Source organism: Grammomys surdaster, unplaced genomic scaffold (assembly GCF_004785775.1).
Source record: "Grammomys surdaster isolate TR1022 unplaced genomic scaffold, NIH_TR_1.0 125776, whole genome shotgun sequence".
Classification (NCBI taxonomy): domain Eukaryota; kingdom Metazoa; phylum Chordata; class Mammalia; order Rodentia; family Muridae; genus Grammomys; species Grammomys surdaster.
The window spans coordinates 2,019,978-2,092,066 of record NW_021620607.1 but is presented as its reverse complement, the minus strand read 5'-3'; positions in this window follow the sequence as shown (position 1 = coordinate 2,092,066).

Below are 72,089 nucleotides of genomic sequence, written 5' to 3'. Positions count from 1 at the left end.
ATAGATAAGAAGATAGATGATAGGCTGAGAAACAGAGAGATAAAAACACAGACATATAAGATCCTACTAATTTTGACTCTTGTTCATGTACTTAACTCTCTTCAGTCAGGCTTCAAGAAATTAAGCCAGAGCATCATTTCTTCAAATTAATCTTTGGAGTTTCTTTGACTTACAAATGATTGTATCCCTCTTAAATGAATTTCATGGCTGATAACAGAATCAGGGTTCTCAGGCTTGACATCACTTTATACCAAGGAAAAATGTCCCTTCCATCTATACCACTCCTGGGCAGTTTAAAGCAGTACTTCCAAAAGTCAGTACTGGATTCCTTGCCAATAATGAGGCAGTGGGAAGGAAAATATTGAAACTTCTCAGTGACATTCAATATCATAGTTTCTAATGATTAATAAGTACTGCCATCAGATGAACTACAGACAGCCAGGCTAATCCAAATCTTCCTGTAGAAACAAACTGAACCAGGGCTGAGTGGCATAATAGGTCAAGATTGTTCAGTGATTCAAAAGTATATCCGTTTTTGGAAAAATAGCTAGTACATCAGAACTGCCCCAATTGCTAGAGCCTTACATAAGTCAGAAAATCTGTAAAATAATAAACAAACACTAAAAGACATGTGTGAATTAAAGTAGGTGGACCATGAAGGTCAATTCACTTCACTGTTTTGCTAAATTTCTCTCTATTATATTTTTAAATAAATAACCTCAATCATTCAGAAAGCATAAGTCTGCTTTTCATATTTCATGATAGTTATGTTAGTCATGAGACTGAGTTTGATAAACTTAGGTCATATATAACTTTAAGCTAAAAATAAGTACAAGCCTGGACAACATAGTGAGACCATATCTCAAAATAAAGAATATAGGCTTGAGAGATATCTCAGTGATTACAAACATTTTTAACTATTCCAGATTTGGTTCCTAGTACCTACATAAGAAGGTTTACATCTGCCTATGACTCCAGTTCTTGAGATTTAATGTCTTCTTTGTCCTCTGTGAGCATTGACACACAACTGAACACACATAAACACACATACACACACATACACACACATACACAAATAAAGATAAATGTATCTATAAAAACAGAACATGCTGGTATACATCTAAAAGGAGAATTCTCAACAGAGGAATCTCAAACAGCTGAGAAACACTTAAAAGAAAAATATTCAACCTCCTTAGCCACTAGGGAAATGCAAATCAAAACAACCTTGACATTCTTATGCCCATTAGAGTGGATAAAGTCAAAAACACAAGTGGTAACTCATGCTGGTGAGGATGTGGAGCAAGGGGAACACATCTCCATGGATGATAGGAGTGCCAACTTGTACAGCCACTTAACATGGCTATTGTTTATCTCCTTTGTGGGACAAACGTTGTTGGCTTGGAAGAGGACAAAATGAGAGAGACCACTCTCTATTCTGTGGCTATCATCTTCTTCAGGAGATGAAGTGGACGATGAATGAACCAACTAAGCCAAAATATACAGAAGCCGTCAGAAAATAAAACTATTCAATAGGTTATTCTTGACACAGTACTATGAAATAAGTTCTGGCTACATCCCTAAAGCCTAGTTTTTTTTTCTGTCAGATTACTTTTGTGACCACGGACACATTTCTCCACCTATATAATGGGTTATGTTATAAAATGATAGAACAGTACCCTAGCACAGAGAAATTTCCTAGTAAATATCAGTCAAATTCCAATGGGAAAATTTTAAAGAACAGAAGGGCAAAGGTATCAAATGTTATTTTTTAAAAAGGAAATATCTTACAATTTGAGAAAATACTGGATTTGACCACCTAGAGGCCACTTGAAAATTCAACAGTACAATTCCAGAAGAGTGAAAAAGGTCATACTGAGATACTGTAGGAGTTTAGAGCATTTAAGGGAGAAAATCCCCAAAATGCCAAATGGGCATTTCTTAAAAATCAATACTTCAAATCATTTGCAAACCTATTTCCAAGAGGAAAGAAAAAAATGTTTCACTTTCTTGTGTCCTCTGTTGGCATCCTATCTGCTTATTAGCATTATTTATATAATCTCAAGCAATTAACATTTTTGCCTAACACAATAATTGTATAATAATACACTTAGCAAAGATCTATTCAGCATCTATGGTGGGATCAACCTTTATGTTAATGCTGCCTAGTTTTTATGGTCAACATAAAGTCACCTAAGAAGAGGTAACCTTGGTTTAGGAATTTATTAGATCAGAATGGTCCACAGGGCATTGTTTTAATTGCTAATTGATGTAAGAGAACACAGATAGCTGTAGACACTATATACAGATCTTTGTCCTGGGCTGTATAAAAACATCAGCTAATGAGCTGGCTTGTCTGGTCTCAGCTGGAGAGGAAGTGCCTAGCCTTGCAGACACTTGAAGTGTCAGAGTGGGAGATGGTGGGGGGGCACCTGCTCAAAGAAGAAGGGGAAAAGAGGGATGAGGAAAGGATTATGTGAAGGGAGACCAGGAGGGGTCAGTGAGAGGGATATAAAGTAAATAAGTAAAAAAAATAAATAAATTAAATTTCAAAAAAGGTTAGCTAATCACAAGCCTGATAAAGTGAGAGGTCCAAGATATGAACAATCAGGTAACAATCCTGTCTGGTTTCTACTTCGAGTTCCTACCTGAGTTTCTACCTTGAATTCTCTCAATGTTGAGTTCTGACCTGGAAGTATAGATTAAAATCCTTCTGGCTCATGTTGCTTTTGATGCAAGCCTTGTAGCACAGCAATAGAAGGTAAACAGAAACAGTGTTTAAAGCTGAGAATTTAACCTCACCAATCTCAGGTATATGGTTTAGATTAAACAAAATTGTAAACATTTAAGAAAAGTGTACTAATTTTAATGAGATAACTTTGGAATATTAAGCCCACATAAATGAATGTATAAAATGATGTATACATCATAAATGAGTTCATCATTGATCATCAATAGGATGAGTCTATCCTTCGTATCGAATTCTAATTTTTTGATCACATGCTATGCTTCCTATAGACTATGTCTTTTTAGGGGCAAAATCAAGATCTTTTAAAACTAATAAAAATCTAAATTTGTACTTCACACTATGACATTTATTTATGCCCAGTGTCAACCTATTTTATTTTCGACTATTTCTGAAAACACCATGCTGACAAGACTTCAGAAAGAAAGTTGACATGACTAAAGAGAATGTTAGGGAGCTATCCATCAACTAACCAACATCCTCCACAGACATAGTTTCATGTCAGCTACAGAAGTGAGATCATTTCCTCAGTACACAGAACCCCTAACCTCTCTGCTCTATGAAATCGTTAATTTGTAATTATGTGAAACATTAAAATGGAATGTTTATCATATAGAGACTGAATTCAAACTCTTGGTTATAAGATAATTATGCAAAGTCCAAAGAAGACCGCTAAGTTAAAAATGATGAAAGATTGGAGATTAAGAAACAAAGAGAGGAAAACAACACAGAAAGTATGACAGATTCAGTAACTGATAAACCCCACACCAACATGTCTGCCTAAGTAAGCGCCTCAGTTGCAGTTTCTGCATACAGAAAAATAGGACATTTGGACTGTGCCCCTTAGTAAGGCAAAATACAGGTAAAAGGAGAAGAGACTGGCACTGGAAATGCCCGATTATCTCTCCATTGATAAGCAGAAAGTGAGGATTTGTGTACAATCTTTTCATCTTTACAAACAAAACTTGGGAGAGTATTTTCATTTTCTCAGCCTAACGTTAGTTCTTTAGAGTGTTTCTTTCCTGGTGAAAGTATAAGACAGAGTGCTATAACTTTTGCAGGAGTCAACTCAAAAAAATTTTGACAGGGAAGCATGTATGCAAAAGGTCAAATATGCTACAGTGAAACCTGGGTCATTTAAGTGGTGAATAACTTGTCTGTTGATTAAGGGGGAGTCAGTAAGTCTTTCTTCATAGTTAGAAGAAAATATGTTATCTCTGAATTACAGAGAGACTGATGTTATTTTCCTAGAAATAAATGTGATGCCATTTAACTTGGTACCAATGTTAGAAAAATTAAGGTGTGGGAAGGCAACTATTCTTCGTGGCTGCATTAAACTATTGCTGGCATTGCAATAGATTCACTGCCTGTATATCTGGATTCACAGGAAAATGAGTGCCATAAAGGAAATCTACAAAGAAGAGAAAATATACAGTACATCCTGCTAGGTCACTGTGGTACAGGGAACAGTGGTCGAGCCTCACACCCCTTCCACTACTGAGACATTTGCAGCACCAATGCAAGAGCTGATGCGAAGCATTATACTATAGATTTCACTCACCACTGAAAAAAAGTACTTTGCCATTTACTTCTAAATTTCTTGACATTTAAAGGTTTTATGAAGATTGCCAGATTTGTAATAAATCCGGAACTTCAAAAGAAGCAATTTTTAATTATTTTAGCAGTAAAAAAAAATGATGTGCAGAAAATTATCATGTAGCTGGAAGCATTATTTTTAAATGTAATATTTGTATTAATTCTTTGAGAATTTCATACATACATGCAATGTGTCTTTGTCATATTCACTCCTAACTTCTCTCTTTAACTCCTTCTGAGTCTACCTCACAGGCCCTCACCATACTCCCAATTTACTGTCCCATTTTGCTATACATGAGTGAATCCAATTTGAGTTGCATATGATGTGGGATACTCCACTGGAGCTTTTTATTAGCCCACATCCCTAAAGAAAACTCTCACTGTCTAACTCATCAACACCTCGTCATATAGAAGTGGGTGCTTGTGAGCCTCTCCCCTCCTTCTTTAAACTGGAATAATGTCTGACTTGATCTTATACAAGTCTTATTAGACATCCACAATTGTTATAAGTCATTAAGGGCAAAGATCCTGTGGTATTCAAGATGAATGGTTTCACCCAAGTTCATCCTAATCTCTGACTTTCTAGTTCCCCTTCCCATCCCATGATATATTCTAAGTTTCATGGGAGTCTTTTGAGTTTATGAATTAATTAATGGTTGCTGGTTGGCATCTATGAATTCCTAAGCTATAGGTTCTAGGCAGACCTATGTTTCCTTTTTTGAAGTAAACTTTAAATATAATTCAAAAGTGGTTGATCATCCCTTGTTCTACAGCAATTCCCTCCCAGATAAAATGTGTCATTGTAGAAGGAAGCTTAGTAGTCCATAGGCTAGTCTAAAGAGGGGGGTAAAAATTTTCTTTCTTCAGGAAAGCTCTTTAAAACAAAGAAAGAAAAAATACTCAAATTCTTTCTATGGTCCCTGAAACTGACCAAGCCTGCTAGGCTCCTCCCACCCCAAAAATATTTGAGCAGAAAGGACTGTGGAGAGAGGGATACTTTTAGACTATCTTTGCTACATAGAAGAGGTTCAGACTTACTGATGTGCCCAGAAAAGACATCCTCCAACCTGACAAGCTTCTGTGAAAGTTGCACCATGCACCTCAGGTTTCTAGTTTTTTTGTGAGCTTCATCATGAAGTGAGTTTCTGGAGATATAGCTGTCTCTGAGTCAGTTTTGTTCCTGTAAGTAACCTCTTAAACAAAATCCTTTCAGAAAACTCATAAAACTCATTGATCAGTTAGGACTTTGGTGGCATCCTTAATTTGCTCCATCATTGGTTCTTATTTAAAGTGAGATGTTGCTATCTCCCCACCCCCGGGAACAGTTCCACACAAGGTCCCCATATAATTTGTGTTACTGTTATACTCATGAGCATATCTTGCCTAGCTAATCATTTTTGTAGTAAGCAGACTTCAAAACTGACTAAGACTATTGATAGCATTGACTGTTGCTTTCGAAAAAGAGAATCCAGAGCCTCTTATATAGATTTTGATTAATCGAAAGATCTAAAAACAAAGCTTTAGATTTGTTCTAAAGAACACCACAAGACAAAGTATATCTGAAAACTACATTAATACCCCAGGTTTAATCTAGGTCTAACTAATGTCCAAAGAAAACAGAGTGCAGATATGACAAAATGTATGCAAATATTATGTATGCTGTTTAGAGGAATTTGGATAACAGGTCCACTGTGCATACACATCATTATTGTTTTGTTGTTGTTTCTTTGTTATTGTTGTTTTGGTTTTGTTATTCTGACTTTTACATGTCAAATAAAGAATAGTTTGTGGGAGGAAGGAGGGTTTCATAGACCAAAGACCAGGCTGTAGGAAAACAGAGAGAGTAGAAACTTCCCATAGCTTTGTAGACTCACATAGTGCATTCAAACTTTCTGTTAACTATTTTTACAACACTGTACAAGTTTTTTTTATCATGTCCATGCCATATTAGTCTTCATTTTGATCTGACTGACTAGATGAATTAAAATCTCTTTTCCTTCTAAAAATTCAGATTGAAAATAAGCAAAGTTTTCTATAGGTCAGAATGTATATGGTATAGCTTTTTAAATGGAGATTTTCTGGGGAAACAAAGTATTCTGAAAGGTAGGCTGCATACCCAGCAGTAGATGACCAACAGAGAGGAAACCCAACAACATCTTTGAAAGCTTCTTGTCTACTTCCTGTGACTTTTCTCCGAACTCTTTCCTTCTGCTTGTTTGTTTTGTTCTATTCCAAATTGTTAGCTTCTGTTTTGATTTATTTTATTATTTAAAAAAGAAAAGTAAAGAAAAAAAGAACCAAACAAAAATAGCCCTTAACTTCTGACCATCCAGCCTCCAACTCTTTTTTTTTTTTTTTTTTTTTTATTGGATGATTTATTTACATTTCCTATGTTGTCCCCTTACCCCATCCCCCACCACCCCCTCGGAACCTCCAATCCCCTCGCCCCTCCTCCTTCTTCTCTGTGGATGTAACCTCTATCTACACCCCCCCACTCCCACCTCCCCACCCTCAAAATTCCCACCCCCTGGGGCATCCAGCCTTCATGAGGTCAAGGTTCTCTTCTTCCACCTATGCCCAGCAGGGCCCTCCACTTTTACATATTCAGCTGAAGCCCTGGATCCCCCCCTAAGTGCTCCCAGGCTGGTGGTTTAGACCCTGGGAGCTGTGGTTGGTTGGTATTGTTGCTCTCCTCATGGTGCCACAAACCCTTTCAGCTCCTTCAGTCTTCACTCTAACTCCTCCATTGAGAACCCCATGATCAGTTCAATGGCTAGTTGTGAGCATCTGCCTCTGAATATGTCTGACTCTTGAAGGCCTCTGAGGAGATATCCATATCAGGCTCTTATCAGCATGCACTTCCTGTCTTCCACATCAGCATCTACCTTTGGTGATTGCACATGGGATAGATACTCAGGTGGGGTGGTCTTGAGACGGCCCCTCCTTCAGTTTCTGTCCCTCACTTTGTCTCCATATTTGCTCCCTTGAGTATTTTGTTGCTCCTTCTAAGAAGGACCGAATCACCCTCACTCAGCCTCCAACTCTTAAGTATGCCTGCTTTCTGCAGTGTTTGGGGAATTTAACCTAGGGCTTTGTGCATGCTGTGCCCTCACACAACCCTGGAATATTAAGATTTCTTTTATGTTTTTGAAGATTATTTTGTTTTTATTTTAATGAGTATATGTATATTACTGAATGTATGCCTGGATATTATGTGTAAGCAGTGATTATGGAGGTCAGCAAAAGGCATGAGATCCCCCTCAAACTGGAGTTATAAATGCTTGTAAGCTAGCATGTGGGTGCTGGGAATTAAACCTGGGTTCTTTGACCAGCTTAACTGCCTCTTAACTGCTGAACAATTTCCTGAGTCTCTATTAAGATTTATTGAGAAAAAAACCTTCTCTTGAATTTAACACTATCTCAAGTATTCCTCATGAAGGACAAACAAAAACAAAATTAAAGCAAATCACCACATGTGGATTTCTAGTTTGAAGAAATGTAATATAATCATCTAACTATTTTATTCATAATTATTAATAAGAATAATTGAAAGAAAGAAAAACTTTTAGGTCACACTTTGAAAATTCAAATACTATTGCCATTTTCCCTTCAAGAAGTTTGGTTCAATGAAAAAAGCCATTTCACTGTGATCCTAATACTGGACACCTATCTTTCAAGTCTCAGAAATGAAAGCTTGTCCAATCACAGTATTGTCCTGGAAACCTCATCTAACAAAGAGCTGTACTTGGAAGCCAAGGAAACAACTTTTTTGTAGGGTTGCAAAGCCATTAAGCTAAAAATGCTGTGGACCCAGAAGGGAAGGAGCCTATCTATTTTTTATGCCTGGAAGAGAAAAGTAGTCCAGCTATCATGAGGGAAGATAAGACAAAGAAAGGAAAAGAAACGTCATGCTCTGATCCTCATCTCCATCATTCCCCATTGAAAACATTGTGTCTTCTACCTCTCAGAACCTTATTAAAATTGTATGTTCCTTAAATTCTCAAAGTGGTTTCAAGTGTCCCCTGAGCCTCTCTGAATTATCATATAACCTGAAAATATAAAATCTGTAATAGTCCTTCTGTGGTAAATGAGATAGGTATAGGAAGTATATGGAACTATCTATATATTAAATGTATGCAAGACTTTTATCATGACAAAAAATTTTTTAATATACTGATTTTGGAGAAATATCAAAAATGTAATGGTAGGATTATGTTTGGCTCTAAAAGGAGTCATATGCCCTGCAGTAGCCCTTAATTATTCAAAAGACCAAGTAATCATCTGTATGGAATTTATTAATAATTAATATGTCTACCTTAATGCATTTTAACTGAACTTTTTTGTACAACAAATCACCTACAGTCAACACTCCTGAACATTTTACCAAATGTACTTATGACAACAGTGGGATGTCCAGCTTGGATCATTTTTTAATGGTACTTTTGTGTTATCTCACCTTTTCCTAGTCTCTGGATACCACTGATGAGCCGCCAGTATGTACTGCATGTCCTTGCATTAAGCTGTCCATTTGATCATCCCAGCTGGATAAACAGCTAATAATATCTTAACTATTATACTTTAAAAATCAACTTTCTCTTCAAATTTATTTCTCCTCAAATACCATAACATTCAGATTTATCTTCTAATCCAGGGCAAAACTGTACAACTACCACTCTTATGATTTGCCATTCTAGAGTCCATGCTTCACCTGCCCTTTCCCATGGCTCCTGCAGTAGACCCGTTAACCAGAGTATGGACACTTCTCTCCTGCTTCTCTGCTACCACCCTAGTCACACTATTGCTTGTACAGGAGACAGTGGTAGGCTTTAAATAGAGACAAAGTAGTTCTTCTCCTTGCATATGTCTTCATCCTAAAGGCATCCGGAGTAGTATTGTCATACAACAGGGCAATCCATGGTACTTACTTAAACAAAAACTTAGATCAAAACAATAGCTTTCAATTACCTAGAGAGTAAATTCTGAACTATGAAACTACAAGAGCCTTTGATATCTTTACTATTCCTTGGTTTCTAAATCCTCTATATTATGTTTGTTCTTAGCCTATGCCTCATTTATAAGCTCCAAAATAGAAAAAAAAAAGTTGTATCCTATATAGCTGTAACCTAGCACCCAAGTTTCTATGATGCTTAGTAGCCTCTACATGTTTCTGAAAAGCAGAACTTAGTTTCTCAAATGTCAATACAAATATATGAACATAACGAGTGAGAAAAGACTGTTTGTTGTTGAATATTCCCTAATTGCTTCCTTACACTGTACCCTCTTTATCTGTTCTCACAAAAAAATAACACATTAACTAGATCAATAGTCAAATATAGAACTTCTAGGAACACATTTATTTCTAAAATTTTAAATTTGTTTTACAAACAAATTCAAATTTGTTTAAATTTGGTAATAATAGAAGATCTATTACCAAAATCAAGTCAGTTTTATCACTGAACTTCTAAAACTGTTTTTTTTATTGTTGTTGTTTTGTTTTTCCTTTGTTTGTTTGTTTGTTTATGTTTGTTTCACTGTGGGGCGGGGGCTACTTAGTTGCATCATTTGTCTGCAATAGATGCTGCTTTGTTATCATTCTATTTCTGCTTCAAAAAAATTCATTTTTACTTATTTAATATTTTACTTTGAATTAGGAAACCACCTTGGTAACTTCCTCACTTTAGATATAGTTTCCTACATTTTCCTTTAAGATATTATTGTTGTATTATTTAATTTAAATTTAAATTACTTAGGATTTACCTTTAAATAGACATAGGAAAAATGGAGGACCCACCATTACTTCTTCCTTTCCAGGTATTTGAATGGCATCACCACTGTGTTTATCCTGAATATAATTCACTCACAGCACAGAGTAGACTACAATTTATTGTGGATTTTATTGTTAATTATTTTGCAACATGTCCATTTCTACTGATTTATTTTCCCATTCTACATAGCACCACTCTGCCAAGCTGATTGCAGCCACTTTAGACCATATTCTCTCAATGTTCTTCACTACTAGCCAGAATTTATGGTACCCTATAAATTATAAGATCATCTCATGCAAGCAAAAATCCATGTGCTATTTTAATTGGAATTGCATTAAATTTATGCTAATCTAAACCTTCCCCAATAAGACTAGGATTGGCATTTCCATTTACTTGTGATTTCATTATTTCATTTATGATTATTTAAAAGATTTTCTAGCATAACTTATGCCTTTTCTTTCTGGATTTATCACTAAGGGCTCTTCAGTGCATTTTTCTCTAGTTAATCAATCTCACTACAGACATAACTGTGTTTTCCATGTGCTGCAGGCATTATTAAAAAGGAGACTTGATTTGTGTTTGTATTTTTCTCTTTATTTATACTACTGAGTATACACTTTATAATTTTTGCAAGTTGCATATGCTGTATAGAAGGATAATTTATCAACAAAACCAACTAGCTTTCCAGGTTTTATTCCAAATACATTAAAAATTTTAAAAACTTTTAATGCATAAGTAAAAGTACTCTAATATACATGTCTGTCATTTAACTCAATTTTTTTTAAAAAGTATTGATTTCAACTTTATATAAAACTCTAAATATCTTTACCTTTTCAGAATTTTGGATATTTAAAACAAAGAAGAATTGTTCATTTCATAAAAATAAGCCAAATACCTTATGTGATGTGTTTTCATCCCGTGTCTTATATACTTACAGAGCTAAGTATTGAAAAAAAGAAGTATCGTAAATTATCACTATCTGCATTAGATTTTCTTACCATTGCAGTGTGAAAATACATGACAACAGTCACTTAATGTAGAAAAGGGTTATTTTGGCTAGTGATTGCAGGGTACAGTCCATCATGCCGAGGACAATGTAGCAGCAGGAGTTTGAGGCAGCTGGTCATACTGTATCTGTAGTCAGTAATCTCAGAAATATGAATGCATCTGCTCAACATATTTTCTCCTTTTTATTCAGTCTGGGACCCCAACCCATAGCATGGTACTGATTATATTCATGGTGTGGCATTCCCATTAAACCTCACTAAAAACACAGAAAAGCATGGATGTGCTTCCTAATTGTTCTAAATAGATCAAGTTGATAATCAAAATTAATATATGGACTTAGTAAATTTTTTAAAGCATATATGAAATTTGGAGGCAAAAGTGGTAGCATGGGTATAAGAGAAGTTGCAGGGGAGAGAATTGTGTGTATGTTTTCATTGTGTTCATATGTGGAAATTTCAGACAATAAGTTGTTAAAAGTATTACTATCACAGTTTGGGGATTATTTTATTCAAATGTGACATACATGTTAAAAAATTGTGCTGCTGGTTTTTTACAAATATATTTTCAAAATTTATATGAATTATCTAGTTACTAAAACATGTTTTGAATTTAGGTATCATGCAATGCAATCCCATCTGACATAAAACATTTTATTATGGCTTTGTGCTAATAGTGTGAGGAATTTGCCTCCATGTTTAGTGATGAAATGCTCTGTGACTTGATTTCTGTACTATAAACATGGTATTGAAGGAATTTTGCTTGGCAAAGATGGTTGAAAGGCAATCGATCTTATTCTGTTCTTTAGAAGACTGTAGTTGTCATCAAAATATACTATTAATGAAATTAAAGCTAGAACACAACTGTAGTTTCATCAGCTACTAATTCTTAATTGATAGTAAATCTTACATTTACTGCTTATGCATAGCTGTCTATGGGTTTTCCACTTTCTGTATTTAGCTCCTCTTATTCACATTTTCTTGGACAGAAAAGCATGTTTCCTTCCAATTTACTTTCCAATTAGACATAGATTCCGTTTTTTTGTAAGTCTTCATCATTTCTCTCAGATTCATAGGTATAGTTAAACTTAGCTCTCTAGGACAATACTTCTTTTATTGGAGGAGATGCCTGGGGAAACTAAACCTAAACCTGCCTTGAGGGACAGCAAAGACTGTCAGTGCAAACGTATAGACTTTAATAAAGTCAGAGTGGAAAGAAGCTTCTTCACTCACCTATGTTCAACAACATGTTGTTTACTGAGTGGATGTGCACAAAATCTAAAGTGAGATAGAAAGGGGAAAGAGAGGAGGCTGGCATTCCTAGAATGTCCATATTTCTTTCTAAGGTCCAGGCAGAAAGTCTGTGATATTTCTGATTCTTCAGGACTCTCCAAAGTCCAGTCATCCCAGTTCTTAATATAAATATAAGGATGTGATTCCATGATAAATATGAAAGCAGAAAAAATATAAGATATCCATAAAAGCTTTGTGAAATAAGACCAAAGTTGAAAAATGTGCATTCTCTGATTTCAAAGCTTCTTAGAAAGCTATGTGTATGATGGAATTAAACACATAAATGGGACAGGATAAAGGGCCAAAAATGAATACTGGTAACTGCTTTCCAATGAACAAATTGAGATTGATTGCAAACCTACCAAAACACACAAAAATTAGGCATGATAAACACTTCATACCATATACAAAATTTATCTCAAAATATGGGTATAAATATATGAGCCCAAATTATAAAACTTCTTATAAAAATTAAGTAGGCAAATATGTTTACAATGTTAGTGAGGAAAATATTGCTTAGCCATGATACAAACAACACACTCTACAAGACAACTGGTTAATTTCAACCATATTAAAAGTTAAAAACCACCACTTTTCAAATATTTGTATTGGTTACATTTTTTATTGCTGTTAATAAACACTATGGCCAAGAAAACTTACAGAAGAAAGGGTTTATTGGAGACTTGCTTACAATTTTAGATGGCTAGGTTCTATGACATCACATCATGGTAGAGAGCATGAAAACAGGCAAGCAGGCAAGGAGTTGTCTGACCTAAGCATCTATGAAACTTTCAAATATGGTCTTTCACTTATGTCCGAAAAAATTATCACCAATTCGTAAAATATTTTAAGAATATACTGTGGCACTCAGGAGTAAAGTAAGATACATAAAAAATATCAGACTATTTTGAAGGTCTGCTCTATTCTGAATGGAAACAGAGTGACATTGAATCTGATAGAGAAGGGGGAGTAGCTGGAAGAAGTACTGAGAGGAGAAATTATGATCAGAATGTATATGTGAGAGAGTAATCTATTTTCAATTTAAAAAATATAGTATACCTAATATATAAATAACATAAATAAATACCAAAGAATGCATATATGCAGATATTAATCAACTGGCCAGTATGTGTTTGACACTGATTGCATTTGTGACAGTTAATATAGTGGTAATTACCATGTGCTTTTGCATTTGTAGCTCTAGATAAACTTAATTAATGAGAGGCATTCATTAATACTTATTGCAAACAACCATTTATAATGATGATTTTAAGAATTAATAGCCTAATCTTGTCATTAGTTCTTTAAATATATAAGATTTGCTTAATAAACCCTGGATATTGATTGAGCTATCTTCTTGTATATGGATTTACTTACCAAAAACTCATTGTGATTCAACAGCATCATTAACCCTAATGGTCATTGGTGAGAGTGCGGATTTTGTCAATATATTGTCCATCTGCATTAGCATATTAAGCTCGCTCAGATTTTTCCAGGCTTTAGTGACTTAGTTTTGTTTTGACAAAATGAAAAGGTATTTAACATGATGTGATCATTATTTATAAGAATAAAGTTTGAAATATTAAGGACAAAAATGCCTGAATCTCTGAGAGAGAAATACTAAAAAATTCTGAACTGTAGGGTGTATATAATGCTGCTATCAGGAGTTGCTTCTTTTGTATAAAGAAACTAAAACCTCAACTACATCAGACGAAGGAAAACTAGAGAATATCTTTACTTTAGAAGATGAACAAAATTCAAGATGCATGTATAGTTCAGTGATACTCACAGATCATCTGTGAGGGCTAGAGTTTGATCCGAGCACTGAATAAAACCAGTCATATTAACAAACAAGGAGAAGGTCTTGTTTTTAAGAACTGTAAAATGTGGGGAATTATTTATGGTAGTTACCTTAATGTGTTTATTTGCCATCACTGTGACAAATGCCTGAGAAAAACAAAGGAAATATTTATTTTAGTCTACTGTTTCCAAGGTTTCAGAGAGGCCATGGCAGAAAAAAACAGCTTTCAGAAACAGAGAACAGGGATTCCTGTGCTAGCTGCTTATCTCCTTTGTCCATCTTGCTCCATCCTTGGAGTGTTGCTGCCTGCATCCTAGTAGAGTCTTCCTTTATATGTACTGAGTCAACCCTTTATATGTACTTCTTACATATGCACTCCCACAGAGGCTTCTTAATCCTATTATGGTGATCCTCAATGTTAACTGGGATCACACGTCATCAATGCCACATCTGGGATAGAAAATACACAGGATTTTTTTCCCTTTATTATTACTCCAAAGTATATATTTTCTTTGTTCAAATTTTACAAAATACAAAAGAATTATGCCTCAAAACCACAATTCCAAAGTCTCAAAGAAAAGAACTCCTATGATCATATGAAAAACTATTTAAATATATTTATTCAAATTAATAAAAATAAATCAAAAATTATCAGATATTGAAGAGTATTAGGGTTTTTTTTTCAAATTCCTTCCAAAACTCTCTTCTAAGCAATCTTCTAGCCAAGACCAACAGGTCACTCTTCATGACAAAGTCCTGAGTAAGAACATCTAGGGGATCAAAGATAAAGAAGACAGACGTAGTAGTCTCAAGAGGTCTTGCACATGCTTTAACGAATGCCAAGCAAGCTTCTCTATACTGTATGTGGGAGAAAAATGGGACACAGTCTGCACAATGGGACAAAGTAGCAAGTAACTAATCAAGGAGAACAGAGCATATCTCAAGGACATGAAAGATCAGAGACTTAGCATAAGCTGCATTGGGACTGACAAGAACAGTCTTTTCAGGGATATTGGTCAAGTTCTAAGGGACCAAAACCTTACCTCCATCACTTCTCTGGCCTCAATTCCAGACCAGATCTTGCCAAGTGTGTTCATGGGCATGGATCCAGAAGTAGGTTCCTTTTATCCATCCTTCAGGGCCTCTAAGAAAGTCTTGAATCAGCCTACATTTCAACAATCTCACTTTTGGTAGGCTAAAGAAATGAAAGTTCATTCAGGATACAAAATATTCTGCAAATGATAACATGAAACATGAACAAAGCTAAACCTCAATTTTGTGATCAAACTTCAATATTTGGATATAAGCTACTGCCATTCTCTGTTTAGAATCATAATTTGATATCTTCTTTTGATACTATTACAAAGTTTGCAAATATCTTACAAGAACTAAATATTATACAGCAGAGTGCCTAGCTTCAGGAAACTTATCTTGAGGGGCAGGTAAGACAATCAGTGAAAGCATATAGACTTCAATGAACAAGTCAGAGTGAAAGGTGGCCATCCTGCTCCATTCACCTATGATGAACTCCATGTTGTTCACCACATGGATGTTCAATAAGCATTTGGTGAATAAAAAACCCTTCTATTGTGGAATAATGTCTTGTCTCAATAATAAAATATCCTTTACCTAAAGATACTTATATTGACTTAGCATAAGCAGAATATACACCATAAAACTCTTTCATGAGACCGTGAATTCATAACATGGTAAGCACATAAGTGCATACACTCTCTTTTATCATTCAGAAAAAGTATATGAGCTGACTTGTTCAGGGGAAAGTTATGCATGCTTTTTAAACAAAAGAGATCTCTGGACAAGGCACTCTTGCAATTTCACTGCTAATTATGTAAGTGTCTGAAAAGCCACTGGCTGATTGAAAAGAAGTAACCTGACCTAGAACTTGAAACCATTTCTAATTATAAGGTACTGGACCTGGAAACAAACCCAAGTACAAGATATAAATCTAGAGTTACCAAGAGTCTTGGTTACAGAATAGCAAAATAGGCCTGTTCATCAATAATAAGAGTGAATGCTAAGAATGACCTTAGAGCTAAGTTTACTCTTTATGCAGTGTATGCAGGGTCTTGTTTCAGTCTACATTGTTTAATGTCCCTACAAAAATTATTTCAAAACATCTTGGATTTTAAAGACTGCAGTTTTGCAAGGACTGCATTTACTTGATTATCTGAGCTCATCAGTCAAAAAACAAAATTTAAAAATTAATTGATAATGACCTTCTTTTCTCTAACCTATATGATACTGATCCTCTGGGCTTTATAAGCATCTGTATCCTATTCTACGTTGTTCTTTGAGCCTCAGTTTTAGAGAATATGTTGTAGATGTGCCAGTTCAAATTAGACATCTCAAAGTAAAATTTTTCGAGCATTTAGATATCTAGCTGTTGCAAAGAGAAGCTTCTTTGATGGGTGATGAGTTATGCTTATCCTTGGGAATAAGAATGTATTTAGAATACAGTTAGAAATTACACTGATTTAGAAAAATTACAGCATACTGTTCTACTTTAGTTATGCTGGTAGTTGTTGAGGTTTTCCTCTCCAAAAATTAGCTCTTTTTTAGACATGTTTCAAAAATCACACAAACATACAATATATTGTTAAATAGCTAGTAATTTAGACAACTAAACAAATACTTCTTTGTAGTATAATTAAATCTACTCCCCAATTCATATGACTGACTGGGAATTATAAAATACATTAATTTATTATATAGCTATAGTTGAAAATTTCGCAAAATAACCATACATCGACTCACTGAACCAGATAGGTATTTAAAACATACTATGAATGCAATGGTGTATTAGCCACTGAATTTCCAAAAGAACTTCTGTGCTTAAATGTTTTTTATTTAATATATAAATGATATCCAAAGTAGCAACTAAATACTAAGAATACAAAGTATTTAAATAATTAAAAAAGGAATTGAAGGAGCCAATTTTATAGACATTTTTAATGTCTTAATAGCTATTACATACTACTCTTACATGCTTATTGACTGAATAAGCTGCCAAGTATTTTTGTAGTTCAAAATTATAAATAAACTTTGACAAATACAAAAGGTCATTAGCTGCATTTAAACCCCCTAGACATTCAGTGAAATGTGTTCTCAATGGGATATTAATTAATTTCAGAGACAAACATTTCTGTTGATTACCCTTGAGCAAGACATAAATGTTACAGGACCAGCACTGCTGGAAATTATGAGCTGTTTTTGAAATACAAGGACTGAAATGGACTGGCTTTGTATTTTCTTTCTAGGAAAAACACATCTCATCTACTTCTTATTTTTCTTAAAAATCATAGCAGAACTCTTAAAAACGTATCAATTGTAGAAAATCTATTTTCATAACTTTTCTCAGGAAATGATTGAGAAAATGCATGAAGAAATTATGCAGAAGGGTTCTTGACAAACGAGCTCAAAATACATGGACATAAGCCATCCACTGAGCAATGTTCTCCTACATGGGTCATGGATGAGCCTCTGTATCAGATTTAATATGTGTGTAGAATTTATAATAATCACAACTGTATATCTATGATGACGACTAAAAATCTAGATGAGTTATATGATCTTACAGCTTGTAGTTCATTGCTGAGGGAAATCAGGGCAGAGACTTAAGACAGGAACTTGGAGATAGGAAATGAAGCAGAGGCTGTGAAAGAATCCTATGTGTTGGCTTCCTCAGTCTTCTTTGTTATAGAACCCAGGATTACAAACCCAGGTTGGCTCCAGCCACAAAGGGCACAGACTTTTCATTGTCAATCACTAGTTAAGAAACTGTACTACATGTTTTCCTAGCTTAATCTTATAGGGAAGCATTTTGTCAACTGGGAGTCCTTTTTTCCCAAATGACTGTGGTTTGTGTCAAGTTGTCATAAAATTAACCAAGGGGCCATCAGGTTAAGTCTTCGTGTCTCTGGCTAGCTTGTTCTGTATAGTTAATACTACTGACTCTGGTCTTTCATGCCTTTTCCCTGACTTCTGTCTTCATACTTTTATACTCTCTACCCTGCAACCCAGAGACAGCTCATGTAAGTCCTCAGGAAATTGACCTGAATCTCTGAAATCTCATTTTTTTTAAATGAAGACATTAAAGTTTGTCTTCTTGTTTTAACCTTTAGAGCTCTATTTTCTAGGAAGACTTCCTAGTAGAACATTTACAACCTGACTTAGTTCAATACGTGTCTTCATTTCCATACACTAAACTCAATTTACTGCTTTCTACTAGTCAAACAGGGATATACTTATTAGACTCACATGGGCAAACATTCTCTCCTCTGACACAAAAATTCCTCCATTATTGCCATGATAATGGATATGTGTTAGTTTATCTCAGTATTTTTCTTGTAGTTGTTTTCATGGAACTGCACAGTATTCTGATGTCACCTAGGCTCCTATAGTTAGTATATTTCCAACATAATTTGAAGTAAAAAAAGAAAGGAAGAATTTTCTGGACCATGTGTTGGCACTAGGTGAAAGAACTTGATTTTGTTAGGTGATATGTTTTAGGCATTTAAAGCACTTAAGTAAGAAACCCCTACAACCTCTATTTTGCTGGTTCCATAAAGAGCACAGGAAAAGCAGAGAATGTGGCTAGCATATAGAAAGTATCAATGGAAGGAGTCATAAATAATGCAAATGGTATCTGCTAGGCCGTAAAGTGAAATATGGTTCAGGTGGACATCCCGGGTTTCCAGATCCGTAAAAAATGTGTTTTGTTTTCTTGTTTAAGCTGAGCTTTGTCATTCTCTGGGACGTGTGATCAAAAGAACTCTAGAAAATAAAAACCAGGAAGTGTTCTATACCTTCTCTTTTAGTTGTTATTTGTTTTAAAGTTAGTTTTCAAATGTCCAAAACAATTTCTATATACTCTATGTCATTTTCTATATTTATTGACTAAAATGTATGATCACTTTCTGAATATTTTAATTTGTTCTTTCAAGAACTGTATTAACTTGTCATGGTGCTCAAAGTCCTGGGTAAGATATTCTAGAGGCAAATGACCAATTCAATCTTTTATACACTCCATCTATATTCCTGCTTTGGCATCAGCATTTGGCAGAAATTACATCACGATAAATTGCCATCAAGACACAAAAGAATGATATTTTATATGAAATCGTCATAGGATTGTAACTGGCCACATTCTGCATCACTTCAAATCCTCCTGCCTCAATTCGTATTGCAGATACCACTGTTCCCATGGTCCCTTCTCTCCACTTTGGTCTGGTAGCCTCTGTCCTCTTTCTGGACTTCTCTTATATTCTAGGGTGAGGTGCCTAAAGGAGCTTCCTTATCATTAGGAGGAAAATTTTGAAGTGCAGGCGATTTGATAAGACTTGCCGGTGGTGAGGAAACCAGGACAGAGTCAGTTTATTCCATCAGCCCCATCCTTACAAGGTCGGATCAAATGAAGACCACTGGCATTGCCTTCAACTATTACTTGACAACAACTAATTTCATTTTTTACAAATGATACTGAAAGTTTTGCTATATTCAGCTGATATCTATGAGCCTCCAGAAATATCCAAAGACTCCACAACCCAACTTAGCCACAAATGCTTTGGTTTATTTTGTGTTAATTTAAGTTGCAATTGGATTGAAGCTCATCACTTTAATGTCTAGATCCATAAGAGTCAAAATATAGCAACATGTTACATAAAGACTTATCAGAATAGAAGGAGCTTGTAAAAGAACTCTGAGTGGTGAGATGTTAAGTTCTGCTATTTCAATGTAAATGGCCCATCAATAGAAAGCTTGCTGTGTGTTTAGTTACCAGATTATTTTTTATTTTTCAACACAAACACTTGTATATATATATATATATATATATATATATATATATATATATATATATATATATTAGTAATTGCTCTTAATGTTGATATAAAATATCTTTTGAAAGCAACATAAGAGAATAGAAATATATTTCGACACATGGATCCAGTGAGCCTTAACCTGTTATTGCATGGGGCGGGGCTCTACTGTGGCAGCTGGAATTTGTGGAACGGCTTGTTCACATCTTAGTAGTTCAGGAAGCAGAGAACTCTAGAGCAGGCATTCAAAGGCCTGTATCTGTGTCTGCTTCCTAGGTCTTCTATCCACAAACTTCCAAAACCTTATAAAATAATATCAGTTATTAGGGAACAAGAATATACCCATATTAGCTTCTAGAAGATATTTCAAACTCAAACCAAAATAATGCCCATCAATTCTCTGATGAATTATTATAAATAAGTATCCTTGGTTATCATTTAGATACTTTAGAGGTTTTATTTTTAATTCAATGTCATATGGACCTAAATGTTAACATAGGTTTCTATATAAAACTGTAACTCAACTGCGATGAGTATTCTACATATACTTGTAAAAAAAATTACTATAAAAAGGATCACAGTCAATTTATTCAGCCCTTATAACTTTATGATATTTTCAAAGATAATCTCCTTTCTCATGTCTTCTATGGGTTCAAATGAATAAAATTATCAACTAGAACAATGATGCCCAACTATCCCAGGAGATTTCATTCTACTGCAGAATGTACTAACCATCAGACACATGTGACTTTTAAATTATATCTGTATCTTCACACTTTGATTAGTAAGAGAAGAAGTCACATTGTTGCTGGAAATGATTATGAAAAAAGGACTTGAATCACATTTGAAAAATATATATTGTTTGTAATTACCAAGTAGACCAAGAATGATGAGAGACTTGTTGATAGTATATCATTTTTTACTTTTTTTACTCCAGTGTACTATGGCCTTATTCATAGTGCTTAAAATATGGATAAAGACATAGATCAAAGACAGAAAACATATTTAGCTAGCACAAAGATCTCTGCTTAATGAACACACATGCACACACACACATGCATACGAACACACATGTAAATACATGAGCACATGTACACAAGCATATAAAGAAAGGTTATATTTTAAATATTTCACTTGGTTCCTCGCCCTTCTACAAAAATTCTATGAACAACGTTTAATGTTTCCTATTTGTTCTTTCATGTATTCCAAATGTAATACATATATACATGTGTATATATGTATATATATATATATATATATATATATATAATACATCATACATATATATGTATAGATAATATTATGTATGTTATATATATTCAATTATGAAATGTATTACTTTCTATGACAACCTAAAACCATTAATTTTATAGAATATTGAAAAAATCCCCTTTCCCCTATTCTCAAACTATGATGTGTGTCAAATATGTATTGTAATCTATCCTATTATGTAACAGATCCTATTTAAAGTACAAGGATGAAGTACACAAAAAGGGAAACATTTTATTTTCTTCAAGGATTAACATGTAGAGAACTCAGTATTTAAATTATTACTGATAATAAACATGATTCTATGATAAATCTCGTGAAGAACTGGTACATTATAAGTTCATGTATTTGAACCTTTGTTACGCATTGGGTAGCAACCTTCCTAGAGGTTCATTGCCTCACTCCACTTCAAGCATGCTCTTTCTGCTGCCTATGAATAAATGAAATATGATCAACCAGGTTCATCCTCCTGCTATAAGGGGACAAATACTGATGTCTGCTTTCTTTGACATGGTGGACTCTATCTACCATGACACCATAAACCAGGATAAAGCCCCTTCTTCCGTGGTTTTCATCATGGTCTTCTTATCAAGCAACAGAAAAACAACTAATACACCTACTTCATTCTAGACATCAGTCACTTGAGAATGTCAACAGTGTGAGCTTAGCCTTCTCCTTCTAAAAATGTTTATAAGTAAAGCTAAGAAGACAGGTGAAAAGAGAAAAAGCATTGCAGGCATATGGCCAAAGTGTTGTGGCACTTAATTTTGCTGGTAATTACTTGTCTGCTTTTAAATTTATAACTGGGCTTCTTCTTGATCAACTAATATAACGATTAAAGAAATACTGATATCTGCTTTATTCACAAATGTACATTTAACCCAAGTTATACATACAATAGATTATATTTAATTCAATCTAATGATTGACTAAAATGATTTTTCAATTTTATTATAGCCATATGCTTTGGGGTTTATTTCATTATAGCAAAATAGAACAACTTAATTATTAGCATGTATAAATTATGCCAACATAAAAGTGCAGAAGATACAAAGCATAAATGCCCAGCTTTCCCCTTCCAGTAGAATTATAGAGAGAGCTGTGATGTAGTGTAAAACACTAAGCATTCACACTCAGAGAAACACTGACATGCCCTGTTGTCTAGAGATTTTATCTGGAGTCAACGTCAACCATATAAGCACAAATACCCATTGGAGCTGACATTGCCACCTCAATCTTTATCCACTTACAAGGTCAAAGTCTAGTGTAGACTAAAGCCTCATCATAAATCACTGTTAGCCTGACAGCTCTCCTTTGTCACTAGGCCCCAGGTATATAAATGGATTCATATTTTGGAGAATATTTGAGTGGATCAAATGCCATCTCTCAAGACCAGAGTTGGGTTCAAACATACCAGCCATGATGAGTTAATACTTTGTTTCTTAGAAATACTCGTATAAGACTGAGTGAATAAAACGTGAAGGTTTTATGAAGTTTGTGTTTCCTAATACTTTAACAGTGTATCATAAGGGGTGGAGCATAGTTCACAGAACTTAAGAAAATAAAAAAATTAACAGATGAGTTTTAGTTATGACATGGGCAATATATGGAAGTTATCAAATTAAGAGTTAAAATGTTTGAATAAGAAAATTAAAGTGTTATTGCAGAGGCAGGGATGAAATTCTAAACAGAATAACAAACTATTCAATACTTTTAGGCAAATTTATCATCATCATCATCATCATCATCATTATTATTACTATTATTATTATTATATTTATTATAGATACATCATTCAGATTTCAAGGAACTAAAGTGCAATTTATTCTTTTGAACTCCATTTGTTAGAATTCAATCTTTATTTAGTCTTCCTCAGCAATTTACTTACTCAAATGTAATTATTGAAATTTACTGCCTACTAGAGACCATGAAAAAAGTTTTCAACATAGCATCAAATCTTGTTCTCAATCTTAATGAGGCATTTTATCTAAAATGCATTCACATCCGTTTTTAAACCTTGAAAGTATATAAAAAAGGAAATATAAAAGAAAGGAAATACTATTAGTTGAGAAAATATGTGAAGCAAATTCCTTTTTTTTTATATTTCCCTATTTATTCAAGCATATGTATATAACAATAACAATTAAAGAGGCCATTATCATGAAGGGGAGTTGGTGGCATAGGAAATATTAGAGAAAGGATAAAGAGATAAGAAATAATGGAATTTTATTTCCCCTTTTGTTAAAAATAGATTATTTTTCATGAACGATATCCTGATTACTGGATATATTTCCCCTCCCTCTACTCTTTCCAGTCCTTTTCCATCTCCTTTTCCCTCTGAATCCACTCTCATTCCATTTGTCATTGGAAATAAATAGCCTTGTAAGACACAACAACTAAACATGACAAAATAAGATATAATAAATTGAGATTCAAAATATAGAACTATCACATTGAAATTGAACAAGGAAAACCAACAGAAGGAAAAACAGGCCAAAGGGAAGGTACAAGAGGGTATGATAATCAGAAACTCCCTGATTACACAATGAGGAGTCTCATAAAAGCACTAAATTGATATATATATGTGTGTGTGTGTGTGTGTGTGTGTGTGTGTGTGTGTGTGTGTGTGTGTTGCATATGCCCTGTAGCAAACCCTTCCCATCTCTGTGCTTCCTGCTTGTCCTGTGAGTTCACTTGAGCTTTACTCTGTGATTTATAGGACCTTGGACCTTGGCCTCCTGGTTTCCTACATCCCCTCTGGCTCTTATACTCTTCTTGCTTCCTTTTCTTTTGGGGTCTTCTGAGCTCAGAGAGGAGAGATTTGATGGAGACATCAGATTTAGAACTTACTGTTTCAAGGTATCTCTATCTGTGTTTTTGTGTACCTATCTGCATGTCTGTGTTTCTCTGTGTGTCTCTCTCTATGTGCCTCTCTGTGTCTCTCTGTCTCTGTGTCTATATATCCATTCATCTATCTATCTATCTATCTATCTATCTATCTATCTATCTATCTATCTCTATCTCTCCCCCCCCCCACATAAAGTATGTCTGTGGCCTCCGTATTTGTTCACATTTGCTGCAGGAGGTGGTTTCTCTGATGATATCGAAATAAGGCACTGATACATGATTATAACAGAATCATTAGGTTTCATTTTTATTACTTTATTGTAGACCAGTACAATTTTGGGACTCTAGACTATCTAGACTCTGGTCTTGATCATCGAAGCAGTGGGAAGTATGGGTATCTTGTGGCTCAAGCTTTAAATCAATCAGACATTGGTTGGCTACTCCTGCAAGATTTGTGCCACTATTCTTCTAGCATCTTTTGAAGGCAGAGCATATTGTTCATCAAAGGTTTGAGGGCTGCGTTGTTTTACATAATTCCCTTTTAATTAACATTTCAAGTACTTTCCCACACCAAAGAGTTTAGAATATAGTAGTGAAGGTTCCATGGAGACACCAGCTCAACTTCTCCATGTTCAATGAGTTATCTGGGTGTTGTCTTCAAAATTGGACATGCTTTCAGTTTGCACATAGCAATCTATTATCTTAGCAATAGCCTCAGTTGTTTGAATCGATAAGACCCCTTTGGCCAACATCTCAATTAGATGTAGCCAAGTCCCACTACTAAACGCACCATTTAGTGACATGAGATGGCCAGTTAGGACCCCATCTCTCTCATTATTAGTAGACTTCATTATTGCCTTCATATATTTTAGAAAGTTAATTACTGTACTAGGTTTCCATATCATCCATCAAATGCTCCTCAATTCTAGCTATCTCACTCCATGCACCCCCTCTCAATCCCATCCTGCCTCCCCCTCCTCACATAATCCTCCCATTTCCAGCCTCACCCACCCACAGGCCACCCATATTCTATTATATTTTCATCTCCAGGAAGATCCATATGTTCACCATAGTTCCTTCGTCTATACCTAATGTCACTGGATCTACAGTTTGCAGATTGCTTATCATTTTTTAAATGTCTAATATCCACATATAATTGTATTTTTTTCTTGGTCTGGGCTACTTCATATGGGTAAATTATATTTTTTCTAGGTCCATCCATTTGACTACAAATTTCATGAGGGTCGGTCTCCAGCGGCTGCCTGGCTTCCTCTGTCCTCAGGCGGTTCAGGAGGGATGGAGAGCAGACAGGGAGCGTCTTCTGCTGCCCCTGCCACCAACCAGCAGTGTAGAGGGGAAAAGTGTTACAGCTCTTTAAAAAGTGTTACAGCTCTTTGAAGTGCCCTGGTGAGGCACCGGCTGACCTGTGAAGAGGGGAGGGACTGCCACAGAAGCTCTCAGACAACAGGAAGAGTCTCACACACCTTTACTTCTGAGTTTGGCCCATATATACAGTTTTGGGGTGGGTTAAGGTCTGGCAGCAGGTAACCCCTATTGGCTTGGTCTGAGAGCTTGGGAATGCCTCATCTGCATGATGGTGCTACTCCTACGTGATCAATGACCATAGGCCTCTCTGTGGGAGGGACTGTGGAAGGCTGAAGCTGAGAGAGCCAGAGGCCTAGGAAGAGCTCAAATCACCTTCTGTCCCAGTGGTTTTATCCAGGGTGTCGGGGTTCTAAAACTCTTCTACCAGGCATCCAGCCTTTTCTCATAGCTCACTGCCCCACAATTTCATGATGTAACTTTTTGGTCATAAGAGTAATATTCTATTGTGTAAATATACAACATTTTCTTCATCCATTTTTTCTGTTGAGGAACATCTATGTTGTTTCTAGTTTCTGGCTACTATGAATAGAGCCACAATGAACATAGTTGAGCAACTGTCCTTGTGGTAAAGTGAAACATCCTTTGGGTATATATCCACAAATTATATAGCTTGGTCTTAAGGTAAACCAACCCCAATTTTCTGAGAAATAGCCATATTGATTTCTGTAGTGGCTGTGTAAGTTTGCACTCCTACCAGCAATGGATGAGTATTTCCCTTATTCCACAGCATGACCTGTAACTTATTTTATTGACCTTAGGCATTATGAAAAGTATAAGATGTAATCTCAAAGTAGTTTTAATTTTAATTTCTCTGATGACTAAGAATGTTGAACATTTCTTTAAGTGAAGTATATTCGATTTTGTGGAGGTTATATATTAAACTTTTTTTTTTTTTGGTTTTTCAAGATAGGGTTTCTCTTTATAGCCCAGGCTGTCCTGGAACTCATTCTGTAGACCAGGCTGGCCTCGAATTCAGAAATCTGCCTGCCTCTGCCTCCCAAGTGCTGGGATTAAAGGTGTATGCCACCACTGCCCGACTCAAACAAACTTCTTTTATTTATTTTTTTTCAAATCCTAATTTTTACTTATTCACACAGAGGTTATAAACATAAAAAGGCAGGATGTGTGGAAGGGGATGACACTGGAGCATGGGTGTTCAGGGGGAATACAGATATCTGTCAAAACAGGGTATCAGCTGGGTGAAGGTTCAGGGGACAGGTCGCTATGACTCTGCCTATGATTCACTAGTCCTTATCTAAGCTGGTATTATCTGCCAAGGCTACCTATTTACAAGGTCTATGACTACTCAGGCTGGTAAATTTCCACAAAAGCTGCCTGTCTACAATAGCTTATAGCCATCTGTTGCAATATTTTTCCACAGAGACCCACGACTTGGTGTTAGTATACATGTATGACAGGCCTATTGCTGATTTTAGGCCTATAGCTGATTTTAGGCCTTCAATGTATAAGCAGGACTGCCCCTGACATCTCCTCCCTTCTCTAAGTATAGAAGGGCTGTGGCGATTCTAATCTTGCAAAGGCTGGGGTAGAGGCCTGACCTCCAGTAATTGAAGGGGACCTTGTAATGGCTCCGGTACCCTTGTCGTTGTCCAATGAGGCATGAGGGCCATACTCATCCTGATGTCTTTTTCATGGAAAGGGGATACTTTTGACATCAACCCCTATGCAGTCAGGCTTGTCCCTCAGAGAACCTAGAGAGATATTTTTAACTTTTATTGATATTCCCTTGTAGTGCTTAGCCTCGCAGCCTAAGCATGAATTCAGATCGCCAGTCAGAGGGGGTTCTCAAACAAACTTCTAAAGGAATAACATGTGAGCTCCTAAGATCTAGAAGATATTGAAGAATCTACCAGACAAACCATCAACTGAATGGGAAAAAGACAATGTTCAGAAGCCCAATGTTCAGGGAGGAAAAAACTGTAGCCTAAGGGACGATCTATAATGAGAAATCTCTCTATATGCACCAGCAAAAGGACGAAAGTCAACATTCCTGCACTGTAGCATATAGAAAAATTGACCAAAGTCCCACTGAAGTGGAAAATGCAAATGACAGGCATCATTCTGAATAAAGAGATGTATCTTCCTTTAATCCTAAATGCAGAGTTACAGTAGAGTAATAGAACTATCTACAGGCTGTTTGGTAAGAGATTCCTAATGATTTGGAATCAAACTCGGCTCTGTATAAGATCTTTTCTGAGCATAGTAATATGAAATAAATCAAAAGTATTATGCCAACTGCTACTATTCAATACAGAACAAGACATTTTATTGAGGATATTAATTAAAGAAGAGAAAAAACTCATGAATAGAAAAGGCAAAAGTTAAATTATTACTGTATTCAGATAATGATTTTATGTGTAGGAAAACCCAAGTATTTTCCAAAGCACATTGAAACAGATAATTTATTAAAGTAGCAGGATACAAATCAAAATATAAAAGCCTATGGCTTTTCTGTGGCTCAACAACAAATTTTCTGATAATTAAAGCAATATAAATAGTACAGCTATAGTAAAAGGAATAGATAAAATAATTACAAATGAACCTAAAGTTCCTTTTCTCATCTCTGGGATAAAAATACCAGAAGCAATTTGAGGAAGGATTTGTTCTAGCTCCTGGTTAAGGTAATAAAGTCAATAATGTAGAGAAAGATAAGGAAAGATTCCATATCTGATAAATCAGGAATCACAGAAAGTAAGACGGGATAGCACTATAATTGCTACAACTTGTCCCCAATGGCCCACCTCAATAGGCTAAGCACCACTTGCTAAAGGTTCTACAGCTTTCCAAAACAGTGCCATCAGCTTGAAGGTGGCTTTTACACTTATAGGGGATATCTAACGTTGAAAACATTAGGTTCTGCTCCCACCTCCTATATCAGACTGTAAATTTGCATTTAGCACAACTTGTAAGCACTTATGGTACCATGGAAGTAGTTCCATAGATAAATACATTTGATGCTTGTATTAGTCAAGGTTCTATACAGTCACAGAACTTTTGGAATGAATATATACATCTATACATATATTACAAATAATATGTGTGTGTGTGTGATATATATATATATATATATATATATATATATATATATATATATATATGAATTATTTACAGGCTGCAGTCCAGCTAACCTAATAGTAGGTAGTTGTAAATGGAAAGTCCAAGAATCTAGTAGTTGCTAAGTTCCTTAAGGCTGGTCTTCAATATATGCTAGAATCCCAAAGAAGTATGCTGCAGTGCCAGTGAAGTAATGGATATGCTAGCAAGGTGAGGGCAAACAAGCAAAGAGCAAAAACTTTCTTCCTCCATGTCCTCATATAGACTTTCATTAGAAGATATGGTCCATATTAAAAATATGTCTTCCAGCCTCAAGATTTGAATTAAAAGAGTATGTCTTCCTACTTTGAAGATCCAGACTATATGTGGATCCATTCATTTCAAATCAAACATAAAACATCTCACAAGTATGCCCCCATTTCTGAATTGTGATTCATTGTTGACAACCAAGTTGACATAACAAATCAAGTTCACAACCGTGATTAACTATCACAGTTCCATACCCAAAGACCTCAGTTTGCTTCCTGAGATTCATAAATAGAAGGAGAGAACTCCAGTAAGTTGATGGCTAATATCCATGTACACATTCATGTGTACCACATACATATGTTAAAATCAAACAATATAACAAATGACCCCAAAATCTGAAACTTTAGATGAAATCACAAAAGAAATGCCTCAAGATACTGGTATAGAGGCCTGGGTGATGGCTTCACAAGTCACGTGTTTCCTATACAACAAACACATTGGCACAAATTTGAATCTTTATCTATTTAAAAGCTTGGCATGATGGCACATATCTGTAACCCCAGAACTAAGGGTTTGAGGCAAAGCAGGCATATCCTAAGGGTTCACTAGGCTGCCAGTCCAATACACATACACACACATACACACACACACACATACACACACACACACACACACTCACACACACACATACTGGGGTATAATAGAGGAAGATACAAGATGTCAATCTTTGAACTCCATACACAAATACTCACATATTCTTTGTGCCACTCATATATACAGACACAGCATTTTCAAAAAAAGAAAAGAAACTTGTTTTTTCTTTTATAGATAAGGCCACAAAATCACAAGAAATGAAGTTTTAAAAGTTACAACTTGGATAATATCCAACTTTACATAACAAGAGAAGCAATCAATAGAGTGAAAACGCAACCTACAGAATAAAGGAAAATAGCAACTGTCCATTCCATAGAGGCCCAATTACTAAAAAATATGAAATCCTAGAAACTTAGCAGGCAAAAAAAAAAGAAATGCACTTAATAATTGAGCAAATTAAATAAATATACATATCTCAAAATGAAAAGTAGTGGTGCCCAACAAATACAGTGAGATGCCACCTTGCCAGAGTAAAAAAATGGTTATTATAAGTAAAATATAATAATTACAATAATAATAAAAATAATAGGGCTGGGGAGATGGCTCAGACATTAAGAGCACTGACTGTTCTTCCAGAGGTCCTGAGTTCAATTCCTAGCAACCACATGGTGGCTCACAACCATCTGTAATAGGATCTGATGCCCTTTTCTGGTGTGTCTGAAGAGAGTAATGGTGTACTCGTATACATAAAGTAAATAAATAAATCTTTAAAAAAACAAAGAAGAGACTTCACTTTAAAAACAATAATGATAAATAAGAGCCAACACTATTAAGCATATGGACAAAATAGACCTCGTATATATTGTTTAGGATGTCGGTTAACACAGACCTTTTGTCTCTGCATTCATCACTGGCCACTGAAATAAGAAGCTTTCTATTGCACCAATTTAAATATGTAAACAAATATTTTAAAAACAGATTAGCAACATAGTCATTGAGAAAAACAATACCAATCCCTTCTTCTTTCATTAGGTCTATGATTTCTATAACATTCCTGTGGAGCAATTGCACATGCAACTGATGGAGCAGTTGGTTATCCCCAAAAGCAACATCGACCAAGGTTATTTGGCATTATCAGAACCCAGTTCTCCAACCATAGCAAGTCTTGGAAACAACATCACACCAGAAAAAAAAAAAAAAAAGATTCGGAAGATTTGGGAATATGTATGTGGGGGAAAGGACTAAGGAGTGGGTTAACCAAATTTAGGACATATGAAAAAGTCTTCTGAAACAGTTTTTCAGCTGATTAAGGACAGGCCTGAAGCCCTTCAGTAGAAGGCTAAAACAAAACAAACTCAATGCCATGTTTGGAGTTTCTTTGTCTCATAATGCTTTGTCGGGGCCTCTTTTTCTGGTGTGATGGTGTATCCAAAACTTGCTATGATGGGAGAACTTGGTTCTGATGATGCCAAATAACCTTGGTTTCTGTTGCTTATGTTCTTGAGCTTGCCTCTCACCATCTGTTTATCCCTAGTGATACCTGCACTTGCTGTCTCTAACTGAAGCCTGTCACTCCTGTGATCCTGTTTGTGTCAGAACTCCTGAGAGTCCAGCTGTCTCTGTGATCCTGTGATTCTGGAATCCTGTGATCCTGAGTTCTTAAGTGTGTCAGAGCTCTTGAGAGTTAAGCTACTTCTGGCTGGGATCCTGAAATACTGGTGTGACCAAGCTCCTGAGAGCATGTGATCTTATGATCCTATGGTCCTGGGCGTATTAGAGCACCTAAGAGTCAAGAATCCTTTGGGTGTTGTAGAACTGAGTGCAGAGCTAGCACCAAAAGTCTGCTCAGGGAACCCGGCTCAGACCTGAAGGAATCCGTGCCACTAACAGGACAGGGGTTTATGTGTCCCAGGATCCTGCTGGTCCCAGTTACTCCTGGTGTAGGGGAAAATAGCCGAAAAGCACCTAAAGAAATGTTCAACATCGTTAGTCAACAGGGAATCATCCTGAGATTCCACCTCACACCAGTCAGAATGGCTAAGATCAAAAACTCAGGTGACAGAAGATGCAGGTGAGAATGTAGAGAAAGAGAAACACCCCTCCATTTTTGGTGAGATTGCAAGCTCATACAACCACTCCTGAAATCAGTCCGGTAGTTCCTCATAAAGTCAGACATAGTATTACCTGAGGACCCAGGTAAACCTCTCCTGGGCATATACCTAGAAGATGCTCCAACATATAACAAGGATACATGCTCCACTATGTTCGTGGCAACCTTATTTATAATAGCCAGAATCTAGAAAGAGCCCAGATGTCCTTCAACAGAAGAATAGATACAGAAAATGTGGTACATTTACAAAATGGAGTACTACTCAGCTATTAAAAACAATGAATTCGTGAGATTCTTAGGCAAATTGGTGGAACTAGAAAATATCATCCTGAGTGAGGTAACCTAATCACAAAAGAACACACATGGTTTGCACTCACTGATAAGTGATATTAGCTCAAAATCTCAGACTACCAAAGATACAATTTACATTCTACATGAAGCTCAAGAAGAAAGAACACCAAAGTTTGTTTGCTTCAGTCCTTCTTAGAAGGGGAAACAAAATACTCAGGGGAACAAATACAGAGACAAAGTGTGGAGCAGTGACTGAAAGAAAGACCATCCCGAGACTGCTCCACATGGGGATCCATCCCATATACAGTCACCAAACACAGACATTATTGTGGATGCCAAGAAGTGCAGGCTGACAGGAGCCTGATATAGCTGTTTCCTGAGAGGCTCTGCCAGAGTCTGACAAATACAGAGACAAATGCTAGCAGCCAACCATTGGACTGAGGATGGGATCCCCAATGGGGTCCACAATGGAGGAGTTAGGGAAAGGATTGAAGGTGCTGCAGGGGTTTGCAACCCCATAGGAACAATATCAACCAATCCCCCCAGAGCTCCCAGGGACTAAATCACCAACCAAGGAGTACATATTAAATGACCCATGGCTCCAGTCACATATGTAGCAGAGGATGGTCTTATCACACATCAATGGGAGGAGAGGCCCTTAGTCCTGTGAAGGCTTGAAGCCCGAGAGTAGGGGAATGTGAGGATAGGGAGATGGGAGTGGATAAGGAGGTGGAAGTGGGTGGGTGGGTGGGGAAAATCTCATAGAAGTAAGGTAAGGGGGGATGGAATAGAGGGTTTCCTGGGGGAAGCCAGGAAAGGGGATAACATTTGAAATGTAAATAAAATATCCAATAAAAATATAAATAAATAAATAAATAAATAAATAAATAAATTTTTAAAAGCAAATAATAGGACCGAGAATGAACCTCTCACATTGTTGACAAGGAAAGTTCAAGAAAGCTCCAAAACAATATAGGCTATTGTTGTTATCCTTGGTTGCCTCCCAAATTTGAAGGTATGTGCTGAAGACATGACACATTTTGGACACAGTATGTGGAGGAATTGAGCTAGAATTGACCAGGAAGCCTCTTCATTGAGGACCAGCTGTATCAGAAGTTACTATGGGCACTGCCAAAAGAGAATAACAGTTGATAATTCTACTCAACTGTAAAGCCTATGAACCACAACAATAACTGGACTGGCAAAACAGCTACGATTTTGTAACAGTGAGACTTTCTAATCTTGAAGGTTACTTACAGCTCTCTAATGGACTTAAGGCCCATTTGGAAGGGGAGAATTCATGTCTAATGCTGTAAACTTAGGTGACTACCTATATTGAAGAGGTCATATACCCAAGGGAGAGCTTACTACTGCTGCTTTCCTAAGCTAATATAATCCCTAACTACATTCTAAATAGTAATCTTTATATCCACAGAGAGGTGTAACTGTCATCTCTCATCCAAGAAGCTTCTTTTTACAGCAAATGGAAATCATTACAGAAAAATAAAACTAGTCAAAATGCATTCAATAAGTGATTATGGTGTACCCAACCCCAACTGCAACACAACCCCTAAACATAGAAGTTCAGGAAAATTTGCAAAGAGGGGGTGAAATATTACAGAGTCAGAGGCTCAGGAAGCTTGTGAATTGATTGAGTCCCATAGATATCAAAATGAAAATGAATAAACTTTTAACAACACGGTTGCCAGTAACAGCATATGCCAATTCAAAGAACAGAAGTTTCACATGCCATTCTTAAATGAAGATCTATAAGTTTATACTCTATTTTTTCCTTTCAAAATAGAATAAACAATGTACACTTTATAAAATCCATGTTTTAAAAAATTCATATCATATTTTCTTTGTAGATTGCTAAATTACTTTAAAACAATGTGTGCATTTATATACGTATATATATCTTAATGTACATGTGAATATATAATACATAATTATTAGTGGTGTTATTACAGATAAGCTTAGGAAGTTGTATCCATAAAAGGAATTTTTAAAATATACTTTGTGGTACTGTAGGAAAATTTAAAAAACTTTCAAGGCAGACAGAATTTCTATTTCAAATGAGGAAACTACTGGCACATTGAAAATGACATCATGATAATATTGTGTAAAGAATCAGTTCTTTTTAATCAAAGAAAATTATTTTGCCACTGGGCCACAAAATCAAGACCTGATTTATTGATTTCTAGCTAAGAAAATTCAAAAAGTAAATAATTTTTTTTACTGGTGTTGGAACAAAATGGGGGGTGGGTGACAATGACTTGTGGCAAATAATGATTTCACTGAATCTGAAAGGCACCCATGGATATGGAATTATGTTAAAGAAAAGACTTTTATGAATCATTAACAACACTTTATTGTGAAAATAACAATCTGATGATAACATTAAATAGGATCAAGTGGGGAATTGTTTATTGGATAACCTATGTGTGGCCTATCGGTGAAGAAGACTGATCCAACCTCTCTCACAATGACCATGCTACCACGGGGTAGCCTGACACCCAGGACTCTTGACCTTGAACTCTCAAGCACGATCCTTCCCCAGCCTCTGGAGCTACTGAGATTACAAGTAAGTCCCACCACTGGCCAATCCTCCCTCTTTCAATGGCCATTAATTGCCTGTAGCTCTTCATCGTGGTGTGGGGGTTTGAGAGATCTTCCCATCCACGCTGGGATATCAAGAGGTGTTTCTACTGTGCAAGCCTGATTTAGACAAACATGTTAGGATTTCATGGGTGCAGCTTCCCTGTCATATACAGAAGACACCTTCACATTCTAGATGCACTAGTCCTCTGGGTCTTCCAATCTCTCCTATTTCTCTTCCATATTTCCTGAGCCACAGGTGTAGAGATTGTGTTGTGAAGCATTTCCTAATACTTAGAAAGATTTCAACTAAAACTCAGTCTTCCTTTCATTGTTTTCTTCCCAAAGTCAAGAGTTAAAAACTTCTGTTCTCCTTAGCCTACCTCCACAGAGTAGGCATTTGGGGAATACTTAGCAGATAAGCCAGTACTTGTAACTCCAATATACATTTTAATAATTCAATAGCACAAACTGAAAACATTGCTTACTCATACATAATGCAAAGACTTCACATGATACCATACAGCTTTAACCATAAGCCAAGTAACTTCAGCTCCAAGGTCATGTGACCTGACGTTGAAGACATTTGTCTGCACTGTTTCTTCACACAGTTTCCCAGTTCTTACAAATTGATTTAGCCATAATGGGTTGTTAAGTCCTGACATTTTGGAATTTACTCTGAGTCCCCACTGAAGTTTTCAGTCTCATTCTCAAGTCATGTTTAAAATAACTTGGATTGATTTTATGGCAAGCTCAGTATCATTCAAAGTTGCATATGAAAGACTATTGAAGAAATAGCCAGTGTTCTGGAAGATGTAGTAAGTAGTGTTGTTGCAAAAGGAATTAAATGGCATCTAAAGAACACAAAAGAATAATTTTTAGGCCATAGACTATTTTGTCAGTGAATGCTTACATGATGTCTAGAATGCAATCCAAGCAAGTGCCAATGTTAACTTGGACCTTTGCCGTAGCCTTTTGTATGGTTTCCCAGCTTCCTTTCTTCTGTGCCTCAACAGCTCATTTGATACTTCATAACCACATTAATTCATCACAGTAAAGCATAAATCGGATCATCCTAACTTCTTTTGCATATTGCCCATGATTCTCAATGTTTTCTCTATACTTGGAAACAGTATGTTATTTAAAACCTTGATCTTCGAGGCTAATTTGATATGATCTCTTCAAGATTCTAATTCTGACTTCTCTGCAAACTTGCTTTCTCTATATATTTATTGTGCTGTTCTTTCTGCTGGGTATACAGATGTTTCTCTCTTTCTCAAAGCCTTTGACCAACCTTTAATAGAATTATTCTATGTTACACTTGTGCTGGCAAGTGCCTTCTCATTCATCTTATTTCTCTGTCATTTATTTAATGTATCTTTTCTCCCGCAACCAATCTAAAGCAGCTGTTCTTTCTACAACCCTAGTATATTTATGCCATGCACATACAGCTGTCTGAAACTGTGTTGTGTGTGTGTTTATTGTCAGTACTCAAGAAGGTTGCAACAGGAATGTTGTTTTTAATTTGAGGCCCACCTGATTACAATGTGAGTCCTAAGCCAGCCTGGGCTACAAAATTAAATGCTGTATAAAAACATTTTTTAAAAAGAGGGAAGAAAGAAAGAAAGAAAGAAAGAAAGAAAGAAAGAAAGAAAGAAGAAGGAAAGAAAGAAGGAAGGAAGAAGGAAAGGAGGAACGACTGCCTTCACCAGTTTCTTTTACTATTGTTAGCCATTTATCTAACAAGCCTGACACTTTCGAGATGCACTAATTCATGATTAAACATGTAGGTGTTTAAAAATCAAGCTATGCTAGCTAAAATGCATTCTGCTCTATTCTACTGAAGTAAACAGATTAATAATGAGGGGTTCTGCTAAGATTTGGACTGATTCCTAAGTGACCTAATCCAGGATGTAATAGTGCATGAAAAGGGAACAAGCATGTCCTTTCTCCTCCTCATTTTGATATCATCACATACTCTCATATCCACATGAGAAGCAACGTTTCATTCAGTGATGCTTCATTTATAATGTCTGCCCACACTTCAGCAAACAGCTGTGCACCTGGCTACTCCACACAGCCGTATTTATGAAAACTCAGGAAAAAAAGTCATCTACTCTCTATAATTTGGGCTTAGAATGTTTTAGTGAGGAAAATCAATGCCTAAGCAATAGGGTTATAATCTCTGCTGTGGAGAGAAGAGAGGTGTCCTTTGGCAATTCCAACTCCATGGACAGGAACAAGGGACACTGAAGGCAAGGCTAATTGTTTTTCTCAGGACATCAATTTGCTGACCTCAACTTTGGGGTAATGTTTCAGGACAAACTCTACCCTCTCCATTACTGCCAGAACTCACTCATGAGCAGGTCAGATCTATTTCATATTTTGTGTTCTTTTTCATTAAGACATTTCAGCAACTTAGCTGTTCTATTTTATTTCTGTTTTTAAGATCAAACACTTTTAAATAAAGCAATTCAGCAGTAAATTGTACTATTTTACAGTACAATTACAGTCCATCACTACAGTAGCTTGAGAAAACTAGTCACACCACACATACAGTCAAGAGCAGAGAAAAATAAATACATAAATAATAATTTATTTGGTTGCTTGTTTGCTTGCTTGTACTTAGGTTTACTTCTCAACTCAAACAGGTCAGAATTCCATGCCTAAGGAATGGTGCTACCCACAGTAGGTTTATTCTTTCCACATTTTTAGGACAATCAACACAATCCCCCACAGACATGTCCAGGGACTGAGTCACAAAGAGTCTCTTCCCTAGGGATTCTAGGCTGTATCAAGTTGATAATGAAAGATAATCATTACACCAGTGCATGCTGAATAAATGATGTTTGAAATATAATTATTTGGCACAGGTGTTTACAGGAATAAATATGTCTTACCCTCAGTGTCAAACTCAATATCCTGTGAGTATTTAAGTCCTTATGTGCCCCATCTTTTTATTATGTGTAAATGACAAGTAGGAAAAAGTGATGTGTTCAGGTTGTAACATAGTCAATGAAAAGTGAGAACAAGGAATCCCAGGACTAAGGATAGACTTAGCATTGCAGCCAACAGACTGCAGAGCATAGGTGTGAAATCCTTTGGCATTCTAAATACTATATTTTAAAAAACTCAAAAGTTTCAAATTCTCAAATCATCATTAAAAATGATGTGAAAGTGAACTAAAAAGATGTCACCTTTGGGACCTCAGATAGGCAGACCAATAAACTGTCTCTGATTCCACCCTGCAGAGTCTCACTGTTTCTGTTAGAAAGTCTAGAATCTGAAGTCTGAGGTTCTGGATGAGATTTTAGATCTACCTTAGGACAACACAAAGTTGGTCTATAAAATTTTCGACGGGTAAGGAACTTTCCCTCACACTGAAGCTCATCAAAGAATAAGTCTCTAGAATGTTGCTTCCTATTAATATCAAGTTTTTGTTAATATGTAAAAACAAGCAAATCTGAAGGAAGAGTCCTGCCAGCTGCAATGCATGACAAAGGGAGAATGTTAGTGACCATAAGTAACACTAATTTTAATTTACAAAAGTTTATCACCACAGCAAGTCCATGTGTGTGTGAGCTAGCTCATGTTGGAAGGGGGAGTATGTACATTTGTAAACAGGAGAGGGTATGCAGGACAGAAGACAACCACAGGTGCTATTACTCTGATGATAGCCACCCTTAATAAAGAGCTAAGAGCCTCTTTCTTGATCAATAGTCTATGCTGGCTAACGAGCAAGCCCTATGGAGCTTCCCAACTCTGATGTCCCACACCACATCGACCTAACACCACAAAAGTCATATTTTTAAACATGTATTCTAAGGAATCAAACTCAGATCCTCATATTTACAACAGCAAGCTCTTTATCAACTAAACCGTCTTTGTGACCAATTCCCACAAACATATATTGCCCTCCCAACAAGCTTCCTGTCTAAAACTACCTAAAAATCTCCACCTGGGTTATCACAGTAGCATCCCCCTGAGGATCTACTCCTGGCCACCTATCTTCCTCATACAGTAACACTATAAAATAAGTTCAAAATGTAAGCACTTCTGTCCCTAACATTTCAGTGTTCTCTCAAAAAAAATTAACTAAAAGAAAAAATCTGTAATAGTCTCTGGGCCCTCTAACATGTTATAATTATCATTTTTGTTAGCATATCATTATCATTACCTCATTATGCTTCCTAGGCCGTGACCACTTTAGCCATTCATTGTACTCTTGAGATTCTGTGTCATCTCTGCTAACTTGGGCCCCTTCAATATCTTACTTTCCCTATGATGGAATCCTCCTCTCCTTATTCCAACTTTCTCTTAGTACCTTGGTTTGTTTACATTGTTACAATAAACTAAGGACAAGGCTGTCTGAAAACTACAGAATTTTACTTCTCCATGCTTTGGAGAACAGGTGGCAAATCCAAGATCACAATACTGTAAATTTGCTATCTAGTAAGGGGACCTCCTTGTTCAGAGTTGGTGCCTTCTTGTGGGAGAGAAACTAAGACATGTTCTAGAAGAACACAAATCCTATTCATATGGGATTTGTGCTCATAAATTAATCACTTTCCAAACGAGATGATTATCACTGTAATCACATTAACTAGGCATCAGCATAGAAATTTTAAAAAGAAATAAGTATGCAGAAAATAATACTAAATGCTCTGATTCCCTGAGCTTAGCCTATGCTACTTTCTCAAAAATACTTTCTAACAAGCTCAGAATATAACTCAAAGTGATAACTTTGCATTATTCTTTGCATTAACACTTAGCATGAATTGTATGTGTATATGTGTATATGAGTGTGAATGTGTATATGTATATATCCTTATGTATCATATATATATATATGAATAATTATTTATTGCATTACTATCTTCCTAATACCTCTGGAACACTCAGTCTCACAGACATCAGGAAGCAGATTGAGCATGCTTTAAATCACTCCATCCTCATAGTTTAAAATCAGTCTCGCTTAATACATATTGGTACTTAATTTAAATATTTCTTGAAGTAGGAAATACGCATACCAGTTATATTTCTGGTATAAAAGTCCTGTGTTCTACATTATTCATGCTCCAGACGAGGAAACAAAACTTAAGAAATGAGTCAATCTCTCATTTTCTGTCTCAAAGCCTGTACACATTCAAAACTTCTGTGTGACAGTATTTCTGAAAACATTCATTTTTTGGGGGGGGCCCCTGTAACATACCTCTTCAGTTCCTCTATAGCCTAATCTTACTTAGAGATAAGATTTAGTATGAATGAAATAATTTCTAAATTTTCCCGTAACTATTTTTACATTTCAAAGAGAGCCCAGGCTTTAGAAATCATTCTCACTTTTTGAGACGGAAAGAACACTTTGAAACATATTTCTTTATGTAGTAGCAAATTGAAAAATAATGACAGATAACCCACAGTGTTACACGAAATTATTCCCTCTCCTTTCCTAAAGCAAATGGTATGATCATCCTCATGCCACACAAGTCTTATACCATTCTGCCCCATGGTATTGAATTAACCTTTACCTGACATTTCTAGGTAATCATTTTGGGAGGCATCCAATAAATCATTTAATAAAATGAGAGTGGAACAGCTTTCCAGAAAGAGCATGTGCTCATTTTAAGTACTTATAAATGGAGGCAATTGCATTCAACAACAAAAAATAGCTTTATGTCCCCAAAACATGAACAAGTGGATTGGCCTTTCCCATAGGCAACCCAGAAGCATCTGGCCACAAACCAGAGCGTAGTTCTTAATGACAAACAAGGACAAAACGCCTGTAAGGGATATATTCCTCTTCCCATTCTCTGTCTGTGGTTATCATATTTTTACAATTGATTAAAAAAAAAGCAGATTGCTTTTGCAAGATTGCATCTCTAAGATGAAAGCTGACGGCAAAAATTTCTTACCATATAGCTTAAGGGTCAATTGTCTTCAAAGGGTGAGTTCCAGACAGGACCCACATCAAGTGGCCTATGGCCACCCACAACTGTCATTCCAGGAGATATAGTATCCTTTTCAGGAGCTAGCTGGCTCCTGTATACACCCAAGTTACACACACGTATGTCCCTGGGTATAAGTGTATATGTATATGATGTGTATTTCTTATACAAGATAGACTGTCATTGAATTCATAGCATGATGAAAGATGAAGAATCTAATTTTAACTTCTGTAAAATGACACTTAGATATCTAATTCAATTAAGCCACTGTTAAGGAAATGGGGACCAGCTGTCCTATTTTTCAGTACTGTGTTTCTTCTGTAGTTGTCTCAGATAATACAAGCTGATTTCTCAGAAGTTGTGCACTAAGATGCCAAATAAAGTTAAAGCCTTTGGGGATGTAATGATGTCATTCTGAAACCTTCCTTTTGGGCATCTAAAAGCAAGAAGCTCTTTATGCAGAATCTCTATCTGGACTTGAATGTCTGAGAACATTCAATGAAGGACAGATTTAGTGAGAAAAAAAATATCACTTTGTAGCGGCTTCTTTCCCCTTCCTTATTTTCTTTATTAGGGTTTTATTATTATTATTATTAAAATGGAAATTAAAATTTATTTCATTTTTTTATGGCAAGTGGCACCTTCGCCCAAGCATAATAAGCATTTTAATTGATGAGACTTGGCTTAAGAGAACAATGCAACTTACATATGTAAAACTAATTAAAGGATAATAGTGACTGCTTAAAAGTGAACACTTTTAATAGTGATAAAGGCAAGGTTACAAATTCTTCAGAAGAGTAATGGAATTTGCTTTCAGTGCACTAAGTAAGAACAATGTGTTTCTCTAGGATTATGGACATCCAGACCAGTAGGTTTTAATCCTGGACATTTACATGCCTCCCAAGCAAACTTGGAAGTGCTTGGAGATACTTTTGTTTGTCACAACTGCAAACTGATATTTTTGCATCTTGTGGGTCTAGACCAGAGATGCTGGGAAACATCTGGAAATGCTTGATCACTTGCTGAAAGCAAAGCATGGCCTAGTCAAAGTGTTCATGGTGATGGGGTTGAGAACCCCTTTGGAGGAACCATTCTCATCTTACAAAAAGGCACACTCAGATCTCACGGGAAACTCCAAGACTACCAATGGATTTGAAAATTGGTAAATCTTTAGAATCTTCATTTTTTAACACTTCAGTTTTTTAACTTCTCCTGTTGGCGACCCTGGGCCACCATCCCAGCTAACAAAGTTGCTTAATGAATAGCCTTAATGAGAAACTGTCTCTTTTGGGAGAATCTGACCTTCAGCTAAGAAAGAATTTCCTGTTCTTAGAGAACTGTTGCCCCGGGACATTCCAGGAAAAACCACAGAATGCTCCGCCGGATGACTGACTTTATCTATCGATAGTTGATACAGTCCCCATCCTGTTCTTTGCTCTCCTTCCTCCTTTGCCTAGAGTATATCTTGTAAGCCACTTCCACATTAAAGTAGACCTTGACAAGTAGCCATTTGCTTGGTCGCGTTCTCTCTCGCTCTCATGTTCCTTTCAGGTGAGGTCCCCCTCGACCCCCACGAATAACTGGACCCGCGGGTTGGGTCAGTCTCCATTGGAGGAGTGTTTCCACCAGAAAAACTAAACTAAAGCATTCGGTTATAGCTTTCTATATAACCCCAAGGTGTACTTTGGACAAACAATGCTATTACACACTGCATTGAAGAGAATGGACTTGTGCTCAATAATTTCGCAAAAGAGACTGAAACAACAATCAAAACTAGCCTCTTAATACTGTAGTCCATATCAAGAAGCACACTGGAGCTTTCTGAACTGCATTGTTCTGTGACGAACTGCTCGACTGTGTCCCATCTCTCTTCTTCTGTCAGGCAGGGTGGCATATCATTTACAGCACTGAAGCCAGGGTTTTCCTGCTACAAAGCAGTCGCTCCATCACAGAGAGACATGTCCAGATCTGTTGTGCTGTGGCATACGAATCAATATAACTGACCTAAGATAATTATCATCCTTCTCTCCCAAAGGTATTGTGAAAAATTAACTAAATTATACATGTACATTCAGGGTATTTGTAAACTTCAATATCTCTAGTAACAACAACACTATTTCATACTAAGATAATAAATTTTTACCAGACAAGACTTCATTGAAAGAAATTCTGAAACTTTTCTCTATACAGGCTGTCTCTTCCTATGCAAATTTTGACTTTCAGCAATACATCAATTTAAAACATTAACATACTGAAAGACAGATGAAAAGCTTGTATATTGCCTCATGTTAATTCTGAATCTGGGCATTTTATTAATGTCGACTTTAAGTGAGAAAAATGTCATCAAGAACAAAATAACAGTTGCCCAGGAGTTCCAGAATTTCAACTGTTATGTTGCCAATTTATATATTTTGGAATCTTCCCTATAGAAATAACTATATATACAATGATGGAAAATGGCACAATCTTTCTAAAATTCATAATTGGATGCATGCAAAACAAGGTGAAAATTAACAAAATTATAAACTTAATATGTGTCATGAATAATTTAGAAGTGAATGACTGATGCTTGAATTTTTCTATCACAACTTTTTAAGATATTTGTCTACCTGTGCCGTGTCCAGACATTCAGTCACCTGCAAATATCTATCTAGAGGTAGCTGTCTATGCTACAACATCATCAATGATATTTGATTCACAACCCCTCCAGTTGAAAGCTTACTTTTCACTTTGTCTAGGTACATACCCAAGGCTTAATAATTTATTATTATCAGTAGGTCACTGAACTCATCAAACCATTCAAAGATTGGTACTTTTCTATGTCACACCTCACTGCCTGTGACAAAATCTCATATTAGCATTTTATTGTTATTTTTAATTTTGTTTTTCCTGTTGAAAACTAGTGGAAGAGCTGGAAGACAAAAAGAAAACCAATCCCTGTGGGCAGGTTCATCAACAGCACTTTGTATGCAACAATAGCCCACTGTTCATATGCAAACAATTGCAGACTTGAAAAAAATACTACTCAATTAACATCTTGGAAAGCTAAAGAATTATCAGAGAACCCATCAAAACGTGAAGAAAAATAATGAAAATACAATTGAATTAACAGAAGAAATGGAAGATGGACAGTAATTACAAATGCTAACTGAATTTAATATTACTAAATGAGTTTAGATTATCAGCATTTTAAAGCATTCATTTTTAGAACAAGAATATAAAAATTTTACTCACAAACTTCCAATCTCATTCAAACTATCTGAGGCTTTTAATTATCTCACTATGTGAGAACTCTGAAAATTGTTTCAATACCTTTTAATTATAGTTTTAAATGTGAGCATCAGTTGACTGTGGGAAACACTCTACAGAGAATGCTTTTGCTTTAATTATGCAGCTAGAGTGTACATGAATGCGAGATAAAAAGAATAGCTACTATATCTCTTGGTATCTTTCCACTTTCTTCCATGTAGTTTGGGGAGCTGAGACAGAAATATTGCAGGAGCATAAACATGGATCTTCTGGAAGTATCTTGAAAATTGACATTGCTCTCCTAGGTAGGAAGAATGCTAGGGAAATCAGGTCACATAAGGGATGAAAGACAACTGATCAGTAAAGTGCTGGCAAAAGTGTGAGCACTTGAGTTCCCTCTCCAGAACCAGTGTTAAAACGATTATAGACCCCTGGGCCTTGCTGACAAGCCATCCTAGCTCACTTAGTCAGCTCTAAGCCAGAGAGAAACTTTGTATTAAAAGTAATAATGATAATAAGATAGAAAGCAACTGAGGAACCACAACAGAAGTAAGCCTCTAGCCTCCACACAAATCACTCATATGAATCCACACAATTCAATGAAAATTCTCAACACAGAGAGAGACTTTGGGCAATAAAGAAGAAACATGATCCCAAGGACAGAGTGATGCAAGTACCATGGCTTCTGATTGTTCCTTACAAAGATTATTGTCTTTATCCAAATTAGCCACAAATCTATTGAAGAGAAAATTAGGAGACACTTGTAGTCAAAGATATGCATGACAAAGCTCATGCCACAGTGCAGTGTGCACTTTGGATGAGAAATAGTGTTTTTGTCTGAATCAATTTTAACAGTTCTTTCTGACATCCCAGCAACAGACAACAACCTCACTTTGCAAGTTGTCTCTGAGAAATATCAAATCAAATACATGGTTTCTTCCTAGCAACTATGGGCTCAAATGATGCTTTGTAGTTTGCTTTCATCCTGCTTGTTATAAATGTGGACATATTTTCTTCCTATGGGGGATTTCCATGACCTGTTCCCATCACTAGACTTATAAACGAGGTCTAAGATTGTTTCCATTTACCCATTTCAACTAGTACATAGAAAAGTGTTTAATAGAGAATTGAAGCCAAGTAAGTATTGGAAGAGAGAATAAATGGATGGTCAAATGCATAGGAATTGGCAATAAATAATGTTACTGATCTGAGAAACATAGTCTCAACAATATGCAAGAGGAACAAGTCAGGAACCGAAATTAAATGGCACCTGTATGTGCTTAAGTGTGAAAGCTAAAATAAGTTGATCTCATGGTAATAGAGTATAAATACTGGTCTCAAAGTTTGAGGAAGTGGTGGGTATGGGAGACATGAAAACAGACAAGTTAGGGGCTACAGGAATGCAGAAGGATCAGCTTGTAATATATTATAGAACAAGAGGATATACATAGTTTGGCAAGAATTACCTGTACTTTTCAAAACAGGTAGTAGATAGTTTTCATATTCCCACCACAAAGATGTTAAATGTCTGAAGTGTTAGACCTGCCGTTTACCTCGATCTGATCAGGCCATTACACAGACTCCTACAGTGAGATGTCACACTAAATTCTGTATCTATGCATAATTATCAATGATAAATTTAAAAAATATGCTTGTTAGAGAAAGCATTATTGTTTCATTAGAAATGCCACTACTGTGTGTATGTGAAATCAAGATTAAAGCAAATGCATGACTTAAAACCCACTTCAATCCATAACTACACATCCTCAATCAGAAAAGTTTCTATAGGGCTTTCAGTCAAGTTAATGTTTTAACCTTTCTTTTTCTCTGTAAAGCCATTCTAACAAAAGCAGGATGCTAGAAATTGGTGAAGTGTGGGCAGAAGGCAGATGAGATGTACAGAAAGTCCTCTGGCTACTCGGTAAGGTTCTCTGGGAACAAATCAAATATGTATCAAGATCCTCCCTAGGCTGCAGTAGTCTGTCATTATGAATCTGAAAGACTTCGGTATATTCTCTCTCCCCCTGCCATGCATTGAGTACATAGTATACAAATGCAATTTCCTGCAAGATAACTACATTCTCAGCCTTAACCGAATTTTTCTGTTCCTTTCTCAGTTCCACTGCCAGGAAACTGTGATGCTCCTGCCCCTGAAACTCCAAAGACAGATGACAGAGCTTTCCAAAGGTCTGAACACAATTTCTGTTCTTCATTTTGACACATGACCATGGGCTCATAAGTTCGTTCTTATATTCGTAATGAACCTCATCCACTGGCTCAGGGAGATAAGGTGTATTCTAATTAGTTAGTTTCAGGTTCTGAAATCACATTGAGACCAAGCCAGCATAGAATCAAATCATGTTCTGAATGACTGATCTTGTGAGCAATAAGTCAAAATTTAGGGAAGGTTATATTTTGCATGCACTGTTTATATATAGCTTAATAGCATATTAATACATAATTTTAGTCATTTTAATGAATTTGAAAGTAATTTTAGCTTACAAGAAATATTTTATCTTTGTATTAAATGACATGTGGTATATTTTTTACGGAGATTAAAAAATGGACTAACTTGGTTTTACAAAATATGTTTGTTACTCTTGTCTATTGGATAAAATATTTTAGAGTATATAAATTCTCAAAACACAGTCGCAGTGCTGGTTGACATGTGGGACGTATATTGGAAAGGTGTATGAGGCCGTAGTTGCAGAGTATATTTTACTTATGTGTTCTACTTAATTTCAGAGATATTTATTGCTACAATAAAAATCATTTATGTTTGTTTTCAAAGCTTGACATTATTCTTCTTTATGATAGTAAAAAAAAATTACAGCTTTGCTTTTCTTTATGGTTTATTGGTATATAGTTATCATATAATTAGAAATCTCTGAGTTTAGAATGCCTAGGAATGATATGTGCCTTCAAGTAAATGATCCCAGGGAGTTATTTCCTTTTAACCAAGTTTTTTTTTTTCTAAATATAGCTAAAGAATATCTACCTGTTAAAATTCAGGATGTGTGTGTTTATGTCATTGGATATTATGTAGTGTTATTAACCTAGTAAATGTTAAAATCCTATTTCCATATGAAGAGGGTAAAAAAATCTAACAGTTATCTAATTGAATATTTCCATAAATTTTAAGCAAGCTTGGGACAGATGTTGAGATTATCTAAAGAAAATTTGATAATCTTAGACTTCACAGTATTTTCATCCTCTTATCCATCCTGAGGGGCCATTCAATGGAGGAAATTAATTGCTAGAATAACGTTTTTGAGTATTTTGGAAACTCAGCAAACCCTTTGAAATGCAGCCAACTCTTTGCAATTTTCACAAAGCTTTTAAAATTCTATGCTGATTCGATCAATATCTTAGCTCTTTGGCTGATTTCTGCAGGTTACTGAGAGACTCATAAAAAAATAGTTAAAGTCACTTGATAGCACTGTTTTTCTATATAAGATTATGTGGCTATATACCTCATACACAGTTATATAATGAGTTAGTTCCTAGAGAAGCTAAGATCCATGGGAAATGGATAGTTTTCCAAGTTCACATAGAAATTGACAGGACTGCAGCAGGAATATGGAAGTTCTGACTATAGGCCCAAGTATTTTCCAACACACATAGTCTGATATATAACATGATTACCTGAAAATGAAGTGGCCAAAGCACCACAAGTGTAAGGAATGTACATCAGTGATTATCTCACAAACACCAATGAGAATCTATTCATATAACAAACTATATCCCCAAGAGCTAAAGAAGTCACGCTATGGAAAAAGCCAGGCTCCAGCTACACTCTAGCAGTGCAGCGATGACAGAATGCCGTGACCTCACAGCAAATCTGAAACTAGGGTATCATTTGGTAACAAAATATCAGGAGTGGTACAGGGTCAGAGAAAATGAATAACCTGTTTGAATTCTCAGAAAGGGAGGCACCAACAAAGCAAGTTTATTGATCATGGGAAAAGGAGCTTTGGTGCTTTGACCATGATGAAACAAACGAGTTGCAAAACCATCACAAAATCAGGAGCTGAACAAGGTCAAAAGGTGACAGAAACCAATCTGAGACTAATAAGAAACAGCAAAGAAATTTGACCAGTTCCAGCACAATCCAGAAATTATCCGGTATTCTAAGAGAAGTTTTCAAGCTATTTAAAAAATGGAACAAAAGTCTTTGAGCTTGCGTAAAGATGAAAAATGCAATAGAGAATATCAATAACAGAAAAGGTCTAACTAGAATGAATTAGGAAATTCAAACATGGGCTTTTCAAAGCACAATAAGATGACAAACCAGAGTAGAGGGCAGGATGAAATAAAGTATAGGGATTAGGAGAAAGCATTGAAAGAGAAAATAGAATAACAATGAGGGTCTTTGAAATGGTAAAGGGATAAAAATATTTTTTCAAAGACAGACTAGGGCTAGGGTATTAGCTCTGTTAATAAAATGTTTGGCCTATAACCATAAGGAACTAATTTGATTCCCAACGCTTATCTTAAAATCTAGGAGTGGTGATCTTCATGTGTAAGGTGAGGGTTGGGAAGGCAGGGACAGATGGAACATGGGAGTTTGCTGTCCAGCCAACCTAGCCAACATGGTGAGCACCAGACCAGTGAGAGATGCTGCCCCCAAAACACAAGATTAAGGATTCTGATGAATGACACCTATGGTTGTCCTGTGGTATCCATGAAAACACACATACAAAGACAGACAGAGAGACACAAACACACACACACAGTGAGAGAGAGAGGGAGAAGGAGAGAGGGAGGGGAAGGGAAGGGGAGAGGGAGAGGGGGAGGGAGAGGGAGAGGGAAAAGGAGATGGAGAGGGAAAAGGAGATGGAGATGGGGTGGGAGAGGGAGATGGGGAGGGAGAGGGAGAGGGAAAAGGAGAAGGAGATGGGGAGGGAGAGGGGGAGGGAGAGGGAAAGGGAGAGGGGGAGGGAAAGGGAGAGGGAGATGGGGAGAGAGAGGGAGAGGGGGAAGGAGAGGGAGAGGGAGGTGAGGAGGGAGAGGGAGAGGGAGATGGGGAGGGGGAGAGGTAGTGGGAGGGAGAGGGAGAAACATACTTTTGGAAGATGAATGATCACCAGTCAGATTCAAGTCAACCAAGACAATGCCAAGATATGCTGTAATCAAATTCCCAAAGTATAATGGGAGCTGGAAAAATTTCATGGCATCATGTAATAGACAGAAAGAAAATGTAAGTGTGCACCAGTTTGTCCAATAGCAGACTTCACAACAGAAACCTTAGAAGTGGAGAAAAAAGAAAGGATGAGGCATTCAGGGTACTGAAGAAAAGTCATGTCAACAAGTAGCGTAGTACAAATCAAATCTACCCTTTAGAAATGAAAAAAGGTAAAAGTATTATAATACAGAAATTGAGACTATATTTCTAGCTGACCTGTTTTACAAGAAATGGTGGATGAACTTTTTTATACTACAGTAAAGGATTCTTCTCAGTAAGAAGAATGCATCAGAAATCATAAAACTCACAGACAAGTGTAACTATGCCATTTCAGAATTCTCTAATAGCATTATGCATGGTGCATCAATCATAGCTTTACTCTGAGCACTATAAAATGAAAACACATAAATACATTAAGTGGTAGGCAATGTGGAAATATATAAAAATGGAATATCTAAAATTCAATTTGTGGAAAAATGGATCTGTTATATTTTATTGCTATCTGTTCTTGTTTCCTTTTAAGTTTTTTTATTTTTATAGGTCATGTTATGATGTGACCATTTCACAATAACTCTTACCATAAAAATATGTTTTTGAAAGCCTAATGGTAACCATAAAGCAAATATAAATTACCAGAAAAGTCAAAAATAATAAGTAAGGAATCAATAAACTGGAAATGCAGCTAATGAGTAACTGCTTTATGTTAATGTGTGAGGGGATGAGTTTGAGCCCAACAATGAAAAAAAAAAGATATTGGCATTTTTTGTTTGGCATTATGTCACATATGTCTAATAAAGGGGCTGAAGAAACTGGAACAGAAAGATTGTGCGTGCCTGAGCCATCTAAGAGAAACAATTTAAAGCAAGTGACTAAAGTAAGTCATGTCACCACAACAGAAGACAGTAACAAGGGGGAATGGGATAGAGAAACTCAATAAAACCAATAAACAACATGAAGCAATTCTTCAGTTGAATCATATGAGAGGTTGACATGTGTTGAGCCAATAACTAACACTGACTTGCAAGTTATACATAAAGTGAAGGTGAAATATGAGAAGAAATATTCTATGTGACGGAAATCCAGAGAAAGAAGGAATTTAACTATTTAAGTTAGATATGGACCACAAACGAAAAGCAGTTAAAAAGAGACAAGGGCATTCATTATATAATGACATTTTTATTAGCCAACATTAAACAGACTCTAAATGTATTTGCATGCAATGTCAGAACTTCTAAATGCATAAAGCTGTTGGGAGCCGCGGCAGGTGCTGGCAAAGTCCGCCATCGCTAGGTGGCGCTGTCAGCCATAATTCTTCCTAGTAAACCAATAAAGTGCGCATGTGCCATGTAAAGCCCGCCAAAGCTAAGCCCATCCCACGGCGTTTGGCGCGCTACGAGTTTGCGGCCAATCAGAGATGATTACGCCGCTCTAGGGTATATAAGGGCTTTTCCCAGGGCTGGGAGTCGTCTTCTACCACCATTTTGGTTTATGGGAATAAACGTGTTTCTACGGAAGGATTCTGGTGTGTGTGTGTGTGTGCGCGCGTGTGTGTATGTTTTTGCCGGCGAGACCACTACGCGCGTGCCCCGCACATAAAGCAAATAATAATAATAAGCCTAAAGGGAAAGACAGACTCCAATTCAGTAATGGCTGGGATTCCAACACTGCACTTTTAGCGATAGACTTAATCATTTAAGCAGACAAGAAACAGCAGAGTTAAATTGCAAAAGAGATCTAGTGAACTTGCTAAATATTCATTCCTCTCATTAGCACATTGAACATTTTCCAGGATAGATCATGTGATAGACCATGAAATAGCACTCAATAAATTGAAAAGATTTGCAGACCTATCAGGAGTCTCTTAAGACCACGTAGAAATTTATAACAACAGCAACAAGAAACAACATTTAGAAACTATAAAAAGACAAAGAAATTCAAGATTTTAATTTTTGTATTTTTATATGTTCTTTCATAATTTCATACATGAATATAATGTATTTAAATCTTCTCCATTTTCCCCGCTACAACTCCTTCCAGACTCCAGCCTCACATCTCCCTCCCAGCATCTCCATTTCATCCCTTCCTCCCCTTCTTCATTTCTTCCTCCCCCTCTTTCCCCTCTTCCTTCTCCTCCCTTGCCTCTTCTACATATTTTTCAACTCATAGTTTACTTAGTACTATCTTCATGTACATGAATTTAGTGTGCCATCTACTGGAAAATAGGAAACCTAACTTGGGCCACACCACTGATGAAAACCGTGAAGAAACATTTTACATCCCCAGTGGTATTCAAATGCTAATGCTCTCTCAGATCATTATAGATTTCATGATCCACTTCCCTCTACAAACCAGAATGCTGGCTAGCTTGATCTTATACAGATCATGTGCAAGCCACCCCAGCTGCTGTGAATTCGTGAGTGCAATGGCATCATGTCAAGAAAGTTTCATTTCACAGTAAGTTTCCACAACCGGTGACTCTTACAATCTTTCCCAGTCACTTATGCTCTACATTTTCATAAACTCTGAGTCTCTAAATTAACTACTCCTCACAGCATAAATAAGCTTCTCTGAGGGAAGATGGTAGCTGCACTAGTCTACTAGTAAGTGGGTCAGTACTTAGAAAGCAGTTTGAGATTGACTCACTTTAGCCAAATAATAGTAGTAGAGCCCTATGAAGTCTCCAGACATAGGTTACTGGCTGATTTAACAGTACTAGACATTAGATTCCTCTTATAGAATTAACAAGCTTGTTATCAACTGACTTTTGTTTTCCTGTCAATTCTGAGTGCCTACAGACTTACAAATGATGTAGGACAAAAGTGCTCAACAGGATGATTAATAAATAATCATGTGAAATAATTTATATTTACATGGGTAAGCTTTGACAATCTCCCAGTTAGCTATATCCTCTTGAAATGGGATAGATGTCCCATTATATATAACTATATCCTCTTGAAATAATGGATTTCTAGTAACTGAATCCCTATTTTGAATTAGGATATTAAAACGCAAAGCAGTTAATTAGCTAATGTTACACAATAAGAAAAGCTATGAACTAGGTTCTGTTTTTACAATGCTCAGTTTAGTGCCTGCTAGCATTCATTCGTCAGCTGGCTGCTTCAACTTTCTACTTTGTACAAGGCAAAGTGTATGCTAGATGTTGTAGAGAAGGCATAATGCTTTCTTGGACAAATATTCTAAAAAATGTGTCAAGAATACAATCATATATATAAAAAAACCTTCAAAGTCTAAAGAAGTAATTTTTTATAGTTAAAATGAAGAAAAGAATAATAGTTACCATTCCTTTGGACTTGCAGGTCTTTTCCAATTGAATCCTCACTTCACTATTCAACAAATCAGCTTTTAAGAAGTCCACAACCCATTAGGAAGAGTTTTAAAATGTACAGAGATCAACATAGCAAAATGGACTTGCCTTGGAAATAATTCTAGTCATTACTCATCCACTGCTCACCCAAAATAGTAAGATACATGACAAAATATTGGAAAGAACATGAGATGCAGAATCGAACATATACAGAGTATTTCTCTTTTTTTAATTTTATTTTTATTGGATAATTTCTTTATTTACATTTCAAATGTTATCCCCTTTCCAAGATTTCTCCTGGAAACCCTTCTCCCATGCCCCTCCCCATGCTTCTAAAAGAGTGCTCACCCACCCACCCACATACCCACCTACTACCACCTCCCTGCCCTCGAATTGCCCTAAGAGCCTTCATAGCACCAAGGGCCTCTCCTCCCATTGATACCCAACAGGACCATCCTCTACTACCCATGTGGCTGGAGCCATGGGTCCCTCCATATTTACTCTTTGGTTGGTGGTTTAGTCTCTGGGAGCTCTGGGGTGTCTGGTTGGTTAATATTGTTGTTCTCCCTATGGAGTTGCTAATGGGAAACAGAACACCATGGGATAAGAAGGCGCATGTCTGTATCAAGAAGATGACACTGTGGGCCTGCTAGCAAAGGCATGAATTGATACAGAATAACATTAGACTAGAATAACAAAGAGGTTAGCATTACCAGGTAGCTTGAGGGCTGAGTGCCAAGCTGAATTGTCAGCTTCATATTATATACAGGGGAGGATGCAGTACCTTCCTTAGCACAAACATTCAAAATGGTCTTCTCCCAGCATTCATCTGGTAAGAGGGTGGAATTCTACAAAAAAACACAATGATCTACAGAACACAGCAATATTTTAAAAACCATAAAACCACCCTAGACTAGAAAGAATAGTGAGGCAGATTTGTTTAAGCCATCTCTGTTGCTATAAACATGCCAGATTTGTTTCTTTCCAGCTAAGAAAAAATGCCCTCATATTCCATGTTTGGTTTTACCCACTGGTATTAATTATATCAAGAAATATTTTCAGTAATGGAAACCTCAGTTCTTTATTCCCTAAGACTTCCATTATTCATGGTAATATCAATTACTTGAGTGTTGAGTCTCCTTCATTAGGAGTCCTTAAATTAAAATCTAATTGAGGTATCTAAAACCTGGTGGACCACAGATCTCAAATACTATTCATGGTGAAGGGCCTTCTGCATGAGTTGGTGAAAATTCAGTGCATCATATATAGTAAAATATGTTATAATCAACTGACTGAAGGCCACTTCAAACACTTAACAATTTTAAATATGATCCTCATAGGAGAATTTTTAGAGTTAGCACTTTACAATTGGTGTGACTCTTTTTCATGAAAGAGGCTATTTGCTTTATAACCCAGATTGGCCTTTAACTCAGAGAATAGCCGAGGCTTGCCTCAAAAATCACTTTCTTCTTTCCTCTTCTTCCCGTCTGTTAGAATTACGAGCATACGTCTTCAATACTAGACACTGTATCTTGCAGGTAGGACACCATTGTTAATCAAATGGTTTGTGGTTGCTTTGGTGTGTGTGTTTCTCCTTTAGAAGCTTGCAGAGTATCGTCCTATACCAAAGAGGCCATGTAGGCTCTATGCAGGCACCACTTTACTTATCTATGGTCAATGAGTTGTGTAGGTATTGTTTACAGCAACAAGCCCTTGCCATGAGTTTGTGGAAAGTAGCCTATAGTCTTGCCAACAATGTGGATTGTGTGGGGATTCCTGTGGGGCATCTTTAGCCTAATTCGGTATGACCCAATATCAGCATATCAGAAGTTTCATTTGGAGACAAGAACAGTAACCCTAGTCAGAATCATACTGAGTCCCTAAATGGGATATCTTCATTTGGAAGCTTTTCATTTAGGGACTTACTTCAATGTCTTCATTTAAATACATTTAGCCTTCATAAAAGGCTTCATTCAAAGCTCTTCCTCAAGGCTCAGAGACCTATGTAGAACAGGCGGCAGAAAGATTATAAGAGCCAGAGACAGTGGACAGCTCCAAGGAATCAGGATCCTCCAGAAACAATGGACTCATCCACATATGATCACCAAGCCTAAATCAGCAACCTAGAGAGGATCAAGCCATTTGTAGTCTCAGCACTAAAATGGACATAACCCTCTTGTAAAAGGCTACTTGCAATTTATACCTGATTGCGAATGGAAAATCCTCATTCGCCAATGAAGTGTCAACCACCGTATACTCCAGGCAAAGCCACATGTCTAAGAATAGTTAGCCAATGCAAAATGAACTTGATGGTATTTTTGTTTCACTTTGTTTTGACTTTTTTTTTCATTTTGTCTCATTGGTCTTTGTTGTTTTGATTTTCGTTTTTGGTCTTTTTAGTTTATTTGCTTTTTAGCTTTTGGTTTTGTTGTTGCTGTTTGCTTTTCTGGGGTTTTTAGTTTTATTTTCTTATTAGTGCTGTTACTGTTGTTGTTGTTGTTGTTTGTTGTTTAAAGAGAGACAAAAATGGAGAGAGAACATAAAGATGAATGGATAGGGAGGTCAAAAGAAGCTGTAAGGAGTTGGTAAAGAAAAGAATGATCAAAATATACTGTATAAAGATAGATAGATGGATGGATAGATAGATAGATAGATAGATAGATAGATAGATAGATAGATAGATAGATAGAGAGATAGAGAGATAGATACATGATAGATGCATGATAGATGCATGATAGATAGATAGATAGATAGATAGATAGATAGATAGATAGATAGATAGATAGTAGATAGATACATGATAGATAGATCGATAGATAGATAGATAGATAGATAGATAGATAGATAGATAGATGATAGATAGATAGATAGATAGATAGATAGATAGATAGATAGACAGTTCCAGGATCAGAAACACAAGCACCACATATTCTCTTACATGTTGTTCCTAGCTTTTAACTTTTTACATACACTTGTATTTAAGTACATGGAAGTCAGTGTGGGTAGAGGCTATGTAACTAGACATGGGTCCATGTGAAAAAGAAAGGAGGATTTACAAAGTAGGCTTGAGGAAGGTAGCAGATTGTATGTGACATTAAAGGGGAACAGAGATAATGGGGATGAAAACTATAAGTGAGAAAAAACATAGAGAGAGGGAAGGCGGTAGGTGAGGAGGAGGGGAGTGTCAACCACAACTAGGTGCATGTGGAAATTTCATAAAGAATCCTGCTACTTTGTGTGCCATTTAAGACATGAAAACATATTCAAAGGCAGAGAGAGAACATCAAAGCAAAATTAAGAGGGAGGATACTAATAAACCACCAATCTCTCACCACAGAAGATACTATTTATTGCTATAAACTTAAATTGTAGTGATCAAACTAAAATGTTATTAATTTTGTTATATAATAAATTGAACAAATATTATTCTGAGAACCTAGAATAGCAAGGTGTTGAAAATATGTCTTAACAATTTCACTTATTTTCAGCAGGTATAGAAAGCAGACATCTGGATGTATTTCTGTAGCAATACTAATTCCATGCCATTTTATTGTGCCTTGAACTTAAAAGGATATTTTAAATAGTAATTAAAATTATGAGCTGGTTCTCATCACTTTTTTCTTATTCTGTGCTAGTTCCAATTTTCTAAGTTATGAAAATTTTTACAGAACTCAAAGCAGAAACATCTGCCCAATATTTACACAGAGACATCATTAATTATTTTAACTTATTAAAATGCCTGTGCATGTTCTTTTAATTAATGATTCCATTCACAAACGTGATTTGTAAAACTTTAAATATCATTTAAAGAAAACTTAACACATATCTTATGTTAGTTAATAATAGTTATACTAGATGTAAAAATAGTGATAGTTTCCATACTATTTTTTGGCCAAAGATGAGTGTCCTAGCAGATGGAGAGCTGAATTTTCTGGTGACTCAATGTTGAAATTTTTGAGGAATCATCTTACCAATTCCATAGCATTGCATATATCCATCAACAAAGTAGAAACATTGAAGTTTCTTCACATTACTGCCCAAGCTCATTATTCTAAGTTTGGGTCTTTATGATAGACATCCTATCCAGTCTGAATGTTATCTCAGTGTGGTTTTGATTTGTATTTATCACCTTATTCTCAAATCAGATTGAAGTGGGTTTTTTTTTGTTTTGCTTTTTTGCTTTTTTTAATTAATCAACACAGTGTTAACAAGAAGATTTCAAAACTTAATGGAGAATATGTGCATCTTTTCATTTGCCCTCTGCTGGAACCTTGGGCAGTTGGGCAGAATGAGGCTTGCCAGTTGAAGGAAAGGTCTGATGGAGAATAGGCAAATAGATCAGGTCATTACAGGTGAGAATCCATTTCTCAGTACTGTCACACACCTGAAAGAAAAAACTTAAAGAAAAAGCTTCATTTTAACTCAAGGTTCAGAGTTCAATTCATGTCACATAGGTTCATGACCTTAAACAGAGCATCATGGTTGTAGGAGTGTTGACTAGAGGAGAGCTATTGTGTTCATGCTGTTGTTGGGTTCTGTGAGAATGATGGAGCCATTTTTGGCACTAATGATAAAGAGACCCAGGGGTTCAGGAACTTGATATTCACCCTAGTTGTTCTGAGTCAATAGCTTCCAAGTTCATAAGAAGGATGGGTGAGAACAATGGAAGAGCAGGGAACTAAAGTTTAAGGAGAGTAGCAGCACTGTTCTATAGAAAGTACAACAGGAAAGGAACCAATAAAATGGGTTACTAACATGCTGGGATGGAGCTTTTCTGAACAGAGGATCTACCTGATTGATTTTGCCCATATGTATACTAGGGATTATATTGGGGCTATCATGGTCGGCTGAATAGGATTCTTGGAGAAGATTCCAATTGGCTAAATAAAAGAATGGAAAAACCCACCACCTGAAGTAGATCTGCCAAGAAAACTGAAGGTGGGAGAAAGAATGAGAAATTAAAAATCAAACCAAGATTGATGGTATAAAATTGTGTTGCTAAATAAAGCTCCTGAATTCACTATGTAGAAGATACATACACACACACATACACAAACACACACACACACACACATGCCCAATTTTGTCAGATCATGAGTATTTCTGTTCTCTTGAGGCCTGTAATTCCAAATAAATGCTTATAGACAAGGATTGTCTTGCTCCAGACCTATTAATAGACAAATGAGAAGCAGAGAAAAAAGAGGCTACAAACAAGATACCTCCCATGACTCATGTCTACTGCTTTTAGCTAAGTTTTATCTGCTCTAGTTTCTATAGCCTTCCAAAATAACACCACTAAGTAGGAACCAAATATTTAATATATGAGCCCTTTGGGGACATTTTAATTTCAACCCATAATACAATGTTATTTAGGTTAGTTGACCCTACTTCAGTTTCAAACCATAACTTGAGATCATTTATTGACAGCTGACCCTCCACTTAACATGTATATGAGCAGTCCACATAGCAGAACCATCGAGCTGAATCTCACAGATATGGATTGCAACAGGACAAATGAACCAAACAGAGATCAATAAACCATAGACAAGTGAACCATATCAGATTTTTTAAAATGATAAAGGCTCAAGGCTAAACACATGGCAATTTTTCATGTTTCATATCATTATTGGATGCATGCTATACAATATATGGGGGATTTATTATATTAAAACACAGCATGAAATAACTCCAGGTATGGTCATCATACTAAGAATAGACACATAAGAAAGATAAGTTTGTCTAATACTGTTGAGTTGTTGAGTTGTTGAGTCAAGATAGGGGTTGGAGGGAAGACCATTAGAATAGGTATGGAATCTAAATTATATATATATATATATATACATATATATATGTATATATATATATATACAGACACACACACACACAGACACACATACTCACCCTGCCAAACCATGGGCAGTGTGTGGAGGTATAGATGTCTTTTTTTAATATCAGCTATCTGAATAAGCCAAGAATCATGACCATTTGTTTATGCACATATCAGACTTGAAAGGTCACAGATCCAAGCATGGAGATATGTTTAAAAAGATTGTGATATTATGGGCCACCCAGATTTCCTTATAATTACATTTCGCTCTTAGTGATCACACTCATTTACCTGCAGTTTTGTATCTTACTGACCATAAGTCTATCTATTTCCTACCTTATCCTGGTGAATATTTGAGTCAAAAACTTCAGTATGAAATTATATCATTCAATTGTTGTTTCTTATCAACATCCTTCAAAAGGTAACACTTCTGAAAAACAAAACATGGTCTGAATAATGTTCGTGATACAGCTAGTTAACAACTGAAGATGCCTTTGTTCCATGATGAAAACTCAGAAAAAAAAAAAAAAGCCAGGCGGTGGTGGCACTTGCCTTTAATCCCAGAACTTGGGAGGCAGAGGCAGGCGGATTTCTGAGTTCGAGACCAGCCTGGTCTACAGAATGAGTTCCAGGACAGCCAGGACTACACAGAGAAACCCTATCTCGAAAAACCAAAAAAAAAAAAAGAAAGAAAACTCAGATTCCAAGAACTTAAACAAGGGCCTAGAAGTAATCACAATTCTATATTGTATCTATTCTGCTGGTTTCTTTCTCTACTGGGCACTAAACAGTATTCTCACAGTTGTTGTTGTTGTTGTTGCTATTTTCATTACTCAAGAAATGAATCATATAGCACACTCAATATGAAGCATAAAAACCCTACAGCCAATTTTTGCACCATGATCAACTTGAAATGGCTTTCTGTCTTGAGAGATAAACACTGTTAGACAAAATATTTCTAATCAGTGTAGTGTTATAAAATAATGTTCATGACTTTTTCTGATATGAAATATTTTTTACTTTAAAACATTATTGTTCATAAATAGGTATTCTTTTTCAATAATGTGGAAGAAGAGAACTGACTTTGAAAATGATAACTGCACACTGATTTTCCCTGTGACCTCCACATGTATACTATGGTACTCTTTTGTGTACACACACACACACACACACATACACACACCAAATATAACACAACATTTACTTTTAAAACGAAAGAAATTTACTTTCATCTTATTTTTATAACAAGAGGGAATTTTAATTAAAATTCTCTCATGTCACCAGAAGACCAGAGATAGAATTCAGAAGACCCAAGAGTTTCAATAATTAAATTGTTTCTTCTCCACTGAGCTACATACAGTTATAACATAGCCTTTCCTTCAACCATATATGTACAAACTAATGATGCTATCAGAATCTATTACTAAAAAGTCAAGATGCTCTCATGTTGTGTTAATGTTTTATAAATAGTTCAGAGAATAATTTTACTCCCTACTACCTCCAAATCATAGCAGTAATTGGATGACCAGCATTCTTACAAAATGAGTTGGGAAAGTATGTGTGCCTATATGTATGCATGTCTACCAAGTTTGTTTTACTTATATTTTTAACATTGTATTTAAGCCCAAATTTTTCACACCCTTAGGCTTTTTCCTGCCTTTAACTCAGGAAAAAACGTGTGCATGCATTTTACCATATACCAAAAAAGTCCCACTGTACCAATATTCCTAAAATCTCTGTTCCTCAAAATACACTCACTAGCAAAATAAAAAATTAAATCCTGTTTGCAGAAGTTCTTTAAAACTGGGCAAAAATAACATCCCATTTAGGAAAACAAAAGTTGATGAGTCACGGACTAGAGTGTTTGTGTGGGCCACCCTAGGAAAAACTGGAAAAGGCACATCTGTAGTATCCCTCTTCCCCTCTCAGCTGGGTGGCCCCATTCTCCCTGGTGCTGAAGTCCAAGTATATCCCTTTATAGTGAAGAGTTGTTTTTCTATCCTACTCAAATGAGGGCTCAGCTACAGTGTGCAGTTAATTATAAGACGATATGTTAATATTCGACGCCATTCTGCAAACCACTCTGTGTGAAGAATATCAATAGAGACCAGTGCCTCACCCTACTAGAGCAAATTCTGAAATGTGGGTTAGAGAAAGCACCATCCATACTGTGGGACTATAAATTCAAGTTCCTTTATTTATCTTTTCCTGGACAAACCCCAGAGAGGTCACTTTAAGAAACAAATAAGCACAGCTAATCTACATTTTAAAACTTACTTGCCAAAGACCAAGTTAACAGCCCTAGAATCCGTCAGAAGGGGGAATTGCCTGTGATAGCTTATCTCTCACGTCTGTGAAGAGTGGAACGTTTCAGACATGGTATAACTTCAAGAGCTTTGTTCAAGCTGTTCCTCATTGATATTCCTCTGTGTCCTTGCATGGCAGAAGGGCAAAAGTGAAGCATTTGCTTCCTCAAGATGATTAGTTTTATAACACTAATCTCTAGGAAGTGGAGCCTTCCTGACATGATCATGTCCAAAGGGCACTACTTCTGAATGTCATCACTTCCAGGAGTAAACCCCACTTTATGAATCTGGGAGAAAACACATATGTTCAAGCCATAGCACTAGAGAGTTAAATTCTGATCATTTTCTGAATTGGAATCTAAAGTACCTTACAGTTTTCCTTCATCATACCCACCAGACATTCACTGACAGACAGTGAATATTTGAACCAGTATTCTTAAGACCAAACATATTTGAAGTTCAACATAATACAGACTTATGTAGCTGGTCCCATTCCATGTTCTTAATAGAATTAGATATTGAATTAACAGATATGGATTTCTGGTGAGCATATGATATGAAATATCACTTAAGCAGTAACCAAGTCAGCCAAGTTTATTTTTGGTATGCTTTCCTCTCTAATTGAGAACACCCAGCTGATAGGGCCAGAAGAAAATTGTAAGCCAAGACACAAGTTAAAATCAAATAGGGTTAAAATAAAAACTGTATTCACATTTCTCTGCAGACTTCGGGAATGTGTCCTTCTGAAAGATCACAATGGAACGGAGATCACAATTTACTTCCTCTAGATGCAAAGCACAAACAGAAAGCCTACCTCCATTTCTCAAGTTTTTAGTGCATTGCACAAGGGACAGAAGAGGTGGCTGAACAGTTAGGATTTGTACAAGTTTGATTATTCAGAATGAAGTAAGCTTACAAATTGAAATTCTGAGAAGGAAATGACAGCCTCAGAAGCAAGGGTAAAATACAATCTTACCATCATAGACAAGAAGAGCAGAAGGCTCTTTCTTCCCATCCACATCACTATAAACACTCTCAGCACCTAGGACTTAGACACAGTAAAATAGGGCTTGTTGTCTTTTGTCAAGGTACATATGTGCAAATTATTGAAAACTGAGAAACTTCAAGGATGGGAATCATACTGTCTGAAGACAGAGGGGTGACAGAGGTACACATGTATTAATTGTCAGTAAGTACAATACCTGTGGTCTATGGAGCACATGAGGGTGTCATTTACCTCATCCTGGGCACATCTGCTTACACCTCACCTCACTGTGAAATTTTACACGTGTGCAAGCCTGCCATACCATAAGGAAGACATAGATGCTGTAGAAACACAAATGTTTTAACAACAAATAAACACTACTATGAACTTATATTTGAGAAATAAAAATCAATATACTTCTAGGGGAAAAATAATTACATAATTTGTCTCTTTTACCCTCCAAAATACATGTTTTAATTCTTAGCAAATGCATTAAATTAATCATAAAAAATTAAATATGTATTTAATAAATACATTAAGATGGGTTTTAATTCTTACCCTGACAAAATCCAATTTATCAACCAAGTTATATTAATCTAGCGGCTTTGGGGTTATTTAAATTAGATTACACTTAACACTACTTTCAAGGTCAGAAAACAGTTTCTCCAGTTTTGGCAAGCTCAGCATCATTTGTTCAACTAACTCACTTGATGATCTGAAAGTAAGTGTGGTAGTAGGGAAGGAGGGCTACACAACATTCATCTACACAGCAAGCAACTAACTTATAGATCTCCAAGAATATAAAAGCCATGGCTCTGATGGTGTGCAGCCCCAACCATCTGGGCTCCTTGGAAGCCTCATCCTCATAACAGAACAAAGATGCTACAAGTATTCAGAGACTGTGTAGGCTTAGATATTTCTCTAAACCTACTTTATTTAGGATTCTTAAAATCTTCTCCCTCCCTTCTAGCCCACCAACCAGAGGTAAGTGAGAAAAAAGGTTAATAGGAAAGGGGGTTTGTGGGCCTGTTTAGTAGTAGTCCTTTGGGGTGATTCTACTCTTCATTGTCAAGATACTAGCAGTCCAGTTAAATAGCAAATGCAGAACATGAATCAGTAGAGGTGGCAGAAACTGCAAGCCTCAGCCAAATTGGCACACGTCAGTTTACGTGGACAGAATCAGCTGGAATATCATGAGACATTTTTTGGTGCATGTCTCTCTACAAATAAACATCTGCAAAGACCAGTGAAGAATCAAAACCAGCAAAGGGTTGCACAGTCAGTGAAGACTTTTATGTTCTTCTCTACTTCATTTTTTTCCAGGTGTTTGTTGAGGTTTTACAACTTGCCCATCAGACATTTTTCTCTCAAACTCTAAAAAAATTCCCTGTACATCAAAAAGTCAACAAATATGTTAGAGTTGGCTGAACCTTTGTGTATTCTACATAAGAATAATATATATTAAATGATAAGGTAGAGTAATAATAATAATAATAATAGAGTAATATGGTTATATAAGAAGAACAGGGATGTGGTGAAGTAAGATACTCTATAGTTTCTGCCTGGCTTGCTTGCTTTTTGCATCTAGCCTTGCAGGTATTTTAAGTATTCTGATGTTTTATAATGTATTTAATGTTAGGATTAATAATATATATGAAGACAGTATTTTCCAGTTTGGCTTGTGGATTTATATTGTATCCTTTTCCCTCTTTTTTTCATTTTAAAATGTGTGCATGCACACACATGTATTTACATATGATGTGTGGATGTATGTGTATGTGAATGCAGGCACACACATGTGATAGTGCACTTGTAGAGGTCAGAGGGCATAGTTAAACTTGGCTATTCACCTTTCACCTTAAAACAATGCTCTTCTTGTTAGCCACAGCATATGCCAGGCTAGCTAGAGCATAAGCTTCTAGCAGTTCTGTCTATGCCTCCATCTCCACATAGAAGTACTGTGGCTATACAATGCTACTGTTTTACATTGGTATGGGACATTCACACTCTGGTTTTCATGTTTTCATTGCATTTGTTTTACCTGATGACCCATATCCTCTGTCCTTATATTCTTAACTTACTGAGATAGGTCCTGAGAGAGAATGCGGTCTGACCATTTGTATTCCTACACCTATCTCAAAATAGATTATTGGAGACTTACTGCCAACTGTGATGGTGCTGGAGTAGGGTGGTTAATAATTGTATTGGTTTAAGTCAGTGAGCAATAAATGGAGGCTTGGAAACTCCTTTGTACTTTAGACATTTTCCTTTCAGTAAAAGAGAAGCAAGGTAACATAAGGAATGATGTCATCTTTTGAGTTTACCCGTTCGTGGAGTACACCATTTTTTTTGATAAGAATATATCACAAAAGTTTAAATACTTTATGTAGGAAATTATGCCTTAAACATAATAGGATAAAATATTAAATTTGTTCTGAAATAATATTTAGTGGTATCTGTAAAAACAATAATATTATCTGTAAAATCAAAAAATAGTGCTGTGTCTTACAGATGGTAAGTAAATACAATTTACATAATAATTGAATTTCTTAACCTTTTAGAATTTACATTTATTTCTTGTCTCCAATATTTTGCTGTCTCATACAACACAAATGCTACCAAATTACAAGAATACACACTGATCCTTTTACTACCTTAAAGGATATGTGGTAGTTTTAATGAAGATTGCCCCAATAGGTCCATAAGGAGTGACACTATTAAACGTATAGCTTTGTTGGAGTACATGTGCCTTTGTTAGAGGAAGTGTGTCACTGTGGGGGTGGGTTTTGAGGTCTCTGATGCTCAAGCCTGACCCAATGTATCATTCTCTTCCAGCTTCCTGCAAATACACATGTAGAACTCTCAGCTACTTCTCCGGCACTTTGTCTGCCTACATACCACCTTGCTTCCTGACATGATAACAAAGGACTGAACCTTCAAACTGTAAGCCAACCCCAAGTAAATGCTTTATAAGAACCATCATGGCATGGTGCCTCTTCACAGCAATAGAAACCCTAAGAGAGTATGTGTTTTTAAAGTAGAGCACAGAGTAGGAATCAAATGCCAGAGCAATTCACAGAAAGCACGGGACTGTGGGATTTCCCCCTAGGACAACAGCGTTAAGCTCATGTGAGGCACATCAATTTAGGATGCCTATGATTCTGAACTTTTATCAAAATACCTGAATTTGTATCTTACATGATAGCATGCATTTCTGCAGTGAAAGGAAGGTTGATTCCTTTCAGTCTTGAATATAGATTTGGTTATGATGGAATGACAACTCTCTTGGGCCCAGCAAAGCTTCACTTGATAGTCTCTGTTATCCCATTTATCACAGCAATGATTACAGTATGAAGATGGATTTGCTGCTAACAAAGCCACATCATAGGCTCAATAGTTAAAATGGCAGAAGAGAATGGCCCACAGAGGTCCCATTTTTGAGGAAATTTGGCTGCTACATGTTCAGCAAGGGAAAAACAGATTGTTTTTGTGTGTTAGTTGAACATTGATCAGAGTACTTTCGGGGATTGTTGCACGGTGTTTTGGAATATGAGGTTTCTATGGATGTGAAATAAAGCCTTCTCCTGTGGGTCTTATAGGAATGAGAGCTTACTTTAAAGGTAACAGATTCTAGGAAAGAGTAAACATTAAGGTTCTGGTCTCAGAAATTGTACTCTTTCCCCACAGGTAGCATGAGAAGACAGATAAGGTTCTTAGCACGTGAAGAGCAGGAAATTCAAACACTATGAATTTTAAACAACAGACAAATGAGACTCAAATACTTTGGAAATAAACAAACACTGAAAAGTGCATTGCTAAAACATGTCTGTTTATTTTAAGATATTCTTCTGGTTAGCCTCTTCAGAAAAGTTGAAGTTAATAAAATAGCAGTTTCCAAAGTCAGAGGATTTATTTAATATAGCATTATCAGAAATGTGTCCATTTCTCTACAGTATAAAGACTCCAGTCAGTCTTGCCTTTGGGTATATTGTTGTGTGATGTGGCCAGCAGGAAGCTGTTGGTTCTAGATTCATGTCTAGCAAAATATGACTTCCCAATTCTTTACTGAGGTTCTATCTCAATGGCTTGGATTGTCCTTCTTTGCTTATTGATGGGGTATTGCTGTACCATCAGTCACAGTGGAAGGATGTGGAATATGTTGTTTGACAAGACCATGGTCATTTGTTAATGTAAAATATCATTTGATCCTAAGCAGCTATTCAAAATGATAGCCACTCCACATGATGGCAAATACAAGAACAAAAAAAGCATGAGAATGTACGGAAGCAGGTACCTAGAAGAACTCTAGTTTCTAACATTATCTGGATTATTGTTTCCTATTTTTATCATCCTAAATATGTGAAGTCATATTTATCTAAACCACAGGAATAAAAACACTGAAATGTAGTTTTTCTTTCAAAATAAGTTTTCAGCTAAGTGATGGGAAAACAGATACTGCCCTGGTAAATGTGAAATTCATGTTATAGTATGTTGTTATATTTATTTACTTACTGTTAAATGCAAGGGTCACTCCAAGGAGGCATTCTTGAACATCTTTGTTACCTTCATCATCTGTCCTTTTTCTTTTTTCATCTCATTTATTTAAGGTCCTCACTATAAAATTTTGACTTTAGATAGCTTCATCTTGCCACTAGCCCATTTCCTGAGAATAATAGTGAACATGCAAATTCCTGAACTTTATCATACAAGACTTCAGCAGCCAGCACTTACATGATGATTCTGTTTCTTCTCATCCACTGGTAGGTGTCTTCGTTAAAAGCAACCAGGACTATGTTTAGAAAACACTAATGAGGTATATTCCAATCATTTTATCTTATAGAGTCTGTCAGGATGTGGCTTATGGGAACATTCCTGGTTTGTGATGATATCTATTGTACTTCCTGGTAAATTGTACATAAAAATCTTTCATTTTGTAAATTTTACAAAATAAATCTTCTTTTATTTTATAAATAAAGCCAGAATTTTTGGCAGTGAAACTTTTCATTTCTCTTTCTTCCTCTATTGTGCCAGTGAATTTACATGAATCTTTGGTCATAGTTTGTACAGAATTTCCAGAAACTACAAAGCCACCCACAAAAAAGTCTATAGTCATTTATTGATTCATTAAGTAATTTTCCATGAGCAGTCTTGATATGGCTTCCCACAAGTTAGAATGACAACAAATTATGGCCATTGCCTCATCCATCTTTGATTGGACAATAAACACCACAAAGTATGTTAATGAAAATGAAGTGCTTATATTTCAGAAAATAGTGTTATCATAAAATATGCTCACAAACCTGCAAATGGATGACTGTGCTTCTAATCTCATTAGAAGGATTTATTATCCCAAGTCCTGGCTAGGAAAAAAAATGGGCTGTCTTACTATTAAAAACAACCTTGCCGGGCGGTGGTGGTGCATGCCTTTAATCCCAGCACTTGGGAGGCAGAGGGAGGTGGATTTCTGAGTTCGAGGCCAGCCTGGTCTACAGAGGGAGTTCCAGGACAGCCATGGCTACACAGAGAAACCCTGTCTAGAAAAACAAAAAACAAAAGACAAAAAATAAAAAACAAAAAAAAACAAAAACAAAAACAAAAAAACCTCATTGACCCTCTGCGTTTTGATAAAAACTATGAAGGAAGTTACTCACTGCTTCCATGTTATAGCTCCTCTGTATCCTATCCTGTATTAACACACTTCACTGACTCCTGAGGATCACTCTTTACCTAGATCTGCCAAACTATGTGATTTTTAAAATCTCACTAGAGACAAAAGAACTTCTTGCAGAGTTGAGAGAAGAGTAAAACAAAATGAAATGTAGCAAAATAAACACTCACTGGAATAAGCATCCATCTAATGAAGAATGAAATATAAATCTGCTCATTTAGTCTCAGGAAAGCCAGTAGTCCACATTACCACTATATTTGCCAGCACTTCCCACAGTGATCATGGCTCTACTATCTTTCTTTATATTTTAACTGGGTTCTGACAGTGTCTATTTTTCTATTGCAAATGGATGTCTACAGCAATTGTGTCCTTTTCAAAACAAAAGGAATTTTTCCTCTGGGGAGCTCCTCATGCTTGTAATGACAGGCAACAATATAGTGTTTTGTTTTGTTTTTTTTCTTCAAATCTTTTTAGACAGTTTTGCTATATAGCTCAGGCTGGCATCAACCTTGAGGTGATCCACATATGCCAAGATTAAAGACATGAGACACTGACTTAGTTAGGGTTTGTATCGCTACAAAGGAATACCATGACCAAAAAGAAAGCTAGAGAGTAAAGTGTTTATTGGGCTTACATTTCCACATCATAACTCATCAATGAAGGAAGTCAAGACAGAAACTCAAACAGGGAAGAAATCTGGAGCCATGAGCTAATGCAGAGGCCATGGAGGGTCGCTGCTTACTGTCTTGCTCCCCACCCCTTGCTCAGCCTGCTTTCTTACAGAACCCAAGACCATCAGTTCAGGAATGAAACAAGCAACAGTTTGCTGCTCCCATCCCAGAAGTCACTAAGAAATGATGCAACCCAGATCCAAAAAGACATAACATGCTATGTACTCACTTAGAATTGGATATTATCTGTTAAGTAAAGCATACTCACACTACAATCCACAGATGAAGAGAGGCTAAAACAAGGATTCTAGTAGGCACAAATGAGTCTCCCTGGGAAGGGGAAATAGAGTAGGTTGGAAGTGGGAGAGCTTGAAGAAAGGAAGTATCGGGTACTGTAGGAAGGGATGGAAGAAGAAAGTATGTGGAGAGATGACTGGAATCAGTGGGCATTTGGGTGGCAATATGGAATCCTGGTACAGTAAAAACTTGCTGGGCTCCCTCTCCTGTTGTTGGATGGGCCCGAAGCCTATAACCAAACAAAACCTGGAAGAAAAGTCAATAGAATGACTCCTAATAATATTCTGCTACACTTATAGGTAAGTGTCTAGCCCTATCACTATCAGAGAGGCTTGCTCCAGCAGCTATTTGGAGGACATTCAAAGACCCACAGCCACACATTAGGCAGAGCTCAGGAAATCCCTCTAGAGGATTGGAAGAAAGGATTATAGGATCCAGAGGGTTTGAGGGGACCATGAGTGTCAGGAGCCATCTAGGAGAGGCTAAGGCTAGCAGGTGACTTTCCTGGAAGTGTCTCACCATTTTTGTATGGCCTGCAATGGGTGAGCTCTAAGAGGCAATTTCACAAGAAACTTCATCCCAGGATTGCTTCTTACTGTTGATATGCCTTTTCCTGTTCCTATTACTTAGCATAATTATTCCTGGACTTTAACCTACCTTCTTGGGCAGATTTCCTGCAGATCAACATAAAACTGAACTTTCACGAGCTAATACTGTTTAGATAAGTTAATGATTTTATAGAATTGCTGAGTTGATTCAAATAATTTTAGGAAGAAAATCTTAAGAGATTGTTTTGTCAGAAAGATATAATAAAGTTAGAGTTAAGAATAGAATGTGCCCACTCCTCATGGAATAGTAAGCAAATTCTGCATAATGAGGAATACATTGAGCTTTACAATTACACTAAAAGGAGAAATAGTCTTGGGACAAATTTATGATGAAGGAAAAGCCTTCATCCTAGGTCAAATACAAGGATGAAGCCACAGATGTGCACTATGCTAAAGAGAGGCAATGTGAAACTGTTACTTTTAACTTATAATGACCTTATAGACTAAAACACTACTTTGAACTTAACTATCAACCTTCTTCTCTAACTCCCCTTTTGTGTAATATTTTGTCTATGAACTAATTTTCTAATGAACTTTTGTCTAAGAAGGTATAAGAAGGCCAAAGAAAAGAAATAATGTGGTGGCATGTGGGGCTCTGCCCCATCCACCCACCCAATGTATGTGTGTGGCTTCAGGAACTCTGCCCAATTCAGCAAACGTACATATGTATATGCCAGTTTGTCTAGGCATGTGTAAATATATGTATGTAACTATACATGAACACTGTGCAGCTAATAAAACAGGTAGTCAGATCTAAGATGTGTGTGTGTGTGTGTGTGTGTGTGTGTGTGTGTGTGTGTTATGATCACTTAACTTGGTGTTTTTTAAAACTTCTAACAGTGGAAATGGGGGTGTCTCTGATTCTTTTGCCTGCTCTTGGGAGTCTTTTCCTCTTACTGGGTTGGCTCATCCAGTCTTGATAGGAGGGTTTGTGCCTTGTCTTACGGAATCTTGTTATGCAGTATTCAATTGATATCCCTGGGATGCTTGTTCTTTGCTGAAGACATGGAAGAGCAGTGAATGGGGGAACTGGGGATCTGGGAGGAGTGGAGGGAAGAGAGGCTACAATTGGGATATATTGTATGAGAAAAGAATAAAGAAAAAGAAAAAAAGCTAATCTTCTAAAACAATGAGATTTTGTTCTTTACCAATTCTGCACTACAGACAACGTGTGTACTGAGAACCACAGATACCAGCATTCTACTCTGCACCCATTTCACTTTTCAGAAAAGAAACTGAGGGATTTGAGGAGCCACTTAGCATAATGGAAATCACATATATTTTTGTGTCAATTTATATATCCAAATAGAATTTATAGATTGATAGGTTTTTAAATTTTTATTTATTTATTTATTTATTTACATCCCAAACACTGCCCCCTCTCTAGAGTCCTCTACCCACAGAGTCCCTCCTCCCATCCTCACTCACCTTTGCCCTGGCATATCAACTCTCCAGGGTTTGGCACATCCTCTCCCACTGAAGCTGAACAAGACAGCCCTCTGCTACAAGTGTGCCTGTGCTGGGGGATTCAGGCTAGCCCGTGCATGATCTTGGTTCATCGCTCAGTCTCTGAGAGATCTCTGGGGTCTAAATTATAATTGATAAATTAAAATAAACTATAGTAACAAATCAAAACATTTCAGAGACAACAAAAGAATATTCACTTCCATTGGTGAAGCCACTAGTGGCTGTTGCTTGCATCACCTCTCATTATAATCCCTATCTTTGGGAAAACTCTTAATTGCTATTTTACTTCTTTGTGTCTCTCTTCTCCAGAAGTAAAAACAAATAATAAAACAAAAAAAATATATAAAAACAAAGAGAGTGTCTTAAAGTTGGATCTCATGGAGGCTCTTTTTCCTCAATTGAAGTTCCTCCCTTTCAAATAACTCTAGCTTGTGTTGAGTTATATGACTAGCCAGCACAGCCACCAGTGTCCCTGTTTTCCTGATAAGCATGGCAGAAGACGGATGATCTCTCATTGAAATGTCCCTCTTGAGGACTTATTCTTTCATAAGGTGAAGGTCGAATTTGTTAGTTTAGTGATAATGTCCTATAAAAATCATCTATTCCTGTTCCCTGACTTTTCTGAGTGACTCTGTCATTTATAAAATTGAGATCATAAACTTTTAGAATTTTGGTCCATTCTTTGAACCTCTCTGTATCTGTCTTAGCTTCTTCCCCTGTTGCTCTGGTAAAATGCTTGGACAAAAGCAACTGAAGAGAGAAACAGTTTACTCAGTTTCACAGTTTAAGGCTACAGTACATCATGGCAAGGAAGTCAAGGAAGCTGGTTCTGTCTCATCCATGATCAGGAAGCTTAGAATAATGAACGTTTCCTGCTGTTCAATTTCCTGTCTTTCCTTATGTAGCTCAGAGACCCATATGGGAATGATGCCACTCACATTGGGTAGGTATTTCCATCTCAGTTAATATAATCAGGATGATACACACAGATATGCACAGAGGTCTATCTTTGATGACTGTGGATCTTGTTAAGCTGGCAATTAACACTAACCACAGTATTTTCCAATGTGTTCACTTTCTTTGGGTTGTTTAAGTCAGTTTTATTGCTTTGGAAATAAGGAATCATAACTGATATTGAGAATGAGGATAAGAAGCTTCAGAAATGACTTATCCCACAAGAGTTCAAATTCCATCCCAACCACTTATGTAAATGCCTATCAGGCCACTGGCCCACCTGTAATCTCAGTGCTTGAGAGGAAGTGACAAGGGATCTATAAGCCATCTGGAAAGCTAGAGTAGCTGAATATTATTTGGTTCAAGTAAATGACACTACTTCAATATGTAGTGGAGAGCAATCACTTGAAGACATCTAAACTCTGTCTTTCGTGCCTCAAGCACATATGCCTGCTCACATACCCCTGGAAATATGCATGCACACTACACATCCCTAAAGACGTAAGGAAATCAGGACTAAATGTAAGGTGATCACAAGATCTAAAGTCTCTCTTCGCCTCTGTATCTGTACTTCGGAAAGATACTCTTTCATTATTCTTGCAAGAATACAGAGTGTCTGCAATGAAAAGAGTTACATGTAGCTAACGACTTGACTTGAGTGTTCTAATGAGTTAATTCTATTCAGTGTCTCATGCATATATAAGCACATTTAAACTTCGAGTTAATGCACTGCTTTTTCTGACTTATAGTTGTTTTGTTTATCTATCTATCTATCTATCTATCTATCTATCTATCATCTATCTTTGAAAAGAAATAGTTTTTCTGTATTGAGAACTGGGAGCCACAGCAAGAAGTAAGAGGGAAAAAAAGATGCACAGCGGAGTGTGTTTCTAGAGCTCAGGTCGTCTCCATCTCTAGAACTCTTCAGTTCACTTTTTGGCACTTTATTCAAAGACGCCTCTCCAGATGCTTGTATTTGGTTTTCATCTAGGCGACATCACCAGTTTTCCCAAGATAGTATAGTCTTGCAAGCCAAAGGTGAGTCCTCTTATTCAAAATGTCATGACTTTTAAAACGTTACTCACACAGCTGCTAATGGAAAGTGCTGCCATAGTGTGGTAATTTTTTTTCTTCCCACATTTGA